Here is a 60,948-nt window from a genome sequence, read left to right on the forward strand (position 1 = left end):
TAAAATAATGTCTCTTAGCACGTGCATTGCATGTGTATATCGAGTCATATAGTATATGATTCTCATAAAATAATATTAATATAATTAAAATAAAAGTTTGAATAAATAATTATACACGAACGAAAAAAGTATAATTTTTTGCGAGTTGTATGCTGACTTGTTCGTTGAGGGTAATTGGATATCGTTTGAATCTACAGAGATTAACAATTAAAGTTTAATCAATTGTTAACTCTTAGTCATGTTAATCGTTTAATTAGCTTCAGTCCACCATTTTAAATTCATTATTCATATTGAATGAAAAACGTTTCGATTTTTCAATAGCAGATTTTTATTAGTCTTAAATTTTCAGCAACTATGATCACGCCCAACTCTAGTCTTAAAAAGGATAAGCGGTCGCTGCAAATATAATCCGGTCTAAAAGTCCGGAGTCGAATCCCACAGAGAATTAAGGTTTCGCCATAATTGTTCAATATCGCTAAGAAGACAAGCTCGAATAAATTTCTAAGTTATAAAGATTAAGATTCTTATATCTAACTAATTAACTATGAAACTAAAGAAGTAAATTAACAACTAAAGATACTAAGGGTTGGAGATTAAATTTAGGAGGTCTAGAGTTATGATTTCTCCAAATGTTGGAATCCTTCCCGCTATGTTTTCTACAATTTAGCCTATGTATTCTCTACTGATCGTGAGCACTTTAGGTGTCGTAATTCTCTCTCGGGCAACTACAATAATTTACTAGACATATTCTCTCGAACTACGCTAGTTGGCTTTATCTAACCGCTCATTATGACCACGTCAAGACTTTGTTATTTCTAAACCTACCTTTAAACCTGCTGTATTGATTTCTCACATACGTTAGGAGTGACGTTGTTCAACAACCACCTAAATATGTATCATTTCTCAAGCAACACGTAATAAATAGGCACAGTCAATCGATGGTCATTCAATCAACTAAAATAAGCACGTAGTTGAACAAATAGACAAATTCAAAGGTTAAATTATATTACAACATAGCAAGAATTCATCCTCCAAGAGATTCCATCAAAACCCTAGATAACAAATCAGTTATTCATAATAGTATGCATAACTACAATACTAGAATTAATAAGCAATAATGGAAATAGGAAGAAGGAAGTGAAAAACTCGTAGAAGAATTCCCAGCCTTGCTCCTAGTGTGTTCTTGCCTCCTTAGGTCGAATCTCCGGTCTCCTTAGCCTCCTTAGGTCTAAATTATGTCAAAAGTCCTCAAAATATCGTTTTTTCATGTATATATATCAAGTAGAGTCGGGCCCAAATAATTATACCTTCTCCTACGCGAAAAAGGACACTTTTCCAGGTCAGGACGTCCGCGGCCGCGGATTAAACCGCGGATTTGGCCGCGGATTTTACCCAGTGTTCTGCCTCACATCCACGGCCAGATCCGCGGCCGAGGATTCGACTGCAGTTTTCACCCTGTTTTGTTTGGAATTTGGTAAAACGTAAAACATGAAAATTGTACCCTTTTGAAATAGCTTTCCAACCATATATTGTGGAGCTCAAATGGAGTTCTGATCTAAAAGTTATGTACATTTTACTAGACAATGCGCAATATGCATACTCGATTCTTCGTTCGTTCTTAACTATCATCCGTTGATCCCCGAACACGATCCCGACTTAATTTCTTGGGCTTTTACTCAGATTTCAAAGCTCCAAATCACTTGAATTCATTTCATAACATCTACATAGCTCGGAATCACTCCTACAAGGTATAAAACACACCATTAGTGCAAAATACTAGCGATTAAAGCTCAAACTCAATTAAAGTGCAGTAAATTAGAGTGTAATAAGCGACTAAAATACGTAATTATAGCCTATCATCAAACTCCTTGATGAAAAATTTATTAAGAGATCATATTTCACCAAACTAATTTAATTAGTACTGATTTATGTAAATCCATTTTTAGGAGAAATAAATTAGCAACGAAAAATATTATCAAAACAATGGAGAATATAATGAAAGATGAAGAGATCACTATTGTAACTCTCTTCAAAGAAAACATCAGTCAGAAATTTTTTATTGAGGGCTGGTCATATGGATTTGCAAGTATAAAAAAATCTTAGAGATCTGAGCAATAAAGATAGCACACAAACTAAAAGTACAATTGCAGCAACACTAAAATAGGATTAATATTCTCAGTGCATTTGTTCTTGGCAAATTGTGGAGGGAAGTTCTAAAGGCTGATATATACATGTTAAAAATTAGACACACACTGAACGAAATTGTGGACATCGAAGAAAGCTACAAATAAAGAAGTTCAAGCTAACGTACAGAGTTTGCATAACAGATTACCTTTCTTATGATTCCGAATATTAGATGAAGACAAATTTGTTAGAGAGCAATAAAATGATTTGCAGTTAATAAAGGCAATTGCCAATTCAGAATTGTTTCAAGCATTTTCTTTGCATTATTTTACCATTATGCTTCCTCCGTTCTAACCCAATAAAGTTCGTTTCCTTATCTGTTGTGCATTTTCCTTGATTCAATACTTTGATGATGTCTCTTTAGCCACCCGAACTTCCAATTCTTTGATTTGCTTTCTACTCTTCATAGTCCTAAGAGAAGAAACTAAAAGAAAAAGAAAAGAAGAGAAGAAAAGGAAAACCATGTTAGAGACATTACCGCAACGTCCCTATGTATAATCTTGGAGGAGTTTCAAGTATTCTAAAGATATTATTTCTATCCACATTTGTACTTCAGTTGCTTAAAGGAAAATGATGCGCAAGTGAAAACCATTTTCGTGTTTTTCATGGATGAAATTAGAATTGTCCTTGCCTAGAAAATGATATAGGAACATAATTGCCTCTTCCAAAACTAATCGTTTTCAATTCGGCCATCCATTTGCCAATGGCCAACATATTTGCCAATGGCCATCCATTTGGTGCTAAATTATATGCCAATGGTTACAACTCATCAAGACTTTTTAATGTTTTTTTTATTTATAAATAAGATATTTATGTGAATACCAGCAATTTTAATAATTTAGTTTTAAGTTTTGTGAATATATTTTTAAATCTATATATATATATATATATATATATATATATATAGCTAGATTTAATGCATACACGTTGTGCGTATACCACAACTTAATAAGTGTAAATTCTTTTTTAAATAAACACATAAATAATATTAAATTATGTTTGAGAAATAGATAATAAAAGTTAAAGACAGCAGTTCTCGTTAAAAAATAATAATTATAATTCTATTTAACCACTAACTCATAAAGGAAGAAACTCTTATCCATCCCTATATTTAGCCCCACCTTATTGAGCTTTATAATTACAAATTAAGAATTGTCTGACAATTGATAAAGACGTATACATATTATTAATCAAGGATATTTGATCCAATTATTACCTTTAAAAATCATGAGAGTTGGCCGTATCTTTTTAAAGTCTGTAACTTTTTCATTAACTTATTTTAATTTGTATATATTTTCATTCACAAATATACTAATTAATATCAATAATTATTTTGATATTTTTTTCCTTCACATGAAGAAATAAATGAAAAACATAAGGAAATCATACTTACCTCTTTTTGTTAATCTACCCAAAATTTCACCTATCGTGATGGTGCCTATCTCAATACTAGGCAAGCCAAAAATCCCAATAAACCACCATTTCTTTTAAATTTGAAAACGAAAAAATTAATTCAGCGGAAGAAATCTCAAAATTTCAAATATATCACTCCCAAAACCCGGTGTCACTGAGTGTATGAAGATCTAATATGAGTACAATGTTTGACTGATAAAAATCACTGTCTAAAAATATAGAACAGTACAATAATTGAAGGAAAGAGAGACAAGGTGAGCGGACGCGAAGCAGCTACCTTGATAGTCTCTAACTGATAGTACTCTGAAATCTAACAATCTTTGTATCCGAAAGTACCTGGATCTGCACACGAGGTGCAGAGTGTAGTATGAGTACAACTAACTCAATAAGTAACAAGACTAACCTCTGGTCTGAAAGAAATGATGAGCTCCGCAGGTACAATTCAGTAAAAATAATGGTACAGAAATATAGGCATGCTTTCAAGTTCAACAGTAAACTCAGTACAAGTGAAATAGATCAATACTGTATGATATGAGGCATATGACATCTCAGTAGAAAGACCTCAAGTAAATACTGGTCACAAATTATCCGGTCACTTGGTACTATTTATGGCCAATCCAGCCCAGGGGTATTTCAACCCGTATATATATGCACATCACCTAACAATCAGTCACCCAGTACCGTATAAGGCAAATCCAGCCCTGTGATAATTTATCCCTAAATATAAATGATACTGACAAGATCCATGTCTACATAACTCATTACAATACAAATAAGTAAGGCAAGTCCATGCCCTGAAAAAATCCATCCCATATATATATATATATATATATATATATATATATATATATATATATATATATATATATATAAGCAGTAAGTAAGGCAAGTCCATCCCGAATATCGATGATCATCTACGCTCACTGGGGGTGTGTACAGACTCCGGAGGGGCTCCTTTAGCCCAAGCATAATACAAAGCCAATATGGCCTACTGCAGGCGGGCAGTCCCGATCCGTATAATAACAAAACCTATAAGGCATGCTGCAGACGGGCAGCCCCGATCCATAAATTAGTAAAGCCAATAAGGCCTGCTGCAGGCAGGCAGCCCCGATCCAGAACAATAATAATGTATAAAGCTATTCTGGCCTGCTACAGGCGGGCAGCCTCGATCCATTTAATAATAACATATATAAAGCCAAATGGCATGCTGCGTTGCACAGCTCAATCCCATAAATATCCTCACAATGGACAATTATTACCGAATGTGAAATATATATTTTTGAACAATTAATTCAATAATAACACGAACCCATGGTACCCAAAAAATTGGCACGTAGCCTAAACATGATCTTTAATAGGACCCTCAGCTCAATTTCTCTAACACGTGGAGAATGTTCAGAAAATAACATGATTCATTAATCTTACAACTGCACAGGATTTATTCAAGACACAATTTATATGGTGCACGTCCACATGCTCGTCACCTATCGTGTATGTCACCTCCAAACAATTTATATCATACCAAATTCGGGGATTCATACCCTCAGAACCAAGTTTAGAAGTGTTACTTACCTCAACCCGTATAATTTTTTATTCCGCTATGCCCTTGCCACAAGAATTGATCTCCGAAAGCCTTGTATCTAGGCGCAATTAATTTGATTCAATCAATACCAATTATTGTAATTAATCCCATAAGGAAATACTAATTTTTCCAACCAAATCTGAAATTAAATCAAGAATTGCCCGTGGGTCCCACATCTCGGAACCCGATAAAAGTTACAAAATATGAACGCCCATCCAACCACGAGTCCAACCATATAAATTTCACCAAATTCCGACATCAACTCAACCCTCAAATCTTCAATTAAAGTCTTTGAAGATTTCTACCATTTTCAACCCAATCTATACTCATTTGAACTCAACAATCTTTTCATGAACCTTATTGATATGTATAAATGATACTATTACACCCAAGAATCATACTCGTAATCACTCATCTTTACCCAAACTCGAAATTGAAGACTAGGGGTTAGAACCTTACCTCTTGGGTGAAGATCTTGTGGTATTTCCTTGTTGGATTTCAAAGCTTGAACAATATCTTGATGAACAAAGCACTTGAGCTTCTTCTTCTCTCTAGAACACTCTCCCTTCTCTCTAAAAAAATGTCAGATTTTTTCTCCAAAATGAGTCCCAAAGCCTATTTATCAAAATGGGTTCGGGTTATAAAAATAGAAAAATTAACCCTCCGAAAGCAGGTCTGCGGTCGCATAATGGACCGCAGAATGGGTATGCGGGTCGTAAAATGCACCGCAAAATCGATGCCCAGGAATGGGCTTCACTGGACAGGTTTCCAACCATTTTGCGGTCGCATAACTACTTCTGCGATCGCATAATGGTTATGTGATCGCAGAATTGGTCGCAAAATCGCATTTTTCCATACTTTGGTAATTTAGTCATAACTTCTTGTAGGAATATCCAAATGACGAACGGTTTGAAGCGTTAGAAATTAGACTCGAAGATATTTCATTTGATAGGTAGATCATCATGCAACTCCTTATATATATGTAGATACTCTTATTGAAAGTTGGGTCTTGTACGAACTTACTTGAAACTTTAGTCTTATGAAATTTCCAACTTCTACATTCGATGCCGAAACCTATCGAATCAAGTCCGATTGACCTCAAATTTTTCACACAAGTCATAAATGACATAATGAAATTATTTCAATTTCCAGAATCGGATTCCGACCTCGATATCAAAAAAGTCAACCCCCCGGTCAAACTTCCCAAAAATTCAACTTTCGGCATTTCAAGCCTAATTACACTACGGACCTCCAAATAATTTTTCGGACACGCTCCTAAGTCCAAAATCACCATACGTAGCTATTGAAATCATAAAAATTCAAATCCGAGGTCGTTTACACATAAGTCAATATCCGATCAACTATTTCAACTTAAACTTCCAACATGAAAGTTCATTCTTCCCAGCTAACTCCGAAATACCTTAAAACCAAAACCGATAATTTACACAAGTCATAATACCTCGTAGGAAGTTATTCAATACTTCAAATAGTTGAAAGGAGCGTAAATGCTCAAAATAACGGGTCGGGTCGTTAAAATCTCCCCCACTTAAACATGCGTTCGTCCTCGAACGTGCCAGAAATTGTTTCCAAGCCACCACATCACTATTCCATCTTACCACGCACGTACCCGGGGGTGATCTCACGTCACCCTGTTCTATATAGGCCTGACCACACAACATAACTTAAAATCATTAATTTAACCTTAGCCCAAAAATCATGGAGCCAAATTTCTAACATCCAGAATTCTTTTCAATACCCGAATCTCACATCTACACACTGTATAAGTGTCACGACCCCAAATTACCTCCTTAGGATATCGTGATGGCACCAAGTCTCTAAGACTAGGTAAGCCTATCAATGCCAAATAATAATAAACATCTGAAATAATTAAACTATAATTCAAACAATTTCAACTCCCAAAACTCGGTAGAAATAAGTCACAAGCTTCTAAGAATTTATCCTCGATATCTCTATATAACAGAGTCTAAAGAAAATAAGAAAGCAACATAACAAGAATAGAAGGGGACTCCGGAGTCTGGGGGCGTTGGCAGATATACCTTGAAGTCTCCTTGTACAGCTAGTTTACTGATGTGTGGTCTGATAAGATGTACTTGGATCTGCACAAAAAGATGTGCAGAAGCGTAGTATGAGTACACCACAACGGTACCCAGTAAGTGCCAAGCCTAACCTCAGTAGAGTAGTGACGAGGTCAGGTCAAACCCTACTGGAGAATAAATAATGGCATGGTAAAATGTTTAAATAATATTATAAGATAAAATGACAATGGAAATGAATCAAGTAGTATGTCACATTTAATTACATCAAATAATTGCAAATAAATACCTCGTGGAAACAAAACAGAATTCTTTTCAACTTTAAGAAAATCACACAATAATCAAAGGCAACTGCGGCCATAAATCAATATCAACAAGGGCACTCCTGAGGTACCGCCTCGTAGTCCCAAATCATAAATAAATTCACAATATCTCATTTCTTTATCTCACCGCGGGAGCCTTCACAATTTATTTGAAAGAAAATATTTTTCACGAAATAGCATCACGCGTTTTAGCCATCCTTATCACACCGCATGACTTCTAGTAGTTTTCCCTACTAGCCACGCGTATCAAGTCACCCTTATCTCACTGCATGCGTTTCAATACCCAGACCTTATACCACTGCATACGTGTCAATATCACAATTTGCACCTCAAGTGCTCAAATAATTTAACTTGCTAAAATAATTCAACAACAATATTTTTTCACAATAAAAAGCTCACGGCTCATGCCAAAATAAATCATCAATAATATTTTTCTACAATAAAGAGCTCACGGCTCATGTCAAAATAATTCAACAATAATATTTTTCTACAATAAAGAGCTCACGGCTCATGTCAAAATAATTCAACAATAATATTTTTTCACAATAAAGAGCTCACTGCTCCATCACAATGAGTACGAAAATCTTACAAAAATATTTAGGAGTAAATAATTCAGGAAAATAATATTTTAAAATCTTTAATACGTTGCTTCAATATCAAGTTTAAAAATGTCAAATACTTCATATTAATAATATTTAATTTAAAGAAAATCAACCTTCAAATAATACACAGAATAAAAAAAATCAAGTTCCAACTAAACAGATAAAATAATTAGCAGGAAAAGGTCAAGCAAATTTAAAAATATAAACATTAAATCAATAATGAAGAATATAACAAAATGAAATAATTTAATTAATGCGCAACAGTGATATACACAATTTATAACATAATCTTTCACATTTAGCCCGTGTACACACTCGTCACCTCGTGTACACAACTTTCCACACATTACAATTATCAATCCTATGGAAATTTCTCCCACACAAGGTTACACAAGTCACTTACCTCGACTTGCTCCAATTTAACTAAGTATTATGCTTTTTTCTTGATTTTCCAGCTCTGATCGACTCGTATCTAGTCATAATTAATTCGATACAGTCAACAAAAATTATAGTAATCAATTTCATAAGAAAATATTACATTTTTCAATAAAATTCGAAATTAGCTCAAAATTTGCCTGTGGGGCCCACATCTCGGAATCCGGCGAAACTTACGAAATCCGATAACTCATTCAATTATGAGTCCACCCATATCAATTTTATCAAATTCCGATAACAACTCGACCTCCAAATCTTAAGTTTTCGTTTTTGAAAGATTTTGCAAAAATCTTGATTTTTCTTCCATAAATTCACTGATTCATGACGTAAATGAGTATGGAATCATGAAATATAAACAATATAGGATAAGGAACACTTACCCCAATATTTTTCCGTGAAAATCGCCCAAGAATCGTGCTCCAAAAAATCCAAAACGAAATGAAGGAAATGACCATTTTTGGTCCTTAAGTTTCTGCCCATCCGTCACTAAAAGTCCATTTTCCGTCACTAAAAGTCCATTTCCGTCACTAAAAGTCCACCAGAAACTGCTCTACCAGGCTTCCTTCAATCGATCATAACTTTATGTACAAATGTTCAAATGATAAATGGTTTAACTTTATGGAAACTAGAATAAAATGACTACAACTTTCATGTTTTGCAAATTTTCCGATTCCTTATAAATTGCGAGATATAAGCTTTCAAAGTTGGCTCCACGCATCAGAATTTCTGACGAAACTTCTCTACTAGCTTTCATTCAATCCATCATAACTTTCTGTACAAATGTCCAAATAATGAATGGTTTAACTTTCTGGAAACTTAAATCAAACGACTACAATTTTTATGTTTTAAAAATTTTCTGATTCCTTATGAATCGCAAGATATAAGCTTCTAAAATTGGCTCCACGCACCAAAAATATCTGGCGAAATTTCTGCAAATTTCCAGCAACCCTCTTTGTCCGAAATCCATTTTGTTTACCTTCCGAAATCCACCCGAGACCCTCAGGACCTTAATCAATTATTCTAACATGTCCCAAAATATAATACAAACTTAGTCGAGGTTTCAAACCACATCAAACTATATCAAAACGACGAATCGCACCTCAAATCAAAATCTATGAACTTTGAACTTTCAAATTCTATATCTTGTGTCGAAACACATCAAATCATTTCGGAATGACTTCAAATTTGTACACAAGTCATAAATGACATAACAGACCTATTCCAATTTTCAGAATCGGATTCCGACTTCGATATCAAAAAGTCAACCCCCGGTCAAACTTTCCAAAAATTTAACTTTTGGCATTTCAAGCCTAATTCCACTACGGACTTCCAAATAAACTTCGATCATGCTCCCAAGTCCAAAATCACCATACGGAGCTGTTGGAATTATTAAAATTCTATTCCGGGGTTGTTTACACATAATTTGACATTCGGTCACTATTTGAACTTAAACTTTTAATTTTTTTCAAAATTCCATATCTCGGGCTAGAGACCTCAGAATTTGATTCCGGACATACGCCTAAGTCCCAAATCATGATACGGACCGACCGGAACTGTCAAAATACTGATCTGAGTCAGTTTGCTCAAAATATTGACCAAAGTCAACTCAGTTGAGTTTTAAAGCTCTAATTCACATTTTAATTTATTTTTCACCTGAAAACTTTTCGAAAAATTTTATGGACTGCGCACGCAAGTCAAGGAATGATAAATAGTGCTTTTCAAGGTCTTAGAATATAAAATTAATTATTAAATTTAAAGATGACATTTTGGGTCATTACAATAAGTATGAATAAGTTGTATCCAGTCATAACCATAGTCCCAGATAAAATCACTTTCTATGCCGACCTTCAATATTATCCTCCCAATATACCGGAATCCAACCTGATAGTATCCATTCTAGGTCCAATGACCTTATATTATTAAACACAACTATCCTATTGACATGCCACACCAATACAACTCAATCCACAACTACACAACTTTGTACCCAAAAATGGAAAATGTCTCAAAGTAGAGAACCGTATTGTAAGTTCAACAAGCACCACCAACGACTATAATGCTATAATCTCATTATATATTATACAACCGATACACACAAGTTTAACAACAATAACCAGCTCTTTTAGAGCTCACATTAACATCACTCGCACGGACAACTCACGTGCTATCGTATCAATATCTGAACCCGTACGGACAACTCACGTGCCAAAAATATCAGTATATGGATCCGCACGGACAACTCACGTACCAATAACATAATCCGCTAGGCATGGTCACAGGCCTCCAGTCCAAGCATATCATAGAGGAGCAATCAAATAAGTACATATGTATGTGATAAATGAAATAAGATTCACATGCTCCTGGACTGGTATAAATAACACGCCATAGCGTAAGCATGTGCAAAGTCTGGTGTCACACTTCGAATTGGCAAGTTAATGCAAAAATAGTAACTACCCCATTTCTTCAGGGGAATTAACCTCTTTGAAACCTCAAATGTAGCCCAGATAGTTCTCAACAAAGGTACGAACACGAGAAACGCTATAACTTTACGCTTAACAGTCAACTCTAGGCATATCAAAGCCTAAGCATTCTTTCGAGTATGAGTACTTGCCCTGATGCCCGCACATTGGCTCAAACCTCACATATATGCACACTTATAGCGCGTAGCTATCACAAATAATTAACGCAACTAGTGCCTCCACTGAGTAAAAATAAAATACTCACCTCAAATAGGCCGCAACCTGAAATAATACACTTCTGAGAACTCCCGGTCTCCAAATTCATCAAACACATGAATCACCGTAACTGATCCCAACTTCGGCACTAGAATGACTAACACGTCTTCCTTTCACGATCTTCCCATGAGGAATACTTTCATAATTATTTCGTGCCACATAGAAATAATTTGAATATTAGCAGTCTATAACCCAGGTGGGTATTGCAATATCGATGAACATCCGTAAGTCAAAACACAACGCGCCTTCTGAAATGCGCACCCTTCTCAGGGATCCTCGGGCAGTTATAACATTCCTCTAAATATCTGAAACTGACCATTCTGTCCAAAATTCATGATTTTTCTTTCAAGAATGAACTGCCACCTTATGCGTGTGAATCTAAATCTCGCACAACATACCACATCTACCATGTGAAAGGCACAAGAATCTCATTATCAACTATGAGTCACCGGCAAATTATATACCCGGTTAGTTAGAAACCTTTCTCTCGCTTCCTTCCAGGAGAAAATCACAATATACAACATGTTTTCCACACTAGTAGAAAATATCCGGTTCAAACCGTCAAGAACACTTTGAAATTCATCTGCACATAAGTAAGCTATTAGAAATAAATTCCTCTAACTCGACCAAACTACGTAGGTCACCAAAACCCAAGAATATTGCCACTAAAACATATGTAGAGTCTCTCCACATCATAATTACCCTTATAAATACCATAACCGAAACACCCACTCTGAAAATACCTTATTTGAGTCTAAGACCATTTCGTTTACCTTCCTGATACCGAAATATAAAATCCCTAATGATATACAAAAATGGCACAAGTCTCGACACCATCCAACTTAAATCTCATATTTTAGCCATAAACAAATCTGCCAAAAATTCTCAATTGTTACATATTAATCTTGAATCTATTGGAACTTTCTCAGGAGTCATCCACTCTGCTCAAATATCAATTGCACCGCCCAAACGGGCCGAAAGACACATGCCCCATTAGTACAACAACATCCAAAGAAGTACCTCAGCCTTAACACCACCAATCAAATTCATACTCCGTGTGCACTACATCCTTCACAAATAACAACTCACTAATTTCATGATTTTCATATATTCATAAGTGCAATATAACCCGTATCCAGGAATTTCCTTATTCGAGTCACCCTCGATCTCAACCTCTGCAAGTCATAACTAACCCACAAGTATGTCTCGGACCAAAATTAAATTTTAAACATATAACCATGAATTGAATTGTCAATAGCAGACTCCCCCACTTGGCTCAAATCCATAGAACAAAACACTCGATAATTCATAATACCCATAATTTATTACTTCCATAATACTGCAGTCAGTTCAACGAAAATTCTCTTCTCAAGCTTATGCAACACCCACCATAAACTACCTCAATCATCTGCTAAGTTCTCATTTATTCTCGCGATAATCAAGTCAACTTTCTCAACCAGATTCAAATTCAAGTCTCAACACATACGCCCCGCTGGCATAAAAGAAACCCTCTATTCACATCGTAATGAACACGCCTACATAGATTAATCCGCATGAGATAACTCACCTGCTTAGTCTCAAATTAGCATCTTGTTATACCTTTTCGCAACTACAATTACTACGCAATCACTTAATCTTTCTGAGTTCAAACTCATTAACAAGACATGAGAATTTAATTTGTCCCACAATTTAACTGAAAGATCCTTTAGAACATTCATACTCGGGATTGTACGTCACATCAAAACGAAAATCAAGCACCTAATGGCCCTTTTTTACATTTCAAGGAAATACTTCTCGTCATATTCAAATGGTTTTAACATATTCTGAAGTCACATCATTCTTATCACAAAGCCATTCCTCCGCTCATCGAGCCATAAATTCCATTCGTAGGGACATTATCGGACATATGAGTCCAAATATACATGTTACAACTGAAGCTACCGAGCCTAAGCTGCGGTCTAAACCTGGCCTCAAGTCCTCCAGATCACCAAAACACAGAATACACATCTTAAACCCCGTTCATAGAATCATAAGCCGGCGAAGCATAACTTATACCGAGCGGTTATATGCGCATACGAAATGCGTGAAAGGAATTCAAAGAGTTATGTTTCAAGCCGAATCAATTCCGCACGATAGAATACAAAAAAGTAAAATTTCCTAAGGTTTCGTTAGCCGCTCGAAGATAAGTACATACATTTCCGTACCGATCCGCAAGACTCTACTAAACCTGCTCATGACTCGTGAGACCTATGTTACCTAGGCTCTGATACCAACTTGTCATGACCAAAAATCTCACCTGTCGTGATGAGGCCTATCTCAATACTAGGCAAGCCAAAAATCCCAATAAACTACCATTTCTTTAAAATTTGAAAGTGAAATAATTAATTCAGCAGAAGAAATCTCAAAATTTCAAATATATCAATCCCAAAATCCGGTGTCACTGAGTGCATGAGCATCTAATATGAGTACAATGTTTGACTAATAAAAACTACTGTCCAAAAATATAGAACATTACAATAACTAAAGGAAAGAGAGAGAAGGTCAGCGGACGCTAAGCAGCTACCTTGATAGTCTCCAATTGATAGTACTCTGAAATCTAACAATCTTTGTGTCCGAAAGCACTTGGATCTGCACACGAGGTGCAGAGTTAGTATGAGTACAACTAATTCAATAAGTAATAAGACTAACCTCTGGGCTGAAAGAAATGATGAGCACCGTAGGTACAGTCCCGTAAAAATAATGGTACAGAAATATAAGCATGCTTTCAAGTTCAACAGTAAACTCAGTACAAGTGAAATAGATCAATACTGCATGATATGAGGCATATGACATCTCAGTAGAAAGACCTTAAGTAAATACTGGTCACAAATTATCCGGGCACTTGGTACTATTTATGGACGATCCAGCCCATGGGTGTTCCAACTCGTATATATATGCACATCAACTGATAATCAGTCACCCAGTACCGTATAAGGCCAATCCAGCCCTGGGATAATTTATCCCTAAATATAAATGATACTGACAAGATCCATGTCCACATAACTCATTACAATACAAATAAGTAAGGCAAGTCCATGCCCTGGGAAGTCGATACTGAATATCGATGATCATCTACGCTCACTAAGAAATATATATATAAGCAATAAGTAAGGCAAGTCCATGCCCTGGGAAGTCCATCCCAAATATCGATGATCATCTACGCTCACTGGGGGTGTGTACAGACTCCGGAGGGGCTCCTTCAGCCCAAGCGTAATACAAAGCCAATATGGCCTACTGCAGGCGGGGCAGTCCCGATCCGTATAATAACAAAGCCTATAAGGCCTGCTGTAGGAGGGCAACCCCGATCCATAAAATAGTAAAGCCAATAAGGCCTGCTGCAGGCAGACATCCCCGATCCAGAACAATAATAATTTATAAAGCCATTCTAGCCTGCTGCAGGCGGGCAGCCCCGATCCATTTAATAATAACATATATAAAGCCAAATAGCATGCTGCGTTACGCAGCTCAATCCCATAAATATTCTCACAATGGACAATTATTACCGAGTGTGAAATATATATTTTTGAACAATTAATTCAACAACAACACGTTCCCATGGGTCCCAAAATATTGGCACGTAGCCTAAACATGATCTTTAATAGGAGCCTCAGCTCAATTTCTCTAACACGTGGAGAATGTTCAGAAAATAACATGATTCATTAATCTTACAACTGCACAGGATTTATTCAAGACACAATTTATATGATGCACGTCCACATGCTCGTCACATATCGTGTATGTCACCTCCAAACAATTTATATCATACCAAATTCGGGGATTCATACCCTCAGAACCAAGTTTAGAAGTGTTACTTACCTCAACCCGTGTAATTCTTTATTCCGCTATGCCCTTTCCACGAGAATTAGTCTCCGAAAGCCTCGTATCTAGGCGCAATTAATTTGATTCAATCAATACCAATTATTGTAATTAATCACATAAGGAAATACTAATTTTTTTAATAAAATCCGAAATTAACTCAAAAATCGTCCGTGGGTCCCACATCTCGGAACCCAATAAAAGTTACAAAATATGAACGCCCATCCAACCACGAGTCCAACCATATAAATTTCACCAAATTCCGACATCAACTCGACCCTCAAATCTTCAATTAAAGTCTTTGAAGATTTCGACCATTTTCAACCCAATCTATACCCATTTGAACTCAACAATCTTTCCATAAACCTTATTGATATGTATAAATGATACTATTACACCCAAGAATCATACTCTTAATCACCCATCTTTACCCAAACTCGAAATTGAAGACTATGGGTTAGAACCTTACCTCTTGGGTGAAGATCTTGTGATATTTCTTTGTTGGATTTCAAAGTTTGAACAAGATCTTGATGAACAAAGCACTTGAGCTTCTTCCTCTCTCTAGAACACTCTCCCTTCTCTCTAAAAAATGTCAGATTTTTTCTCCAAAATGAGTCCCAAAGCCTATTTATCAAAATGGGTTCGGGTTATGAAAATAAAAAAATTAACCCTCCTAAAGCAGGTCTGCGATCTTATAATGGACCGCAGAATGGGTCTGCGATCGTATAATGGACCGCAGAATGGGTATGCGGGTCGCAAAATGCACCGCAAAATCGATGCCCAGGAATGAGCTTCACTGGACAGGTTTGCGACCATTTTGCGGTTGCATAATGGTTCTGCGATCGCAGAATTGGTCGCAGAATCGCATTTTTTCATACTTTGGTAATTTAGTCATAACTTCTTGTAGGAATGTCCAAATGACGAACGGTTTGAAGCGTTAGAAATTAGACTCGAAGATATTTCATTTGATAGGTAGATCATCATGTAACTCCTTATATATATGTAGATATTCTCGTTCAAAGTTGGGTCTTGTGCGAACTCACTTGAAACTTTAGTCTTATGAAATTTCCAACTTCTACATTCGATGCCGAAACCTATCGAATCAAGTCCGATTGACCTCAAATTTTTCACACAAGTCATAAATGACATAATGAAACTATTCCAATTTCCAGAATCGGATTCCGACCTCGATATCAAAAAGTCAACCCCCGGTCAAACTTCCCAAAAATTCAACTTTCGGCATTTCAAACCTAATTCCACTATGGACCTCCAAATAATTTTTCGGACACGCTTCTAAGTCCAAAATCATCATACGGAACTATTGAAATCATAAAATTTCAAATCCGAGGTTGTTTACACATAAGTCAATATCCGATCAATTATTTCAACTTAAGCTTCCAACATGAAAGTTCATTCTTCCAAGCTAACTCCGAAATACCTTAAAACCAAACCGATAATTTACACAAGTCATAATACCTCGTAGGAAGTTATTCAATACTTCAAATAGTTGAAAGGAGCGTAAATGCTCAAAACGATCGATCGAATCGTTACACTTTCTTAATATCCAAAATCGACCGAGGAAAGAAATTGAACCTGAAACATATTATTATGGTCGTAATCTATGGATACTAAATTAAACCAGCATAGGCGAAGAAAAAAGATAAAGCCGCACTTCAACAGATACCAAGTAATATAATTTACTTTGATTTAATACACACGAAAAATAGTCAATAATTCAAAACAATACAAAATTACGAATACAAAAAACAAAGAATGCATACCCTAGTATCATTTTCAGCCACAAACAACGGCAAGATTCATCAGGTAATTTCCTAGCGTCAATGATGTCAACAGAAGCTCTCCTAGTGAGAACACAAAAAGAAGTGGTAGAAATTTAGTGTCGAGAATTTACGCGAAAAATTTGAAGTTTAATAACAAAAAGCTTTTATACAAGTGTTGTGAGAAGTGGAAATTTTAGATGGAATTTTATATATAGGAGGGTTGCGCTTCATTTTTGTTCGGTGTAAATGAGTGCGTGAAAAGGCACGAGACTTTTCATTATTAATGGGAAACGTTTAACATTCACAACCTTTCAGAATAATTTTGTCCTTCTTCTTATTTAAATATTATAAATTATAAATTTTTTTTTAAAGTAGGATAATTAAATTTTTAAAAGGGTAAAAAAATAATTTAACTTTTGACTTAAAGACTTCCCACTTTTAATATACTATAGATATAGATAGATAGATAGATAGATAATATAATATAATATATAATATAATATAATATAATATAGATAGATATATATAGATAGATGATAACATCAATAAAAATAATTAAAACTTAAAATCGGATATATTTATAGATGATAAATTTTATATTTCTATAATTTAGATAATGTTATAAAATAAAGACTGTACAGTAAAGACAAGTATAGAGAGAAACTAATCAAACTTCAAACTTCTGTACATAATGAACTGAATTCTCCTCTATTTATAGAAGAAAGGAAGCTGCTGTGTAAGCTGCTACTGCAAGCTGTTGTGTAAGCTGCTACTGCAAGCTGTTGTGTAAGCTGCTACTGCAAGCTGCTGTGTAAGCTACTTGTAAGCTGCTGCTCTAAACTGTTATGCCAGATATAGATAATCTTCTATCATGGGTACTATTTATCCATAGCGGAGTACCGCAATGATAAGCTTCTTCAGGAGGCTTATTTCCAATAGAGTACTAAATAGATAAATATATTTATGACGGAGTCTCATATGGATAAACTTCTTCAGGAAGCTTATTTACAACGGAGTACTAAATGAACATCCATAATATAATATATTCATAACACTCCCCCTTGGATGTTCATTAAAAGATAATGTGCCTCGTTAAAACCTTACTAGGAAAAACCCCGTGGGAAAAAATCCTAGTGAAGGAAAAAGAGTACACATATTTAGTAATACGCATTGCTAACTGCCTCATTAAAAACCTTATAAGGAAAACCCTGTGGGAAAAAACCTTAATAAGGAAAAAAGAGTACATCGCGTATTTTACTCCCCCTGATAAAAACCTTGTTTCAAATATTTAAGTCTCCGCATTCCAATCTTGTATACCATCTTCTCAAAAGTTGAAGTTGGTAAAGATTTGGTGAATAAATCTACCGGATTGTCACTTGAACGGATTTGTTGCACATCAATGTCACCATTTTTCTGAAGATCGTGTGTGTAGAATAATTTTGGTAAAATGTGCTTCGTTCTATCTCCTTTTATAAATCCTCCCTTCAATTGGGCTATGCATGCAGCATTGTCTTCGTATAAAATTGTGGGTCTTTTCTCACATTCCAAACCACATTTTTCTCGAATAAAATAAATTATTGATCTCAACCATACGCATTCCCTACTTGCTTCATGAATAGCTATTATTTCAGCATGATTTGAAGAAGTAGCAACAATAGATTATTTTGTGGAGCGCCATGATATGATAGTACCTCCACATGTAAACACGTACCCGGTTTGAGATCTAGCTTTATGGGGATCAGATAAATAACCTGCATCTGCATAACCAACAAGATCTGCACTATCTTTGTTAGCATAAAATAAACCCATATCAAGAGTTCCCTTTAAATATCGCAATATATGCTTAATCCCGTTCCAATATCTCCGTGTAGGAGAAGAACTATATCTTGCTAGTAAATTAACAGAAAATGCTATGTCAAGCCTTGTAGCATTTGCAAGATACATTAGTGTACCAATTGCACTGAGATAGGGTGTTTCAGGACTCAGGAGTTCCTCATCCTCTTTTGGAGGTCGGAACCGGTCCTTATTCACTTCAAGTGATCGAACAACCATTGGTGTACTCAATGGGTGTGCTTTGTCCAGGTAAAAGCATTTTAAGACCCTTTCTGTATAGACAGATTGATGGATAAAGATTCCGTCTGCTAAATGTTCAATTTGCAGACCAAGACAAAGTTTTGTCTTCCCAAGATCTTCCATCTCAAATTCTTTCTTAAGATATTCAATTGCCTTTTGGAGCTCTTCTGAAGTTCCAACAAGATTTATGTCATCAACATAAACAGCAAGTATAACAAATTCTGAAGCCATTTTCTTTATAAAAATACATGGACAAATAACATCATTTATGTAACCCTCTTTCAGCAAATATTCACTGAGGCGATTATACCACATGAGCCCAGATTGCTTTAAACCGTACAAAGATCTTTGTAATCTGATTGAGTACATTTCCCGAGATTTTGAATATGCTTCAGGCATTTTAAATCCTTCAGGGATTTTCATGTAAATTTCATTATCAAGTGACCCGTACAGATAAGCTGTAACCACATCCATTAGATGTATTTCAATCCTTTCACGTAAGGCTAAACTGATGAGATATCGAAATGTTATGGCATCCATAACGGGTGAATATGTTTCTTCATAATCGACTCCAGGTCGTTGTGAGAATCCTTGTGAGACAAGGCGAGCCTTGTATCTTTCAACTTCATTTTGCTCATTCCTTTTTCGCACAAAAACCCATTTATGACCAACTGGTTTTATACCAGCAGGTGTTTGGACTACTGGTCCAAAGACCTCTCTTTTAGCAAGTGCGTTCAATTCTGATTGAATTGCCCCTTACCATTTTGGCCAATCAGATCTTTGTTGACATTCTTCGATAGATCGGGGTTCAAAATCCTCACTATCTTGCATAATGTTAAGTGCAACATTATATGCAAAAATATTATCCACCACTATTTCAGATCGATTTAAATTAATTCCATCACCAGTAGAACTTATTAAAAGTTCCTCGCTCACTTGAGTCTCGGGTTTATTGATTTCTTCAGGAATCTCATAACTAATCAGATCTTGGGTCTCTTCAGGAGATCCCTTCATAATATCATTTTGATCATTTGTCGATTTTCTTTTTCTAGGATTTCGATCCTTAGAACCCATAGGCCTACCACGCTTCAGGCGTGCTTTAGGTTCACTAGCTCCCATGCTAATAGATGGTCCTGCTGGGACATCAATTCGGATAGGCACATTCTCTGCATGGATATGTGACTTAGTTATCCTTTTCAAATCAGTAAATGCATCTGGCACTTGATTTGCTATATTCTGTAAATGGATGATCTTCTGGACCTCCTTATTACATATAGGGGTACGTAGATCAAAGTGAGATAATGATGAAACTTTCCACATAATTTCTCTTTTGATTTCCTTTTTCTCTCCCCCTAATTGTGGGAAATTTGTTTCATCAAATCGACAATCTGCAAATCGGGCAGTAAATAAATCTCCCGTCAATGGTCCAAGATAGCGAATAATAGAGGGTGATTCAAACCCAATATATATTCCTAACCTTCTTTGGGGGCCCATCTTACTGTGCTGTGGTGGTGCTACTGGCACATATACAGCACATCCAAAAATTCGTAGATGGGCAATATTTGGTTCATGACCAAAAACTAATTGTGACGGAGAATATTTATTATAATGCGTTGGTCTGAGACGGATAAGTGATGCTGCGTGCAAGATAGCATGGCCCCAAACAGTAGTGGGCAATTTTATTTTCATAAGTAGTGGTCTTGCTATCAATTGCAGCCGTTTAATGAATGACTCTGCAAGGCCATTTTGAGTATGAACATAAGCTACAGGATGTTCAACTTTTATCCCAACTGATAGACAGCAATCATCAAAAGTTTGAGATGAGAATTCTCCAGCATTATCAAGGCGAATAGCCTTTATAGGATAATCTGGGAATTGTGCCCTTAATCAAATTATTTGGGCTAATAACTTTGCAAACGCCAAGTTGCGAGATGATAATAGGCACACATGAGACCATCTTGAAGATGCATCTATTAGGACCATAAAATATCTAAACAACCCACTTGGTGGGTGAATAGGTCCACATATATCCCCATGTATACGTTCTAAAAAGGTAGGGGACTCAATGCCAACCTTCATTGGTGATGGTCTAGTGATCATTTTGCCTTGATAACAAGCATCACAAGGAAATTCATTATTTGTAAGAATCTTCAGGTTCTTTAATGGATGCCCACTCAAATTTTCAGTAATTCGTCTCATCATTATTGATCCAGGATGGCCTAAACGGCCATGCCAAAGCACAAAAATATTTGAATCAGTAAACTTCTGGTTTACGATAGAGTGTGCTTCAACTGTACTAATCTTTGAATAGTATAAGCCAGAAGATAAAGTTGGTAACTTTTCTACAATGCATTTTTGGCCAAAAATATTTTTTGTAATACAAAGATATTCCACATTCATTTCGTCTATTGTCTCAACATGATACCCATTTCGGCGGATATCTATAAAACTCAACAAGTTTCTTCGGGACTTGGAAGAGTATAATGCATTGTCGATAATAAGTTTTGTTCCCTTAGACAGAAATACAATAGCTCTTCCGGAGCCTTCAATCAAATTATATTATCAGAAATTGTAGAAACATTTACTTTTTCCTTATGCAAATAAGAAAAGTATTTCTGATCTTTGAATATGGCATGAGTTGTTCCACTATCAACTACACAAATATCTTCATAATAGGTCTTTGATCCAAACATAATTTGAGGATTATCCATATTCTTCAAAATGTAAACATTATTATCAAAGCATAACTTTTATTTATGTACAACAATTACATAGCCATACTATCTACTACAAATAATAAAAATTAAAATATTTACATCTCTACAGATTCACTACCGATCACATGACTTGTTTCTCCTTCTGGGAGTGCAAAGTAATCCGCTACATCCAAATGCATGAAGTCTAAATTATCTTCAGAAATAAAATTTGCTTCAGCATTTTTCTCTGTCTTCTTCAGGGAAGTTTGATATAGCTCAACCAGGTGCTTTGGCGTACAGCATGTACGTGACCAGTGCCCTTTTCCTCCACATCTATAGCATGCATTTTCTGGCTTTGCTGCTTGCACCGCTTCATGCTTTTGCTCCTTCCTTTTCCACTGCTGGTGGTGAGGAGGGCTCTTTGGTGCATTATTATTACCACGATTAGAGTTTCCTCCCCGACCACGGCCATGACCACGACTGGGGCCACGTCCTCTTCCACGCTTAGCTTGGTGGAAGTTCGTCTCATTCACTCCAGGGAATGGACAAGAACCAGTAGGTCGGCTTTCATGGTTTTTCATTAATAGTCCATTATGTTGCTCGGCTACAAAAAGATGTGAAATAAGTTCAGAATACTTTTTAAATCCCATCTCTCGATATTGCTGCTGCAGGAGCATATTCGAGGCATGAAAAGTGGTGAAAGTTTTCTCCAACATATCATGATCAGTAATATTATCACCACATAGTTTCAATTGGGAAATAATTCTGAACATAACAGAATTATACTCACTGATAGATTTAAAATCTTGTAACCTTAGATGAGTCTAATCATAACGTGCCTGTGGAAGAACGGCCATCTTCAGGTGGTCATATCTATCTTTCAAATTACTCCACAGTATGACTGGATCTTTAACAATAAGATATTCCATTTTCAGGCCCTCATCAAGGTGATGGAGTAGGAATATCATTGCTTTGGCACGGTCTTGGTTTGATGCCTGATTTTTATCTTTGATGGTGTCTGCCAGACCCATCGCATCAAGATGAATTTCGGCATCAAGCACCCAAGACATGTAGCTTTTGCCCGATATATCCAGGGCTATAAACTCAAGTTTAAAAAGATTTGATATTATTTAGAAAAAGAAATGTTCGTACCTCTGATACTTTCAAAGTATTTTCTCGAGATGGCAGAGTCTCGTGCTGATAACGTGTTATAAAATAAAGACTGTAAAGTAAAGACAAGTATAGAGAGAAACTGATATATTATTCAAATTTCAAACTTCTGTACATAATGAACTGAATTCTCCTCTATTTATAGAAGAAAGGAAGCTGTTGTGTAAGCTGCTACAGGAAGCTGCTGTGTAAGCTGCTGCTCTAAACTGTTGTGCCAGATATAGATAATCTTCTATCATGGGTAATATTTATCCATAGCGGAGTACCGAAAGGATAAGCTTCTTCAGGAGGCTTATTTCCAATAGAGTACTAAATAGATAAATATATTTATGACGGAGTCTCATATAGATAAACTTCTTCAGGAAGCTTATTTACAACGGAGTACTAAATGAACATCCATAATATAATATATTCATAACAGATAACACAAAAAAATTATTTAGGTTTTTCATGATCTTCGCGAGAACAAATTCACTAGTTAACTAATATGAGGGCTGAATCGCAATATTGAAAAAGAAGTGAAAGAATTTAGGGCAAGTTCCAACCCGCTGTACTCGAATTCTCCTGAACAACTAATACTGTCTAGTTCCTCTTCCTATTTTCGTTAGCAGGTGTTGATTTCCTTCTCACTTTTCTTCTCGTGTTGTTTTTCTTTTATCTTCCCTTTCCTTTTGCTGCTGCTTCTTCTCTCTTCTTTTTTCTTTTTTGTTCTCGTTCTCTATAATCTGTATGCGTTACTTTCAATTGCTATTATTTCTGCTCCGCACCCATTATCTGATTAATTATTTTTCTGTTTTTACTAGTACTAGTTGTTATGTTGAGGTTCGAAATTGATTAATGTGGTATTCGTTATCACCCTTTTCAGTCCTGTGTTGTTCGTCTGTCAAGTCTGTTATTTGGAGCAAGAACACTCCATGTGTTAATTTGTGAGCCTATTTGTTTGAAGAGCTTATTGTTATTCTACAAAAAATTTGGTCATGTTTACCTGCTTCTAACATGTTAAGCTGCTGAATGTCAACTGGTTCAGGTATTTTTTTTTGTGTGTGAAAAAAATCACTAAAAGATTAAAAAATATACTAATTTCTAACCAGTAATTTCAAAAGTGTAACGGGATCAATGGTAAGAGCCTAAAGGTTGAACCAATCAAATTTAAATTCTGGATACGCCTTTAAATATGTTCTTTTTCTTAGGTTATTTAGTTTCAAGCAACTTTTTCCCTTGGGTTGCCATGAACACGTCTTATGGAGCAAATTTAGAGATATCACAGTGCATTGCTGCGTCCCCTATTTGTCGTCCAAAATCATCTATCTTTGAACCAAGATCATGTGTACCCAAGCTCCAAGGCTTCTCAAAGAAGGTATTGCCTTTATGCAAAGATCTTCATGCTAAAAGTAACAGGGAGAGAAGCATTACGTTCTCGGTTACTGCTAGTGCCAGTCAAGTTGATACTGCTTCAGATGAGCCCAGCAGTCTTACATATAAGGATGCTGGCGTGGACATTGATGCAGGGTCAGAGCTTGTGAGGAGAATAGCCAAATTGGCACCTGGAATTGGGGGATTCGGAGGTCTCTTTCCATTAGGTAATGTTTGCCATTGGCCTTCTTTATGTTGGTTAATCCTTCTACATGGCATCTTCAATTGAAAACACTGACTTATTTGTTTAGCTGAAGACATAATCAAGCTTTGCTTGTTACAAAAATCAAATGACCGTTCGACCAATAAGCTGGTGCCATGGTTAAAGGGAAATACTTTAGAAAACATGTTCTTAAGTTTTCTCGGATTTGGTTTTCTAGACTATGCTGGAAATTGGGTTGGAGGTCTTAGATCAAGCTTGTATTCTTGTAAATTTTATTACTTAGGATTGCAGTTTTTTAAAATATATTTGTGATAACGGTGGTGTCCGGCAAGGCTCCATGCATCTTGACTAATCCACCCTGAAGCTTGCTACGGCCGCAAGCACAGGTGCGGAGTAATCGTCCACATCTAGCTGGAGTAAATGGGCACACGCTAGGTGTTGTAGCTGGGATTTGGCCCTGTGACACTTGACAGTCTCTTTTTTGTCCTAGCAGCATACTGCATTTTCATCAGCTAATGTAAACAGAAGTTTTAAATGAAAAACCCAAGAGGTTAAGGATCACTAAATTTAATAAAGTCAACTTTATCAAAAAGTTGTGTATGTTCATTTTCTATCATATAATGGCATAGTTGCCTCTGTTCCCGGGGACCAAATTCTTTCCATAGGTTTATTTTGCATTTACATTGGGGATTTACTGGTGCACTTGGTAGCAAATATTTCTGCATATGGGTTCTTTACGCAGTAGGTCAGAAAGGTGGTGTAATTTTACCAAGAAGACATAATTTCAGCTGGTTGTAACTTGGCCTGCCAGTGTAACAATTATAATGATAGCAAATTTGGATTGCGAAACTAGTCGTTCTTGAATTTAGGCTACTTTCTCCTTTGTAAGGTCAGGTATCCTTGACCACTCACTGTTTCAGTATGCAACCTTCATCTCCTTCAGCGGGGATCCGATGTCAATTTCTCGGTGTCTGCAACTACTCACTGTTGCGGTAGTACCTGCCAAAGGAGCACCGTGTTACTTTTCTTTTATTTTTGCTTTACTACCAGCAAAGTGGACAAGTCCTTTTCCTTTCACCCATATTTCTCATCTAATTGAACCCTTAAGCATAAAATGACATAACCTGTTCCTTCTCAGAGAGTCAGAGTTTATTTAACAGTGGTTTGGAAATCTGATATCTAACGTCATAAAGCCAGCAGCCCGAATCGTAGGTTATATCAATTCCAAACCTGTTTTTGCTGATATCAAGTATCATAAAGTCGCAGTGCAACCTGAGCACAAACAGAGTTTGTCCAACTGAATTAATGCAGTATAGCTGTTAAGACTTGTAGGTTATGGAGTTCTAGAAACTTTACTACCTCTAATCCTTAGCTTTTTCCTGCTCAAAAGTTCCCCTTTATCTATCTATATCTTTCTATCTTTTTCATGCTTGTGTAGCCAATAGTCAAAGTATATATATATATATTTCTTTCATTATTGTTCTGTCTTTTTTATGTTGCTGCAGATCTTAAATTTTGTACATTCTTCTTTTGGTTTTTCTCTTGTACTGAACAGGGGATTCATACCTCGTGGCTGGTACTGATGGTGTGGGGACAAAGCTTAAGTTGGCATTTGAAACGGGAATTCATGATACCATTGGGATTGACCTGGTAAGTTCGATTCATCTTTTTATGTATTTGGTAGATATTTAAGAACTAATGGTGCCTTTCTTCCCAGGTTGCGATGAGTGTTAATGACATTGTCACTTCTGGAGCAAAACCTTTATTTTTCCTTGATTATTTCGCCACTAGCCGTCTTGATGTTGACCTTGCAGAGAAGGTACGTCTAGACACAAATATCTCTCAGTTCATGACATTGCTAGAGTATTATTCACACTGGCATGTTGTCTCGTTTTCCAGTAAAACAGAGTTGGCTTCTTGAATGCATGCAGGTCATAAAAGGTATTGTGGATGGTTGCCAGCAATCTGACTGTGCTCTTCTAGGAGGAGAGGTACCTGTCACTCCATTTTTTCACTAAAAGTCACTCCTAGTAATAAAATTGTTGCATCACTTGTATCCTGCAGCAGAAGCGCGATATGAATGACAAATACTGAGCTTTTTTTCCCTTTTCAAAACAAAGGAATTTCAGTATAAAGTAAATAATTTGTGCTACATTTTTTTTTGGTGATGTGTACATAGAGTCGTTGACACATTATGGATATCACTTATAAAAACTTGTCTTGTGCTATTTTTTTTGGGGGGGAGGTGGGGGGGGGGTTGTATACTACTGCATATATAGCTTCTCTCTCACACTCGTGAAGGTCCCAAATATTGGTTTTGTTTCATGACACAAAACTGTGTGCTGGAAGATGTGTTTTTTCGCTATTGAATTGGCAGAGCAATTGGGTCTGTGACCCAGTATATAAGAACTGAATTTGTTGAGTGAGAACAGAGAGAGACATGCTTTTATTCATTGTATGTTAAGACTTGGTAAAACATGTTTTTGGAATTAGAAACAATCTTCTATTGTTGCACCCAACTGATTTGATGTGTGTTTCAGACTGCAGAGATGCCAGATTTCTATGCCGAAGGCGAGTATGATCTCAGTGGATTTGCTGTGGGCATTGTGAAAAAGGATTCAGTTATTGATGGGAAAAGCATCAAGGTTGGAGATGTTCTTATTGGCTTACCATCTAGTGGAGTTCATTCAAATGGCTTTTCTCTTGTTAGAAGGTTAGTCAATCTTCAGACAAATTATGTACTAGCCTTGTAAAATTATTTTTCAAATATTTTTATAATTTCATTTCCCTTTGACTTTATGTACTTTTCCTGTGTAGGGTTCTGAAGCAAAGTGGCCTTTCTTTGAAAGACCAGCTTCCTGGTGAAACTATTACACTTGGCGAAGCTCTGATAGCCCCAACTGTTATATATGTTAAACAGGTTTCATCTTGGTTTCCTTCTCTTCTGCTTTATTAATAAAATTTCATTTTTTATATTGGATATGCAATAATGTGTTTTATGGATTTGGAAGTGAAGGTCCTTGATATTATAAGCAAAGGAGGGGTTAAAGGAATAGCCCACATTACTGGAGGCGGCTTCACTGACAATATCCCTCGAGTATTTCCTAAAGGCCTTGGAGCCATTATTTATGAGGACTCTTGGGCAGTTCCTCCTGTATTTAAATGGATTCAGAAGGTGAGAATCTTTAACACTTGTTTGTATGTTCTTCCACTAATTACTGATTAGTTACACTTGTATTACATGCCATATCATTGAGAAATCAATGTGCTGCAATTCTTTTTTTTTTTCCTGCCTTTAATTTTTGCAATATGGTCGTTGAAATGAAGGCGGGAAGAATAGAAGATGCTGAGATGATGCGGACTTTCAATATGGGAATTGGGATGGTCCTTGTAGTTAGTCCAGAAGCAGCTGACCGGATACTTGGGGAAGGGCAGAAGACGGGCATTGTATACCGTATTGGTGAAGTTGTGAAGGGTGATGGAGTAAGCTATAGCTGAAAACTGAGCAAATGGTCGGAGGATCTCAATGTCAGTCCGCAAAAGGTCTTCATCCACGCAGGAATGACACGACTTCTTTTCTCCTTCCTTCGACTAAGAGTTTAAGATTTTGGAGCCTTTATCATACTGTTTAAGGTTCTTTGTATCGTCTAACAACAAACGTATAAGCTCTTATAGATGTGTTCTGTTATGTGCGCTAGTGTGTCATCAATTACTTCTGTTGAACAATGAGGATGTAGACAACTTTAAGAGGTCGAGAAATGGTTTTGCATGTATTTTAGGAGATAATATTTGGTTAAATTCCATTTGGATCAAAATTTTCTTGCTATAACTCCCATATCCTTTCATTATGGGACAGTCAAAATATGTGTTTTAAAAGGCGTGGGCGTAAGGCGAGGCGTTTTACATATGCCTCAGCGAGGCGTAAGCCTCGAGGTCTTTAATTTTTTATGTTTTATAAAATAATATAATGACAGTAAATATTTATAAACATGTAAAATTGCATAAAAATTGAAGAAAATTATAAATATGTGAAAAATATATATATAGATGTGTTTCATCCCCACAAAAAACTAGTCAAAACAATTTATTATACGCTACTTAGAAGCCCAAGTAACTTGAGTCGAAAAGAATAAAGTTTTCTATATGGAGGAAAGTGGGCTTCGCGGGCCTGGTCCTAAGTGGGCCGGTCCTAAGTGGGGCGGTCCTAAACGGTCCTGGGCTTCGCGGGCTTATTGCTGGAACCGGCTCGTGACCGGGACCACGAACTAACGGGCCCGGGTTTAGTGGGCCGGTCCCCGGGCCTAAACGGGCCCACAGATACTTTCTATTTTTAATTTTTTTTTATAGAAGTTAGAGAAAAAAATAGTAATAAAGATATATAAGCTATATTCGATTTATATACTATATATACATCTTAAAATATATATATACTATATTATATATACATAGTATACATCTTAAAATATACTATATATACATCTTAAGATATACTATATATATATATAGTATAGTATAGTAGATCTTAAGATATATATGCATCTTAAGATATATATACATCTTAAGATATATAAGCTATATATATATATATATAGTAAGATGTATATATAGTATATCTTAAGTTGTATACTATCGAATATGACTTATAAATTATGTATATATATTATATATATATAGTTATATAGTTATATACACACTATACTATATATATATATATATATATATATATATATATATATATATATATATATATATATATATATATATATACTATATACTATACTATACTATACTATATATACATCTTAAGATATATAAGCTATATTCGATTTATATACTATATATACATATATATAGTAAGATGTATGTATATATATTTTAGTATAGTATAGTATATACTATATATACAACTTAAGATATATAAGCTATATTCGATATACATATATATATAAGCTTATATATATATACTATACTATACTATGTATACATCTTAAGATATATAAGCTATATTCGATTTATATACTATATATACATCTTAAGATATATATATATATATATATACACACACACACTGTACTATATATACATAGTATATAAATCATATTCGATAGTATATATCTTAAGATATATATAATATATATAGTAAGATGTATATATATTATAGTATAGTATAGTATATACTATATATACAGCTTAAGATATATAAGCTATATTCGATATATTCGATATACATATATATATATAGTATAGTATATATATAAGCTTATATGTATACTAAACTATACTATAATATATATACATCTTACTATATATAAGCTATATTCGATTTATATACTATATATACATCTTAAGATATACTATATAAACGTGTATATCTACTATATATATCTAGTATACTATGTATATATAGTATATCTTAAGATGTATATGTAGTATAGTATATATAGTATATCTTAAGATGTATATGTAGTATAGTATATATAGTATATCTTAAGATGTATATATAGTATATCGAATATAGTTTATATATCTTATGAGATATATATATAGTATAGACTATAGTATAGTATAGCATATACATCTTAAGATATACTATATATACATAGTATACTAGATATATATAGTAGATATACACGTTTATATAGTATATCTTAAGATGTATATATAGTATATAAATCGAATATAGCTTATATATAGTAAGATGTATATATATTATAGTATAGTTTAGTATACATATAAGCTTATATATATACTATACTATAGTCTATACTATATATACATCTCATAAGATATATAAACTATATTCGATATACTATATATACATCTTAAGATATACTATATATACTATACTATATATACATCTTAAGATATACTATATATACTATACTACATATATGTATATATAGTATAGTATATATAGTATATCTTAAGATGTATATATAGTATATCGAATATAGTTTATATATCTTATGAGATGTATATATAGTATAGACTATAGTATAGTATATATATAAGCTTATATGTATACTAAACTATACTATAATATATATACATCTTACTATATATAAGCTATATTCGATTTATATACTATATATACATCTTAAGATATACTATATAAACGTGTATATCTACTATATATATCTAGTATACTATGTATATATAGTATATCTTAAGATGTATATGTAGTATAGTATATATAGTATATCTTAAGATGTATATGTAGTATAGTATATATAGTATATCTTAAGATGTATATATAGTATATCGAATATAGTTTATATATCTTATGAGATATATATATAGTATAGACTATAGTATAGTATAGTATATATATATATATATATATATATATATATATATGTATACTATACTATATTATACTATATGTATAGCTTAAGATATAAAAGAACAAAAATATTGTAAAGAGATATTCAAATCAATGCGTTATATTTTTATTATAGCATTAAAAATCATGGCAATATCTTTCTTAGTCTTCCCCCCCCCCCTTATGGAATGAGCACAACAAGGTGCTAATACCACCATTGAGAAGAAAAAGAAACTAATCAAGATGTGCCAAAATACAAGTTACATATTAATTTACATGGTATCTCTTACAAATTTCATAAATCCTTCAAGGTTCGGAGGAATTTCCGTTGGTGGTAGCGGAAATGAAGCTTGCTCATCACCGCTTCCAGGCGAAGCATCATCTTCCGCAAGTTCAGCTAGCATCTCTTTCTTGATTCTTTTTAAAATAAAGACAATTCGACTTGAAGCTTTTACCCCGCTCGCGAGTCATACATGCGACGCGGTCAAATATAAATTTATTAAGTTATTATAATATCCCTAAATTTCTTTTCGAAAATACGAAGTCCAAATGAAAAAATTTTGAAAACTTAATTTCCTCAATTTAAATTCTTCTCAAGACAATTAATATCAGAGGCGGATCCAGGATTTAAATCCTATGGGTTAAATTTTAAGATTTTTAGCATTGAACCCATTATATTTTTAAAGTTATGGGTTAATATCTACAATTTTTACAACTTTTATGAATTTTTACATACAAATTTTTACTCCGCGTCGAAAGTTATGGGTTCAGTTGAACCCATACATACTATACTACATCCGCCTCTGATTAATACGCAAACCTCAATCTTGCTTCTTTTCAAGGCAAACAGTAACCACAAATCAAATAATAATATCAACAAGGCAGGATATAAACCTAAAACTACCCGGACATAGGCATAGCTAGTAGCTACGCACGGACTCTCGTCACCTCGTGCGTGCGTATCCCCCACAAATAGAGGGACATATTTAATCAATTCACCTATGGGGTTAATTCCCTCTTACAAAGTTATAAAGGAGACTTACCTCACTCCGAAGTTTTATAACCGGCTCCCAAGCCATTCAATCAACTCAAGTCGATGCCCAACGCTCCAAAACTAGTCAATAAATGAGCAAATTCATAAATATATACTCTACTACTCATTATAATCCAATTTATAACAATTTCTAACTCCGCTCGAAAAGTCGACAACCCTCAGGCCCACTTGCTCGGATTCCGAATTTTTTTGAAGATAACCATTACCCATAACCTCACGAACTCAAATGTATGATTTATTTCCAATTCCATGCCCAGATTCGTGGTCAAAATTCAAAAATACCAATTTCTAGGTTTTTCTTTAAAATCCTAAATTTGTAGCAATTTTCATGTCTAAATCTGTATATAATCCAAATATTTAACTTGCAATAGGTGGGAATCACTTACCTTGACATAGGTGACGAAAATCTCCCCTTGAAGCTCTCCAAAATCGTCCAAACCAAATGAAAACAATGGGAGAAAAATGGGCCAAGCCCCATTTTTAAAGAGCACACTGCCCAGCCCCGTCTTTCGCACACTTCCCAGCCCCGTCTTTCGCACCTGCGGTCAGGTAGCCGCACCTGCGATCCGCTTCTGTGCCTGCTTCCGCTTCTACGAGGCACTTTCCGCTTCTGTGCTTGCGCGGATGCGGCCAAAAGCTCCGCACCTGCGGTCCTTCACCTGAACAGCCTGCTCCGCTTTTGCGACTCTAATGTCGCTTCTGCGCCCTCCACACCTGCGGTCAAAACCTCGCAGGTGCGGGTACACCAGATATCAGCTGCCTCAAGGCCCTCAACTCTTCTTCAAATTCCAAATTTGATCCGTTAGCCATCCGAAATCTACCTGAAACCCTCGGGACCTCAACCAATTATACCAACACGTCCCAAAACACATTACGAACTTAGTCGAGTCTTTAAATCACATCCAACAATATCGAAACTACGAATCACCCTCCAATTCAAACTCAATGAACTTTAGAACTTCAAACTTTTACATTCGATGCCGAAACCCATCAAATCACGCCCGATTGACCTTAATTTTTGCACACAAGTCACATTCGACATTACGGACCTACTCCAACTCCCGGAATCGGAATCCGACCCTGATATAAAAAATTCCACTCCCTGTAAAACTCTCCAAAACTTTTACCAAATGACCCCGAAATGACCTACGGACCTCCAAATCCACTTTCGGACGCGCTCCTAGTACCGAAATCACCATACGGAGCTATTCCTAGACTCGGAATCCCAAACGTATATTGATAACATTGAAATGCACTTCAACTCAAATTAATGAAATTCTTCCAAAATGTCAACTTTCATAATAGGCGCCGAAACGCTTCCGGGTCATCCAAAACTCGATCTGAACATACGCCCAAGTCTAAAATCATCATACGAACCTGTTGAAACCTTTAAATCCTGATTTCGAGGTCATTTACTCAAAGATCACACCTTAGTCACTCTTTCCAACTTAAAGCTTCCAAAATGAGAATTTTCTTTCCAAATCAAACTCCGCACTTCCCGAAATTAAATTTCGACTACGCGTACAAGTCGTAATACCTAAAGTGAAACTTCTCAGGGCCTCAAACTGCCGAACGACGCGTTAGAACTCAAAATGACCGATCGAGTCATTACAATACATTATTATTTAGTACAATACGATTATTTATACTTTAAATCTTTCATTACTAAACCATTACTCAAGAGACCTCATCAAATATAAAAAGCTTGGACCACCAAATGTGGTACCACGGAATATGATCCAATGGCTTGGCTCCCTCTATCTTAACAAAATATTTCGAATTTAAGAAAAGATTCTTAATAGAATGCGCTTCCTTATAAATAAGCTTATCCGGTATGAATAAGATTAGTAAAAATTACACGGGGCGCCCTATTTAGTCGCCCCCATTTAACCTATACCCACTTTTTAAAAATATTTTTAACTTGTACCCACTTTTTAAACAACTTCGGGACTCTTTCTCCTCCTCCTTCGTTTTTTGAATGCTGAACCTTGAGATATTGTTATGCGTTCTAGCCTGATAATTCATATATATCAGCTTGTCCCATTATGTTCAGTTTGGTCTTATTCATAATAATTTAACCTCTTAGATATTTTAGCTTTACAGGCATATTGATTTTTTATTCTAATTTATCTGTAGTAACTTATTTTCATGTCAAAAATATTTTTCATTCTTTAATCTTTGAAATGAACAGCATCAATCGCTGCTAATCATGATCTATTAAATTTATTATTGTTTAGTACTATTTCGTTTTTGTATAATATGTTCTTTTGTTGAATTCTTTTTTTGAAATATTATCTTTCTCATTTCCGTGTGCATACTTGAAGTTCAGCAATTACAAAACAAAGTTCAGTTCCTATAATGCTGAAGTTCAGCAATTACAAAACAAATTTCAGCTCCTAGAATGCTGAAGTTCAGCAATTTACAAAATAAAAACTTCAGCCAAAATATGTTGTAGTTTTATGAGCTGAAGTTTGCCATTGCACTATGAACTGAAGTTTGCGTGATTGCCTTTGCAAGTCAGGCCAAACTTCAGGCAAAAATATCTAAAGTTTTGCTACACTTAAGGCAAAACATTCTGAAATTCAAACTTCAAACATAAATTTTTGCTACTTCAGGCCCGTATGTCTGAAGTTACCCGAAAAGTGAGTACGGTTGCAATTTTTTTTGCAAAGCGGGTATAAGTTAAATGTTGACCCAAAAACTGTGTATAGATGCAAATGCCCCGTATTATTAGTTGAGCAAGTGAATTTTGACAAATGGTTAAAACAAAATAAAATAAAAACATGGGCCAAATCAGATAGTTGGGTGGTAAAGATATGGGCCGACCCAGCCCATTTTGATTTCTGGAACCCCCAAAATAATCTCAATTGTGAAGACGTTTTGATATGCATATTCATAAATGTGTGTGCGCGCACGCGCGAGAGAGAGAGAGAGAGAGAGCTCCATCCCCACAAAAAACTAATCAAAACAATCTATTATACGCTACTTACAAGCACAAGTAATTTGAGTCTAAAAGAATAAAGTTTTCTATATGGAGGAATAAAAAGGATGATTAACCTGTCATTTGAACTTTGAACTTGCTGCTATGAAGGAGAATGCAGTTCTCTTTGTATTTGTAAAAAATATTAAATATTCGTTGCTTTTGGGAGATATTAGGATACTAGCGGACAAAATAAAAATTTTTAAAAGACCATGAATTAGGGCTTCAATCAATAAAAAAAGTTTTGACTTTTAAATTTAATACTTTTGAGTTCCTTTTTAAACCTTTTGAGTAATTATCAAACTGATTTTTGAGAATTTTGGTATTATATGAAGGACTTATTCAACAAATTTTGTTTTAATTTGAAAAAGTCTCTGGAGCTTAATCCTCACTATAAAACGCGTCTCGAACGCCCGGACGTACACCCCAAATTGTTGGACGTATGCCTCTTGAGACTTTCGCCCCACACCATCGCTCCGAAAATGCCTTTTAAAACAGTAGTCAAAATGATCAGATTATTCTACTAAAAATGATAATCTATTGAACAAATAAGGACTAATATTTAATACTCCTTTCAAGAATGCAATTTTTTGTTTTTGAAGAGTGGAACTCATCATAAACCCCAACTTCACACATTGTTGGGATGTATCTCATTTTAGCCATTCAATGTATATTCGTATCTCATGCGGATTAATATAGGGCAAAATAGAAGTTTAATTTATCATAATTCCAATGAGACATCTAATATCATTACATGATTGTAAATATTGATTTTTTATTTTTATTTTTAGTTGGACTACCACATATTCTTTTCCATTTCCTTTTCTTTTAGCAATGAAATCCCTTTTACCGTAGATCTAAAAATTTGCGCCATGTCCAATTCTTTTTCTTTATTTTCTTGAATACCGATTGCATAATCTAATGTTTAGCTATAACTAGTGAGACATTTCTTCACTTTCAGGTAAAAGTTAAGCTTAAAGTAAAAATACGAAAACATCCTATCCACAGTTTTGAGATCTTCTTGATCCTTAAATCCAATTCATATTAGATTTTTTTAAAAAGAATTTGATGCAGTTAGCGAGAGTCGTCGTAGTTCATCTTTAGAAAAACAGGACATTTATTCTTTTCTTGGCAAATATACTTAGGTTTGGTTGGTACTTGGTCGTGGTGTCGGGTGTCTGTCCTTGCAATGTTGAATAGAAAATGTTATATCACTCGTTTTTTTTAAAATTAAGGGGTAAAGTAGGAGTTAGCATGGCTCGTATTTAAGGTTATGGAGTAAAGTAGGAGTTAGCTTTTTCATCCGTTGTCCAATTACTGCATTAGAGTCCTAATTTGAGTCGCATAAGATTCATTAAAAAGGAAAATAATCTCTATTAGAATTTTTATTTTTATTTTTATTTTATCTCTAATTAAGGGTGAAGTAAATATATTCTAAAATTTCTTTTAAGTTTCTGCCATATCTATTTAACTACTTTACCAAAAGAAATCAATGATGAACATTTTTCCCAGTAAATATTTGAGGGAGTTAAACCAAAAATTATATGTGAGGAAATAATGGCAAGTCACATCTAATAAGATGTTCCGATGACCTTTATATGGGACCCACACAAAAATAAAAATGTGAAGTCCACCAGGCAAGAAGTTAGCTTAAAGTAGCTCTTGTCAGCACAAGTACTTAGCTTCCTAAGTGTTCACTACTCCACAAAAAAGAGGAAAAAAGAAAAGAAAACACACATAAAATAGAAAGGAAAATTTCTCTTGAAGAAATGGTTTGATTCTTCAGGTATTAAAAGTGGCATTATAACACTTCACTCTTCTTCCTTAACTAAGAGGAAGAGGAAGAATAGTCCACAGTTTCCTTTTTCTCTTCAGTAGGAGAAGAAGTTGGTTTAGCCATTTTTACACCAATGGCAATTAAAGTTTGGATCTTTCTAAGTTTTTTGGTCATTAAATGTTATGTGGGTAATGTTCCTTTTTTCCTTCAAGTCTTGCTATCGTGCATGTCTATGTGATTAATTTTTACTATCTTGATTATTGATTATACTGTATTCTTAAGACTTTTGTTTTTTCTATGTTTTATTTGTGCTGCTTTCTTACTGTTTAGGGAAAAATATGCCAATTTAAACTTTAATGTTCTGTTTCACTGTTGTTTTACCACAATGTCTAGGAGAATGTGCCAACTTTATTTGCGGTTAGTGACTGATTATACTAAGGTTTTACACTTCTCAATGTTTTTCTTAATTAATATTCTCTGGGATTTTTTGGCTTGTTAAATGAACATTGTTAATGATCTTAGAATAGAATATTAAGTGGGTAAATGTATGGATGAATGTAATAGTTTGTGATCAATGCTAGCTCTACAAACGAAGAAAAGAATAAGAGTAAAGGTCAAAAGTTAAAAAGGATTTGTTTGTTGCCACTATAAAATAGTTTGTGAGGTTGACCTTATTTAGATCAAAAGAAGATAGAAAATTTCCCTTACCTGAAAGAAAGATTGTGATTCAGTTTTTTGGATCATCCCAAATAGTCAAGTAAGATAAAAGGGGAGCCAAAAGTTAATTGAAGATTTTCTTTTCATTTTAATGGTCAAGGATATGAGTTAAAGATTTGGTTACTACCCAAACAGGGTCCTGAGTTACAACTCTCAAAGCAAATTAAGGATAAACTTGTTTGCCTGAGGAAAGCTTCTTTTTAGTAGGGGAAAGCAACTAAAGAAAACACTCATTTTCGTTTTTGGTGTCCAACATAGTTCTATATGCTTTAGCTCAAATAGTTTAATTATAGTCAGAGTTTGATAAGGTTTATAGAATGTCTATGACAAATGTTTAACTCTTCTTAGAAAGTACTATCAATGTATATAAGTGTAGTCCTCGATTCAATTAGTGTTTATATATATATAGTTGTTGAAGTAGAGGGGATGGTGCAAGAGAAGGAGGAATCAGGTATTCCATTTCCTGAAGGCAACACTACATTCCTTGGTGGGACAACTTGGTGCGTGGCACGGGCCGGGGCTTTACAATTTGATCTGCAGAATGCATTGGACTGGGCTTGTGGATTGGGAATGGCCGATTGCAGACCGATCCAAGCCGGTGGCCCGTGTTTTGAACCCGATACCCTTTTATCTCATGCTTCATTTGCTTTCAATCACTACTACCAACAGAATGGTAATTCTGATATTGCTTGCAATTTTGGAGGAACTGCTATCTTGACTAAAACCAACCCCAGTGAGTGGCCTGGATCATTATCTTTTCATCTAATAATTGTATTCTTCTCAAATATATGAATATAAAACCGCATTCTTGTGCCACTGGCCAATATGTCCAGTTCAAGATGAACCTTATGGGAAGTTTTTAGGCATGGAAAACTTAATGTTATTCCTTTCTAACATTTACATTGTGTTTTTTTTATGTTGTAGGTCATGAAAAATGTATTTATGCTACATCTGGATCCAGGTAGTGTTTACTATTACTCCTATATGAAGTTTCTGCATTAGTGAAAGTACTTGAGCATCTTTATTAACTTTCTTACTATTTGTTTTCTTTGTAATTTTTAAAGGATTGGTGATATGAAGTCTGCAGCATCTCCATTTCCCCAAAACAGCTTAAGCATTATGTGGTGGAAAATTGCTATGATTCTTCTTCTATTGTACTCGGGAAGCTGAGATGTTTATTTTGCTATAAGCTGAAAATAGCCAACTTTTGTCTGAAAAAGTAGAGCATAATCAAGAAGAGATATCCTGATTAATTAAGATATGTACGGCTCTGGGGCATTCTTAGAGTGGTTTAATTTCTTAAGTATATTCCTTCCTTTCTTGTTGTATTAAGTTAAGCATCTTAGCCATTGAGAAGAAATCTTGTCTTTCTAACAATGCTGATTTTGGAGAACTGTTCATTACTTTAATATTAAGATTTAAGGGTGAGTAGTAAAAAATTGGGGAAGTGAGTTCCCGAAAAGTGGTTATTTTATTCCTCCAGCTTTACAGGAGATCGATAAAGTATATTCTACTTATTTGTTTCAATTTGTTTGGCTATGGTTCATTCGGCACGAAATTCACGAAAAAAGAATTTTTTTATAACTTGTGATCTTACGTATATTGTTCATCGTTTGTACTATGTGGTTAGCATTTGAGTAGTGTTTGGACATAGATTTAGTTTAATAAAATTTAAATTTGATAGTTTTAATAAAAGCAAAAACAAAAATATATGCCCATAATATTTATGAGGTTATAGAAATTTCTCATTAAAAAAATATAAAATTCTTTTGAAATAAACTAATAAAAAAATAGTGTAAAAAACAAAGTAAAATGATGAGAGTAACATTCGCCATCTACATCATTTTTTTAATTCAATTTCTTCCCTTGTGAAAAAGAAGTGACATGAATGAAAAAAATTGAAAGCTGAATGAATCCAGTTTTTGGTTTTGGGTCCAATTCATAAGCAACTTTTGTCCCTTTCATCCATCTGTTTTACATTTAACTGAGTATTCCTTCGAGTGAATTTTTGATATTTGATATACCCTTGAGAAAATATTAACTCCTAAAGAAAAAAAAGATAATTTGACAAAATTATCCTTAATTAAAAATTGTATTGGGATATGTACAAATAAGGATAAATTTTAAAAAAATAAAATTAATTTTTTTTTAATTATGTAAAAAGACACTTATTTTGAATCAAAATAGAGGGACTAAAAAGTGTTGTTTGTCGAATTTATGTTTCTCGGCAGTGTTTTTCTGCATGTCATCAAAGTGATGGCACAGAAGAGGCAGCCTTTCGCTTTTACGCACGGGTTTTCTTGTCTTCTTTCTTGCTTTTGTTCTCTTTCTTTTCTTTTATTTATGAGTTCGAATGATAGGACTTCTGAATACTGCAAATCAATTTCAAAGTTTCTCTTTTTCATAAATATATTCCATTTGGGAATATATCGTAACCAAAGATAAAAAGTTTCTACTACTTGAATTTGTAGATGCACGTATATTTTTTATAGGTTTCGACCCTTAGAAAGTGATGGAGTGAAAGTATGCAAAGAATTATTACTAGTCAATTAAATGTCATCAACATAGACTACTCATCAAACAATTTTGTTAAGCCCAATATTAACTACTTATATTCTTTTGCGTTTGGTACTACAAAGAACTAAAGCTCAAATATTAGAAAGAAGAATAGAGAAATTAATAGAAAATTGCGCTACAAAGTTAAGCATATAGACAAGCTTTATCGCTTACAAAAGGAAGTCATAGCTTCCCATGAATAACAAATTAATCATCTCAAAGAAGTCAAATTTCATGTATTAAACCCAAATTTGGTTTACTTCTACCCTTTTCAAACTTTTTAACAACCTCAAATAACTCATCCAGATTTCATTCTTAATATCTTTACCCTACCAAAATATGATACATAAATTGTGACATTTCATGTACTTAACTGATTAAGTACCAAACCTGTAAATCTAACAAGCTTCAAGTGGAAGAAGAGCTTCTGAAGAGTTTATAGCAATGCGAAAATAGCAGATTAAAGAGGGATAGGGAGAGATATTATTTCATCTTCAATGTAATGAGCGATACAGGAATTCCCACTAACTGCGTAACTAATTTTTGTCCATTCAATGACTAATATGCCCTCCTTATATACATGTAATGACAAGTCTACCCTTCCCTTATTAATCTGGCATATTACAGACATGACTCGGAGACAACATTCAAGATGCCCCAGAAATGTTATTCATAAATCTCAAGATCCTAAGATCTGATACTACCTAACTGCAATAGACCTAAACTTTCCATTCTCACCGTATCGCTATTTTTGAAAAAGAATGAGAAGTATAGGCATTAAGTGCCGACGTAATGTGTTACGACAATCAAACAATCTGAAGATTATGACTTGGTCATACAATTTAACCTATTAATATTAGAGCAGCCAAAGGTTCAAGTTAACATCACCAGTTGTCTTTGATTTCTAATTTCTATATGTTGATAGGAACATTTAGACTTCTTTTTTTGCATATTGCTTCTACTTGGTCAACTCGTTTCCCTTCTAGGGGACTCGTAACTTGGCCTAGCTACATCCTTGATCCTACAAGATATTGACGTCCCAAAAATTCTGTTTTGAAGTTCAAGTTCTGCGTCTAACACAAGGGTCATCTATGAGAGCGAGACATTGTATTGCGTCTATAATTGGACGAAAACAGTCAACTGCAAACAAAATTAGTTAAAATTCTTTCAATTTTTGGCCTTGAGTTGCTTTCTCTTCTCAACGTACATGCAGATCATTTGCTTTCTGTAATGCCTCACTGTCACATTCAGCTTGCTCTTCCATGAGGCATTGCAGGGTTTCCATCTCTAGTGTTGCCTTCTCTTCTCGTAATCTGGTTATCATCGCCATTGCTTGATTTGCATCACCTGCATTGCCATAGTAGCTTCTAATTCACAATTGATTAGAGCACTAGCACTATCAGAATCGAACTTGTCCTTTCTGAATGACAAGCTATGACAGAAGTAGATACCTTAGTTTCAATCTCCTTGGTGTCATCCCTCTTGTCTTTCCATTAAATTGTGATAAAAGTGCATCATCTTTAACTGAATGATTTACTCTGAAACAACGTCTGTGCACAAACTTTGGGAACCCATACCTCATTGCAACAAATACATTTTGTTGTGCCTGAAGCGAAGAACCCAGGTTCTTCTTCTCCAGTATTGTTTCTCATTACCAACTGGAGTTCAGCTCCCAGTTTGCTCATCAGCAATTGGGCAAACAGTCAAAAGCATAAAGCATGCATGGCACAAATGCCCCACCCTTTCGAAACGTCAGAACCATGAGATTTTAGCCTTCCATGATTTCCTTGTGGCGCTTAGAGGATGCTTTGTGCCGAGGCAAGATACAGTATGTTCCAGCTTTACCTTTTAAAACATGGATCCTCATGTTATGGTTGAAGAAGATCAAATCCCAGTAACATCCTACTCATTCCTTGCCAAGATAGGATCCACCTTGAGCAATACAAACACGGATTAAACCTGGCAATATCGGGCAAATTGCATAACCACGTATGGGAAACAACCATTGATAAACATCAAAACAATCAAGTAACCATTCAAGAAGTGCTAAAGCTAAAGCTGTGGCAATCTTAAATGGACGTTTTCCTTTCCCCTAATAAATGGCCTCCCAGCAGCCACCTATTGGTTGGCCGGCGAAAAAACAAGATAGAGATAGAAGGAGGGGGGGGGGGGGAAGCCCTGGCTTTTGGATTTATTCACAGAATAGTTGCCTAGATGGGAAGGACAATATTAAAAGTCATAAAATAGTCGAAGACACTATAATTAAACACTACAAGCAGGAAAAAAGAAAGGTTCCTTGCATCCATTTATTCGCCAGGGACATTCATCTTCTCCAAGTTCGAAATACAAGATCTGCAAGTCATAAAACAGTGGAAGAGCCTATCATCAGATAGAGTACTGCAATTGAAAATCACAAGCTCAACTTCCGGCTCCCTTTTTAGTAGCTTTTCCAAGTATCTTCTTTTCAACTGCCAAGACTGAACGATGGAACTCCCTTGATAATCTTTCAAGTCAATTTAGTGTTAATTTACCCAGACAGAGGAAGTATATCCAAAGCATAGAGTGACGTCTGCTAATAGTGCTTATAATAAGCGTCAAGCATACCTTGAATGCAAGAAAACTTCTTCAAAAGCAATCAACACAATTTTCAAAAGGACTTATTACTAATTAATCAACCTTATTCTGTTTCCAAGCTAAAAAAAATCAAGAATTATTTTCTAAATGTTTCACCAGTTTACTAAGTTACAAATGATTGGGGGCAAAATAACAGCCAGCACCTATGTCACAATGTTACAAAAAACCTTGAAACATAACGTAAGCAACAGAATCTGCAATAAATATCCACAGTTTAACCAAGCTAAACCTCAGAGCTCCTAAAGAATTTTGAATCAGTACAGATGTGTCAACCTTATGGCTTCAAAAAATATTTTCCGGGCTCGGTATATGTTTTCTCCAACTGCTCAACCTTGTTGAATCTGAAACCCCTGATTCTTATTTCTTCTGGTATTGAAGTATCCTTACAGTCGACATTTTCAATTGTCCAACCCTTGTTCTGCACAGAACCTCCCACTTTCACCTGTACAAATGATTCTCAGTAAGTGTATCAAAGATCAAACTGATATGTTCATCACAAAAGTTGAACCCGGGGGGAGGACGAATTACAAGCATATAGGCACTCATATATCAATTAAAAGACATATCAGGGGTGCTGATACACCCCTATAATGCCATCCAGATCAGAACTTGATCAACGACTTGAGACATACCTCAGCACCATCGACAGCCTCAGTAATGAGAGCTCCATCAAGGGAAAGATCCTCAAGGGCAATATCTCGCCCCTTGATTGCCATTGTAGATCTTTGTGAAATGGAGCAGTTTCCACTGACTTTGCTTTTTACTTCCGAGAAAGTAAGCGCCCATTTAGGCTTCCACACAACTCGAGACCATACTTCCACCTCCTGTCCGTTAAAGACTTGAATAACCGGACCATCTATCTTGACACCAGCCTGTAATAAAAAGAGATGTAGTGTAACTGATGCACACAACTAGATCGACACAGGTTTACCAACTGAACTCATCTGTGGCACTGGCTATTACGAAAGGAAAAAGTTAGGAAAGTGTTTCAAGAGTTGATAGTTATCTTCATATTATCACAATTAGAAGTTTCAGAATCAAAATTTCTCCTATCTTTTTGTCAAGGAACACGCCCAAAGGTGAACGTCTGAAAACAGTAGGTTGCAGGACCAAAAATTGCTTTATTATGAGGCCAAACAAAAGGATCTTCAGTAATAACCCAAGTTAATGTACATAACTGTAACCTTATGTTTGGACTTGCTAACCACTCGTTCAGCACATGACTATAAATAAAAATGTTCTGATATACTGTTCTCTAACCAGTGATGAGCAGCAACTCTTCTTTTTAACTTCTGCTTTGTCTTTTTTTTCTATTGTCATTCCGCTGGTTTAAATGTTACTTAAAAACTATAAGGGCATGGTAAAAACCTAAAAGGCCTCTTTCAGATTCCAGCAATCTTTTCCCTTATATTATATCCTGTAGATGTTTGCACAAAAATTGGTGCATAATGTATCAATACCCGTAGGTCAAGAAAGAACTACTCTGAAAAGTTCAACTTTTCACTTGAATTCCCAGAAGGAAAGAAATACCTTTCTTAGAATGAGGCTATGAGAGCGATATATGGCCATTTCTCCTGAAGTGGCACTGTGATATGGATTTCCTTTCGGCACCTATCATTTTAAAGGAGACAATTAAAAAATAGTTAGTGAACCACAACAAATCACGTCAAGAGCAATAACTACCTATGAGTTATTGTTAGTAACAACTGTTGAGAAAGACTTCGAAAAATGCCAAGCCAAAGAAATACAAGTCAGAACATAAGACTTAAGAATGTCAGTAAGCTGTTTCAACTTTCTTAGTTGGTGAAAGAGGGCTTAGGATAGTGGCTATAAACGACGAAGGAAAAAGTAAAGTAGAAGGAATATGCCACTGCATTTTTTACTTTGAGGGAAAATTTTAGCAAAGCATGCCAATTAATTATAAGCTTATGATTGCATATGCAAGAAAGAGATTCAACAATGTCATCTCGGATCCCACAGGGAAATGCTGCCTCCACAAACATGCTTGGGTTGTGATACGAAATACCTACACAACCAAATTACAGTATCTGACGAGTATGCATAAGATCTAAATAACTCAGTAAAGAGCTTGAAGCAGAAATCATTTGAGAAAACACTTGATAACATCCTAAATTGGAAAATTTTCTGGTAACTATTTGACACAAAACTAAACGTCGAATTAAAAGAAAGAAAAAGCCAGAAGCATCAATTCTTCAGTCCTATGGCCTCTGTACTGAAATTTTTCAGAATGGAGCTCAGGTGGGGTCCACACCCAACCAGCAGAGAAAAATACATTTGTTATATATAGCCAGCACTAGATCATCAGAGCTTTCGATGAGAAGCAAGAACTAGAAGTAGGGAAGATGGCTTTTGTCATGAGGATCAAAATGTTATGCCAGCCCCAATTTAAAGAAACTTGCCAATTTACTGAAATCATTTCTCCACATATGATGGATAAAATTATTTCAATAACCTCTCATCATACCTTGGCAGCATCTTCTGGGTTGTTTTTCACAGGTGCATAAGCAAGCCAAGCATCCATCACCTGAGTCATTGTAAGAAGCATTGTGATCTCCACACTTGGATAACTTGACCATAGATGACTCACAACGTATGTAACAAAATCAGAAGCCAAAAGCAGTATGAACTTACAGTGAATCCAACCCTAGCTGATGGAGGCAGCGTTTTAGGATAATCTTGCATCATGCATTCAAGTCGAGTTGAGGACTTGAAAGCAGTTTTGGTAGCATCTTTATACCTACAGCAAGAGATGCCATAAATTAGTCAAGAAGAGGTAAATCAGCTACTAAAATCACAAGAGAGAATTTTAACAACCAATGTGCCTAACTGTTGAAATTAGAAGAAACAGGTATAAAAAGACAACAAATAAGCAAATGAATTATAAAGTACGAGCCTCTAATCAATCCTTTAAGCGCACAGTCTGAACAGCATCACCTCCACCTTTTTTTCTTTTTTTGACAGAGGTGATGTCCAAGCTAGCTTGTGTGCACCTCGACCATTCCATCGGGTACCTGCTACCTCCCACCAACAAAGATACCAATAACTCTACCACCAAGGCTTAGACAGATTGGAAGAAATCGCCTACTGTTAATTCACTCTGGGATATGAAACCTGGTCTACAAGGTTTGCACCCACTTCATTGACCACTACGCTACACTCTCAGGTGCATCACCTCCACTTTTTTTGGCATGTTTTTTTAATTGATTTAGATGCCTAATCAATCCCTTTAAGCGCAACCTTAGGATCATCACCAGACTGTCCCAAAAAAACAGAAAATGGCAAGATGCAAAAATTTCCAGAGTAAGAGCTGGAATCATTTCTCTTTCTAAGTCCTCACTGTCAGTCAACCCACCAACCCTTGAGAACTACATGTCATTGGATGTTAATGTTCCAGTCTTGCCAAAACGACAAAAATAAACCTTCCCAGCAAATGGGATACGGGAAGGTTGTGTGCAGAATATCCCATCCCTCGTGAACAAACTGCAATACCAGTGTTCATCTTAGCAACATGAAAGCCCTAGAATACAAAAGACTCCACACGCTGCTCCTTAATTAGCTTATGAAATTGTGGCTGAGGATATCCGAAGACATTCCAGTCCCACTTCTCAGTTGCAGGCTTGCAGCAACAGCTTTAGCTTCAGTTCCATGGCCAGTGTTCAAGAGTTAGTATCGAATGTCTCCTCTAAAGGATAAGGAAGCCTGCTGAAAGTTCTTTCTCCTTTGAATAGATGTACTGTTGCTTCATGAAATCAAATTAAATCTCTCCAGATCTTTAGAGAACAGCGAACCAGCCGGCTTCCGAAGGTAAAGAAGCAGAGCTTCTATATTCCAGAGAACTTAGCTGGATTGACTTTATAAAGATATGTTCGCTGTATGACATTCACCTTGGTATACTGAACAAAGCACTTGAAATTAAAGGACCAAACAGTGAATAGGAAGATGAGAACATGAAGGGAGACAAGGGCACCAGGAACTCTCAAGCATCCTCAATGTTTAAGCTAGGTACTACAGCTAGAAGCCAAACACCTACAATAACGAAGGGGAAAGCATCCAAACGCCATGACCAGTGTCTCTTCTTCAGCAAATCCACACTCTCCACCACTTCCCCTCACACCAGGAATTGTGACATCATGACCTCTCTCTGCTCTCCTCGACTTTGCCATCACTGTCTTCTGTTTCATACCATCTTAACAAACACTTGAAATATTCGATCTCGGAACTGAGATTTAAATCGGACTGGGAAAGCCATAGATGATATACCGTCAGGTGATTAGATCAGCATAAACTCCTATCTTCGGTATAATGTAATGTCTTAAAAGCGAGCAAACATATTGGACATAAAGCATCTGAGCTGATCCGTATTTCTACTTTATGAGAATCAAGTTCAGCTCATTTGCATTTAGCTTTTTTTATTCCTAGCAGCATATTAAATTCAGTGGTTCATTTCTCAACAATTTTTTTTCGTGGAAAAATTTCCTGGACTTACAGCAAAAATTCAATAAAAAGATAACCAGCATATATTTTCAAAGGAATAGCAGGCAACACGACACCACAACATTGAACAAACAAGTCTTGTATAGAGATATAAGAGTAGATGTTTACTTAGGGTTAACAAACTCCTTTATTGCACCTCCTGTTTTTGTGAGCTCTTCAATGTAAGGGCCAATTTCAAAGATTAACTGCATTGCAAATGAAGACAGCCATAGGTAAGCAATTACTTTCTATTCGAAAGTAACCAAAAAAAAAAAGGAAAGCTATTCTACAGAGGAACTTGGCCTCTACAGCATAATTTGCATGATTACTACCGCTGACTACATGCTCGAAAAATTATAAACTACTGTCATAAAGAAGGGGCACTTCACCTCTCTGTTTCTGATGAGATCCTCTGCCCAAGCAACTCTTTATATAATATAACTTCCAATAAGCGCTGTACATTTAACGAAGACTAGGGGTGGCAAATGGGCGGTTTGGGCTGAATTTGGGCGGGTCAAGATGGGCTGGATCAATAGATCAGTCATTACCCAAACCTGCCGAAAAGTTACTTGGGCTAAGATGAGCTGGGTCAAGATGGGCTAAATCATGGGTCATAGCCCAACAACCCAACTTTTGTTCTTTCTTTTAAGGAAATTTTCATAAGTACATATCCTATAAAAATATTTGACAATGATTACCATCGTTTTATTTCTTATATGTGGTATCAAAAATAAATTAATAAGATATACCAATATAGACATCAATAAACATTTTCAAGCGACTCAATTAATTAAATCAACAACAAAAAATTTATCTTTTCATTACAATTTTTTAAACATAGATTGGAAAAACAAAATACTTTCCTAAATTAATTATGACTAGTAAACCAGTAATTAGGTATAATCATATAATCACAATACATAATACTACTGCATAGGTATACTCATTAAGAAGTACATTAAATTCAAGATCTTGGAAACTTTTTAACGATAATATTTGTGTCATGATTAAATTAATATGTGCCTTCTACTAATTTAAAATTTAATCTGAATAATTAAAGTAACCATTACTTTAAAAAGTTAGAGAAAAATAATAACCAATCAAATTAAGCCATCTAAAATGAATTAGAATCTTGGCATATAGTTTTCTAGGAATCTTCAGAAAGAAATAAAGGAAAACTGGGGATAAGCATAATTCTCATAGTAGATGACGAAACGCGGAAGTGGAGAAAACAAATACAGTTGTAAAATAGGCACCTTCACGGGTTGGATTTGGGGACTTTCACGGGTTGCAGCTGGGCTAAGTTTATTCCACGGGTTGAAATGGGCAATGCCCAAATCAGCCCATCAGAAAATTGTATCAATGCCCAAACCGTAAAATGTTGGGCGGGTTAGATGGGCTTGGGCCATTTTTGCCACACCCCTAATGAAGACAGTCATCTTCCTTAATTGTATTGGCATCTATAATTATCAGGTGTTTCCTTACATATACTTTTAGGAAAAATGTAATTTTCTTTTTAAAATTTGCATTCATCTAATCTAGTAACATATTAGCATTTTATCCTTAGTTACTTTACAGAAATCAGTTCGCATGTTAAAATCAAGTCCGCCAACGTCGCAAAGCGAATTGGTCCCCATGTATAGGTGATTAAGGATTTTTATTACCCAAAACATCAAAGAACGGAGGTTTTCATGATAGTTGTAACCACGGGGATCCATGCATTATGGGCAAAAATTACCAAGAACTTCAGGAATATCTGGGTTATTATACAAAGTGGTAAAATAATTTATGTGTAAAATACTACGGCAAATAACTTGAGTCATTACAGAGAAAAAATGGCAAGAAAGAAAATAAAAGGACACTTCAGCATATAGACTACAAGACATACCTGATTTATATTTCCAGGAAAAGGTGAATAGCCTGTTTCAGAATTGACATCGCCATCAGGATATCCAGAAGCTCTAAGCAATGGATCGAGCTGGTTGTATTCCACATTAATCACCATTGTTCGCCCTAGAAAGGATTTTTTTTTTATTGTCAGATAGACCCACATGAGTTTTCACATAGTACCCCTACCATGTTCAACATCAATCTTTTCGCAGTACTAACCTAAGAGCAAAAGTACATTAGAATCTGAATCCCAGACAATTATTGCTGATGAAGAATATCACAAATGAAACAGAAAAGACTCCGAAGTTAATTAACGTATACATTAAAAGAGCTCAAATGTCACCCTTTATAGAAGACAGCATAATTTATGTGCTCATGGGTTAAATTTGACAGGCAGAAGCAGCCCAACTTGTCGTGACTTGGCCAAGCTATGGCATATAGTGGCATTGCTTAAAAGCAACTGATTGTTTTGTTTTTTACTTTTTGATGATTCAGCGGATGAAACAATTTTGAGACCCTCCAACTTTGATTTAAATTGATTTCAGGACCATGCCAGTTTATTCAATTAAGCATAGCAGGCAGATTACACGGAGGTGCAGATTACACGGAGGACCAAATCTGCGTGCAGAGTAAAATAGGTCTGAATTGGCAAATAACAGTTAGTTAAACGGCTAAACGCGGCTTCAAGCTCCCAACAGCTCAGAATTTGTTCTTGATACAGCTGATGATGGATGTAAAAAAAATACAAAAAGGGTCTGTCCTTTTGTTATGTCTGGTTTTACTAATCTGATTTTGGGAAAAGAGTAAAATATACCCCTCTACTTTGGTATATTGTTCACATCTACCCTCCGTTATACTATCGGGACATATCTACCCTTACCGTTAGATAAACTTTTTAAAAATACCCTCCACCTAACGGAAAGCCACCAAATTAAAAAAATATTTTTTTTTAAAAATCCATTAATAACCCGTTAAACCTCTTTCATTTACTGCACTTCTTCCTCGCATATTATCATCTCCTTCGTCAATCATATATTCATTTATATATTGAGTCCCAATTCTTTTAATATCCTTATTGTATGTTTATTATATTCTACCTTTTTCAATTTCTTTTTTTTTCTTCTAACTTCTCTCTTCTTTTTTTCCACCATGTCGAACTGTACCGAGTATTCATCATAATTTTCTTTCCACCATGACTTGAATGGTTATAACATCTTATTAGGTTAACAGTTCTGAAGTCTTAGGGCATCTACCAAAGTATTTCTTCCTCCAACAGTGAGCCTTTGTTGATGAGTATTCACGCATCATGATTTTCTTATTCTGCTTTAAGCATTTGGGCAACAAGTAATTATCGTCAAATCTCGCCTTAAGAACCAAAGTTAGATTCCAAACTATGGGATGGGATACTCATAATTCTTAGTAACAACTGAACTTATAATGAACAAAAATTAGAAAATAATTAGAGGAGATTCAATTTAATATCAAGCTACAGTCTAAGGAATTCATCAAGAATGAAGAAAGTACACCAACAAGTTGGAAAGCAACTTAACAACCTAAGTACACTAACTTCATGTATTAACCAAACACAAGTATTATTAAAGTATATATCAGTTGTTACCAACATACAAACCAACTGTCAAGTATGCATAACATTAGACAAAGGGATACCATATTATAACCACAAAAAAAAAAAGAAAAAAAAGTGACAACATGTCATCCTAATGCCACCATGAACAACTAATAACCAAAAATATAAGTTCTTACTAATCCTACTTCCACCATCACTCTCTAAATAAATAAAATATGTTAAGACGCTTCAGAAATTTAGGTTACATATTTTTAAGTGATGAGTTTAACGGGTTATGGGTTAATGAATTTTTTAAAATGATTATTTTATTAATCTGGTGGCTTTCCATTGGGTGGAGGGTATTTTTAAAAAGTTTGACTAACGGTAAGGGTAGATATGGCCCGATAGTATAACGGAGGGTAGATATGAACAATATACTAAAGTAGAGGGGTATAGTTGACCCTTTTCCGTTTGATTTTTGACTTCAAAACCATTTTTTGAAATTTTACAACTCAATTTCAACCTGTCTAAATTGCTTAATTTCTTCGATAACTCAACTGTTAATTGACTCTTCATGTATACAGAGAAGGCTCGGAAGAAAAAGTTAAGTCGAAAGCTAAAGCTCATGGGGTCAGTTATTGTAATTTATCCCTTTCTATTTCTGTGAATTACAACTTTTTAATTAAATTTTAATTGTTTAACTATTATCTTTCCTTAGTTGGTTTGGGACTTCCTCCCTCGCATAACACTTCATTTCTAACATTTATTCATCACATTATCCACATCTAGGAGTTTCAATACTCAAAATTGTAGTGAAGTAGAGCTCATTTGCATGCAGCCACTGCACACTCTGTACCTTACAACCAGATCAAGAAAATGTTTATTTTCATAATATGTTCAATGATATGAGGAGCTATCTCAAAATTAATAGTTCAACAAAGGATGGTGATCACAAGTCCGCATGGAATCATGTTATTTATAATTGCAGAGTCAGTGTGATAATAATTTTCAAAAGAAAAAACTGTAAGGCTTAACATATTTATTAACCGACTCGACTATTCAGAAAACATTTCCACTCAGAGAAGCTTGGGTAAGTTCAGCTATAGGGGAAACATGATCCTGAGTGGCTTCACCTACTACCCAACTATTTCTATAAACCTGTCCAAGTAGCCCCCTTGCAACCCATAACTGTATGTAAAAAGTGATATCAGCAACCAGAATCTTCTGACACATAGTCCACAAATTTCTCAGGGCTATTTTATCTTAAATAACTAAGAGTTCTCTCATCTTCTCCTTGTTACATACCTTTGAGAGGTCCAACGTTTTTGAAGAATCTCTATAATCAAATGTTTGCTCAATTATAGCACATCTAAAGTATGTATATGTTCTCCCACTCATGCCCTGTATGGAGCATCAGGTACTGAGGAAATCAGGCATGAAACAGACAGATCCTGCTAATCCTCGTCTCAAGTTACCTATTCAAAAGACCAGCTTAAATGCTGTTGGAAGATCATAGGCAACCAACTCATAGGATCATAATCAACTGATCGGACAGATAGTATCCAAGTACTTTTGAGACCTGTTAAAATTTTGGCTAAAGATTAAGCCACCAACATTGCGAAGTTCACAGCATTTATTACTACTTTTCTGTTCTTTTCCCTGGGCCACTACAAGATGCAAAGCTAGATGTAAGTTACTCATCTGCGTACCATCTTTATGAGTGAGCTTGGTAATGCCACCAATGGCTTCTTTCGCTTTCCGAGGAACAGCAAGAGAATTGACATGGTATTGTTTTATCGCGCTGACACCTAGCGCTGCTGGAATTGCCTGGAAGATAATGAAATGTACAGATTGATAAAATTGTCCTAACATACATGAGCAGATTATGAAACAATTCAAAAACAAAAAGAAACAAAAAAGAGATAAGGCATCCAACTAACCTTGAAAAGTAGACCATTGGTGTCTTGGAAAAAAAGAACCCATCTTAGGCCTGCATCATGCCTAGATTGCACAAAATTTGGACCATCAATCACAGAAATATGTTAACTCTCTTTCTCTTTTTAAGTGAAACGTGCACCTCTTAAAAAATCAATACAAACTGGGTGCAATAGTGACGAGATACAGGCTATAATGAAAAGGTTTTACATCAGCTTTTATTTCCAGGACACGAAGGAAAAAAGCCTTGAAAGTATGAATTCCATTTCTTCACTTCAAAGATGGATACACTGTATAAGGTAGGGTCCAGAAAAATAAAGATCATGGTTAAAGATTATAGTTCAAGTTAAAAAGCAATGGAATGAGACCAGAAATTACAAAAGAAAAGGGTAACCATCTTTCTCAAACTGGGCAGCCCGATGCACAAAGCATCCCGCATTCACGCAGGGGTCCAGGGAAGACCACAAGGGGTGTGATGTAGACAGCTTACCCTAATGGAAGCAGTGGTTGCTTCACGGCTCGAACCCGTGACCTATAGGCCACATGGAGACAACTTTACTGTTGCTCCAAGGCTCCCCTTCATCCATCTTTCTCTAACTGATTACTTTTATATAGGCTAAAAGGGGTAGTTCATTGGTTCATCCAAAATCACATTAAGGTGTACGAGAATGGCAGAAAGAAAGCAAAGGTTTAAACGAAAAGGGGGGAAAAGGGGTAAAAACATACCAAACTTTAAGAAGGCCACTTGAGTAAAGAAGTGAGTGGACGTCTCCATGGCCATGAGGTTTTGTCTGATAAAGCAGAGGCATAGGCAAAACTCAGGCACTTTCAGCCAAAAAAGTTAATAACATCAATTGAATACAAGAATATTCATATCTTTAAATATAGGAAGAGCATTCAGCATACAATTATCCACCTGAATTCTATATTTATTATGGGGGTCCAGAGCAAGGTGTGCTTCATTATCATCTAAACAGGCAACTTTTTCCTGCAAAAAAATCAAGAAATATATGAGTTCTGATACTATGACTTAATTCTTCATAGGCTTCTTCAGATCAGTTGCTCACCTGCTTAAGCAGTTTTACTTGTGTGGGTTTCATCCCAAAGAAGGAGTTTTTTTCTAAGAGCTCCATGGTACGTAAATGTGTGTCATCTGACGTCATAATAGCTAAAGGAATCTCCGCTTGGCAGTTGCCTAATTACAAGGAAGCTGTTAGTTGCCAGGAAACTCCTACATGTTTATTGTATTAAGGATATGTATCATACTTTTAGGTGGCCGAAACATGATATGTTAGCAGATCTCTATGCATAAAGATATTCTTTTTAGCCAATCTTTTTTAGCTTGTATGTATTGTTTTCTACGCCAAGGAAGAGAATTCTTGACACTGTTTTTATCCATAAGGAACATTTCTTTTATTTCTACTGCTATTACTACTACCAGTGTTTTGGATAGCGTGCGGCGACAAATAGCGACGAGGGCCCGCAACACTCAGGCGAGAGGCGCTCAGCGAAGCGCTCGCCTTTTTGATGTGAAGCGACAATTTATACAAAAACATAAAATATTATATACATATAACTAAAAACTCAATAACAATAATATATTAATAAATATATCAATTCAAAAATTAAAGACTCAATAGATAGTCATAGTAGATTCATAAACTAAAGTCTAATAGTCTAAACCAAGCAACATCTATTCTTCTTCAAGATTTTCAAATTCTACAACTTCATGAATGTTAGGATTATATTGGCTATCATCTTCTTCATTTATTACTATCGGATGACGCCATTTCAATGCTGTTTTATAGAAAAAAAATTATCAAGTCAATATGCAATTAATTCTACTCTATAAGACTATAAGTCTATAATTGAAAAAACAGAGCAAACAAAAAAAAGGGCTACTGCCTCTGCTCTGCCTCTGGTCGAAAAACAGAACCCAAAAAAAAAACAGAGCTCTGGTCGAAAAACAGAACCCAAAAAAATAACAGAGCTCTGGTTGAAAAACAAAGCAAAGAAAGAAGAAGAAAAACAGAGCAAAGAAAGAAGAAAAACAAAGCAAAGAAAGAAAAAAGAGCTGATCACCGAAGAAAGAAGAAAGAAGAAGAAAAAGAAAAAAGAAGAAGACAGCAATGGTGAAGTCGACCAGAGCGAAGAAAAAAAGAAAAAGACAGCTGAAGAAGAAGAAGAAGAAAGTAGAAGAAGAAAGGAGAAGAAGAAGAAAAGAAAAGAAAGTAACATACCTGAGTTAGTGTGCTGATGGCTGATGATGGAAGAAGAAGAAGAAGACGAAGCCCTAATTTTTCTGCTAAGAAATGGTCGTTGCTCGTCGCTGAAGGAGAAGAAGTGAAACCCAAGCCCTAATTTTGTGTTTTAATCTAAATCGCTGCCTTTTCTTCCGTTTTTTTCAAATAGCGTCGCCTCGCAACGCCTCTCGCTACACAGGCAGAGGCGCTCGCCTTTTATGATTCGCAACGCAACAGACCAAAAAAGCACAGCTGCCTCGCCTCGCGTTGCCACACACTATTAGCGACGTAGCGCTCGCTATTTACAACACTGACTACTACTACTACTATGCATCGATCCCAAACCAGTTAGGGTCGGCTATATGAACCCTCACTATGTGCATAGAATATAAGGTTTAAATTGTTTTCTGAACTTTCTAAAAGGTTTCTAAAGAATCAAAATTTTGGAAACTCCACAAATAGAAACACTGGTCAACAAATCTTGGAAGCAGCTTCATGAATCTTAAACTTGCGACTGGATCCCCTAGCACAACCACCCTTCCCAACCTCCTTAAAATTGAGTCCCTAACATAACAGTCCAGGAAGAGGTACCTCCCGGAGCTTGGGTTACACCAAATTGCCAACTTCTATAATTTGTTGGTTTACTATGCTAACGGTGCGATGAAAAATTGGGACTGAACAAGACGCAGTTTAACTGTAATTTTGTCCCTTACGGAAAATATTTACAAAATCATAACATGCACTACTACCAACCTTCGGCAAGGCTGCAACTAGCTTCTTGTAAAGCAAGAATAGTTTCAATGTAATGCTGTAAGAAGCATGTCCCTGCAGTTGTTTCTCTAGGAAGGGCCACCTGCAAGTAATTAGAAGGAATTGTCACAGAACTAGATCTTATGCAGCCAGACATTAGATTAGTAGTTGCATGGTGAAATGACAGAATACAACTACTAATCAAGTTGCAAAATATTCTGCATATTTTACCCACTGAAGACAAAAATCAAAATAAGCTCTAGACCAACCAACCAAAAGAATTGTTTGAACATCAGAAATGTATCTTGTGATGGTTAAATGATGCTCCATGAAACTTTTACGTGCTCTACCTTTATTCCGTTGTACCCAAGACGTTCTCCGAGGCCTCCAGCAACAAGAACAAATGCAGCCTTCCGTGCTTCTTTGACTCCAGCCTCCTCAAATTGAACAAAATTATCATCACCATATGTCAGAACCTCCCCAGATGGAACCTGCACAAGTTCACTTACATTTTTTAATGCATCATTAATCTAGAGCAGACATCAATATATTATCTAAGTTTTAAGTGCTTGTTACATAAGTATTAGTAAGAATTCAATTATTTTCCGAATTTTTCAAGGTAAGAGGAGTGAGCAAGGAAATACAATCAAAATCTGACAACATCGAGCATCAGATATCATTTTTCACAAGAAAAGGAAGTGTGACAAATCTCATAAAAGACTATTGACAGCAAAGAATAATTTCTCAATAAAAAGTTTCCATTATGAATTTGGAGACTATCATAATATCTTGTGAAGGAAAAATATATGATCAGTTTGGGATTAAAAAGCATAAACTCATTACTTTGACCTTTAGCAAAGGCTTGAAGCACCTAAAAATAGCCAAAACCTGCTAAACTTCGCATTTCAATATGTCGACCAGTAGGCATGAAAACCTAACCAAAGCTAATAAGGTATTTTTAGGATGTTCTACTAATGCAACATACACCACTACTATCTACCGCAGTTGTAGCTTAGAAGTACTTTAAGTGGCACACTTTTCTCAACACTCCGTCTAAACAATAAATTACTGTAGCTGCATAGTATCAGGAAAAAAGTAGCTGCATAAACAATATTCACCAGATTTCTGAAATATAGATTGTTTCTTTTATAAGCAGCGCCTGCACTAATTTCTGACAGACATAAAACGAAATATATGTACCAAATCAAAACTTTCAAACATGCACCCAATCCAATAAATTAGATAAAAACACAAGTTGAGCTTCTGTGTGTTGCTTGATGAAAAAAGTTACAGTTGACGTTACCTTCTATAGAGAGAAAACTAGCAAAATAGGTTTTGCTAAAGCAGTAACACAGGATTCAGTGACTTACGGAAGGTGTAAAACCATCATAATCAGTGACTTACGGAAGGTGTAAAACCATCATACGGGTTTTTTCCAGCCTTTGAATCAGCTAAAAGCTCCCTAGCGGTGTTAATGTATGCTGCCAAACCCCCAGGGTAACTTGAATTAAGTTTGGCAATCTGAAAGAAAGCATAATAATAACACTTAAGTCTTCATAATTATTACAATTAAAGTAAGAAGTGAATACAAGCGTAGAAGACATTGGAAACAAGCCCAACAGGAAATGATAACATTTATGGCATTACAAGACTGCCACAACCACCAGCTCTACAATATTCAACAACGACAACAAACTCCAAATTTTGGCTACTGTATTGTTTGAATAATTAAGCACGAGCAAATGCTTCATATAAATTGTCATATAAGCTTTAAACTGCAAAAGAGAAACAAGATCAATTTTTTAATTTTGCAAACAGCAAACTACAACCTTATCACATCCCGAATTTCAGCATGTAAGTAACCAAAACAACCTAATGGGAGTTAAATTGCTTGCACTGTTAAAATTCAGTTGCAATTGAAAGCTAGTTGGTCAGCTTGAATTGTTCAAAAGAAAGAAACACAATGCATAGCCTGTCTTCTTTCCAGGCTTGACCAATGGTTTCACTGTGTGACATGCTATACTTCCATTCTTTCTAAAAGGAAAATCCAGACTGCCAGATCCCAATCCTGGTATAGTCATTGACATCATAGGAGAAATCAGGGCAATAAATGGTGAAATCGTCGTTGGTTCCAAGAAGACCGGAATTATTATTATTATTATTATCCTAAGCGGAGGGTTGCCTAAGCACCATGTTTGTGATGCCAATATGATATGCAATGGTGCAGATTTTGTTGTGTACATCAAAAAACAAGAGTTTGATGGGATTGATTCTGGCGCCCGTCCTGATGAAGCTTTGTTGTGGGGAAAAATACAGGGCGCTGCAAAGACAGCCAAGGTGCATTTCCCTTATCAATAGTAGAGACACCACACAACTAGGACAAAAGAATTCTCTCCGTGTTAGGTGCCAAGGTTGACATGCAGAAGCTTTCCAGTTACATATGAGTCGATTTCTCAGTAGATATGAGTTGATGACTCCGGAGTCTTGAAGCCAAAGCTACTCTGAGCAGTATTCATTGGTCAGAAAATTCTAGCATAAAGGGGGTACATTCCGTTAACCCCATTTATAGAGTCAGTGTGGTTCAATATGTTTCATTTTTCCTCGATGTCGTCTTAATCTATTTATCCCTGGTCTTAACTGGAGAGATTGGAGATCATTGATCGGGGAATTGGTTTGAGCATTCGCTATTCTCAGTAAGCATTCTTTTGAACAAAGCTATATTGAAGGTGCTAATTGGACCTTGAGGAGAGGATCAACCTGTTTTTTTTCCCTTTGATTTACATGTTGCATGTAAGCCAGGATCGACCAGTCTGTTTAAAAGCAGGTTTGGCCAAGCTTATAAAATCAACTTATTTTGAGAAGTGCTTTTCAAAAAAGTACTTTTGATAAGAAGCAGTTTGTGCTTGGGTAACTAATTTGAAAAGCGCGTTTGAGCAGTAATAAGGGTTTGGCCAAGCTTTTAAAAAGTGCTTTTAAGCGTATTTTTCTCAAAAGTGCTTTTAAGCTTATTTTTCTCAAAAGTGCTTTTGGGAGAAGCTATTTTTTTCTGCTTCTCAAAAATTGTTTCTACTCAAAAGCATTTTTTTCCTTCTAAAAGTTTGGTCAAACGCCTTAACTTTAGGAAGGAAAAAAAGCACTTTTGGCCAAAAAGAAGCTTGACCAAACTGGCTAAAAATCACATTTGATCTATATTTGCCTGTAATCTGAAATCCACCAGTAACACTGACCACTAACCGTAGACTCTGCTTTGGCGTTTATTGGTTCTTCAGTATTTATATAATTATATTCCCACTCAAATTACTGAGGATGATAATCCCTTATTACGATTTCTTTCTTTAAAAAAAGGGGCAGCCCGGTACACTAAGCTCCGCAATGCGCGGGGTCCAAGGAAGGGCCGGACCACAAGGGTCTATTGTACGCAGTCTTACCCTGCATTTCTGCAAGAGTCTATTTCAACGGCTCAAGCCCGTGACCTCCTGGTCACATGGTAACAACTTTATCAGTTACGCCAAGACTCCTCTTCTTATTACGATTTCTTTGTTTGTGGATAACATTTCATATTCAACAATATGAAAGTGAAAGTCAAGAACGGAGCTTTAAAGAAAAGAAAAATACTTCAAAAGTAAAACTTGATCATAGTCTAGCCAGCTTAAATATGCATAGGTTGTACCATGGTGACATCAAAATCGAGTTTATTTAAAACAAACAAATGCATCCGGAAAAACAATTATAAAAATAAAAAATCAGAATAAAAAAAGCTGGACACACCTGATCAAAAAAGGCACATTTCTCATCATCATCAACTCCAGGCTCTGACCAATGCTGAAACAAGTGACTTTGCTCCTTCTCTAACAACACCTTCGCTAACTCTACCTAATATCACCACACACACATCAATCTCAATTCAACTCCACACATAAAAATCAATATCAATTCAACTACACAAACGAGTTTAACTTTTTACACACTGACAATAAAAATACCGTAAAATAGCCTGTCTACAATGTGTTAATTCGCAGTGATAATCACTAATCAGAACGTAATCCTTTTTGCAAAAATATATTAGAACCTGTTCAGGGGAAAGAAGAGAGAGGTTTTTCTGGAGATTTGGAGCAGAGGAAGCCCAATCGCCACCAATGTTAAGCTTCGAGAATTCATCCGCCGTCGATGTCATTTTGCCGTCGCCGATGCTTTAGAGGATTGTAATAATTAACTGTAAATCAAAATAGAAGAAGAAATTATGTGAAGTTGAGAATGGTTTGAATATATAGCGAGAGAGAGAGAGAGAGAGAGATCTGGGAGAAAAGAAAAGGAAGACGGGTGACCGGAAGAAACGGTGAGAATGCTGTTTGCTGTTAGTTACCTGATAGGGATGGGGAATTGAGTACGTACCAGATTCGTGACCTGACCGGAACATGTAATGATGTAAAGGTGTTTTCTTTTATACTATAGTATTTATTTATTTATTATTAATTTTATGTTTTTGGTATTTTTGGGGATTGTGGAATCTCGGAGAATGTTTTGAGATTTGAATAGGTGGGGAAAATGGAAAGAAAAAAGAAAGTGATGGAAGATTATTTAATGAGTATCCAGATTTATCTATTTCTAAGAATAATTAAATATATGTAATTAGTATCTTGATTATGTTTTCTTAAGTTTCTTGGCTAAGTGTGGGCTACTATTTTCCTCTCTAAAAAACTATATCGTTCTCGTTTTCTTTGTAGAAATAATTGATTCATACTAAGTAACGTAAAAAGCTGTCACTAACAAATCTTCCACCTTTTTATATGCTGTTGTTTTTCAGTTCAAGTTACGTACCGAAGCATTAACGAAAAACAATGAATAGAAGATATGGTTTCTTGAATTTTAGTGCTTTTCTTATTTTTATTAGGTGTACTAGTATTCTACCCGCGCAACATATTAAATATAATTCATATAAAAATGTTAGTTTAAAAACACGGCAGATACAAATGAGTGTGAAAGAAGTCCGATTTTGTTATATTCACTGGCTCGTTCGTTATATATATATATATATATATATATGTTGGAGTCTTTTTGTTCTTCATGATATTTATGTACATAATCGACACTCATTGTATGTTTCAAACAAAGACACAAGAATTTATAAAGAATGAGTATAGCAGCATGATTTTACTTTGAACTCAATTAGAGGATAGGTTTGTTTGGATGCCGATCCAAGTAAATCAATATTATCCTTGCAATCTTCCCATCAATTTTCCAACATCCATCTTCAAACACCTTATAGTGATAATAGAAAAGGCGCGTAAACAAAACAGGCGATTAAATATCAAAATTAAGAGATAAAAATATTTAAAAAATAATTTAACAGTAGTGTAACATTTAAAATCATAGCTTAGACCCAAGTATGTCCATTGCAGACAGGAAAACTCACCATTAATCTCCAATGTACCCAATGCTGACACTATTTGCGTTTTGTGCTTCAACACCGTTCAAAGAAGGAACTTCTACGTCATCCCGAGAAGGAATCCGTGTTTTGGAATCATTCAGGTTCCTAGCTCGAGATAGCAA

At 35.4% G+C, this 60,948-nt stretch overlaps 2 protein-coding genes, 1 long non-coding RNA gene and 1 pseudogene across 5 annotated transcripts; 2 read left to right on the top strand and 2 right to left on the bottom strand.

The window, feature by feature from the left end:
* Positions 1–23,379: 23,379 nt before the first annotated feature.
* LOC107798458 (phosphoribosylformylglycinamidine cyclo-ligase, chloroplastic/mitochondrial) lies at positions 23,380–28,294 on the top strand. Of its 2 annotated transcripts, none has more exons than XM_016621462.2 (9): positions 23,380–23,514; positions 24,094–24,483; positions 26,035–26,129; positions 26,197–26,298; positions 26,411–26,470; positions 27,020–27,192; positions 27,297–27,399; positions 27,496–27,654; positions 27,807–28,294. In XM_016621462.2, the coding sequence occupies exons 2-9, from the start codon at positions 24,132–24,134 to the stop codon at positions 27,975–27,977; spliced, it is 1,215 nt and encodes a 404-aa protein (XP_016476948.1). In that variant the 5' UTR covers positions 23,380–23,514; positions 24,094–24,131; the 3' UTR covers positions 27,978–28,294. The 2 variants fall into 2 exon arrangements, with proteins under 2 accessions (XP_016476948.1, XP_016476947.1); XM_016621461.2 differs by lacking the exon at positions 23,380–23,514 and adding an exon at positions 23,779–23,930.
* Positions 28,295–36,627: 8,333 nt separating this feature from the next.
* Positions 36,628–38,722, top strand: LOC107808765 (major pollen allergen Ole e 10-like; annotated as a pseudogene).
* A 2,194-nt stretch (positions 38,723–40,916) lies between these two features.
* On the bottom strand, positions 40,917–42,005 carry LOC107808767 (uncharacterized). Its single transcript, XR_001653244.2, has 2 exons — positions 41,337–42,005; positions 40,917–41,232 (listed from the first exon to the last, which is right to left on the bottom strand). It is a non-coding gene; the product is annotated as an uncharacterized LOC107808767 (long non-coding RNA).
* A 524-nt stretch (positions 42,006–42,529) lies between these two features.
* LOC107808766 (UDP-sugar pyrophosphorylase) lies at positions 42,530–59,945 on the bottom strand. 2 transcript variants are annotated; one of them, XM_016633333.2, is made up of 18 exons: positions 59,762–59,945; positions 59,468–59,611; positions 59,167–59,271; positions 56,803–56,919; positions 55,749–55,889; positions 55,402–55,501; positions 53,473–53,600; positions 53,322–53,393; positions 53,132–53,196; positions 52,411–52,471; positions 52,180–52,297; positions 48,902–49,026; positions 47,143–47,219; positions 45,172–45,277; positions 45,005–45,064; positions 44,050–44,130; positions 43,152–43,391; positions 42,530–42,961 (listed from the first exon to the last, which is right to left on the bottom strand). In XM_016633333.2, the coding sequence occupies exons 2-18, from the start codon at positions 59,570–59,572 to the stop codon at positions 42,794–42,796; spliced, it is 1,869 nt and encodes a 622-aa protein (XP_016488819.1). In that variant the 5' UTR covers positions 59,573–59,611; positions 59,762–59,945; the 3' UTR covers positions 42,530–42,793. The 2 variants fall into 2 exon arrangements, with proteins under 2 accessions (XP_016488819.1, XP_075082608.1); XM_075226507.1 differs by lacking the exon at positions 59,762–59,945 and having other exon boundaries at positions 59,468–59,689.
* Between the last annotated feature and the right edge of the window lie 1,003 nt (positions 59,946–60,948).

The sequence above is a fragment of the Nicotiana tabacum genome, chromosome 12 (assembly GCF_000715075.1).
Source record: "Nicotiana tabacum cultivar K326 chromosome 12, ASM71507v2, whole genome shotgun sequence".
Lineage (NCBI taxonomy): Eukaryota > Viridiplantae > Streptophyta > Magnoliopsida > Solanales > Solanaceae > Nicotiana > Nicotiana tabacum.

Bases quoted from the DNA above. Each gene is read 5' to 3' on its own strand.
- LOC107808766 (XM_016633333.2), bottom strand. From the start codon at position 59,572: ATGACATCGACGGCGGATGAATTCTCGAAGCTTAACATTGGTGGCGAT. The intron at 59,272-59,467 runs GTTCTAATATAT...TGGTGATATTAG, and splicing joins CTCTTCTTTCCCCTGAACAG to GTAGAGTTAGCGAAGGTGTT. The intron at 44,131-45,004 runs GTATGATGAGAG...TTAAAATGATAG, and splicing joins ACCCAGAAGATGCTGCCAAG to GTGCCGAAAGGAAATCCATA.
- LOC107798458 (XM_016621461.2), top strand. The intron at 26,130-26,196 runs GTAAGTTCGATT...CTTTCTTCCCAG, and splicing joins ATACCATTGGGATTGACCTG to GTTGCGATGAGTGTTAATGA. The intron at 27,193-27,296 runs GTTAGTCAATCT...TTTCCTGTGTAG, and splicing joins GGCTTTTCTCTTGTTAGAAG to GGTTCTGAAGCAAAGTGGCC.